Source organism: Cyprinus carpio, chromosome B13 (genome assembly GCF_018340385.1).
Source record: "Cyprinus carpio isolate SPL01 chromosome B13, ASM1834038v1, whole genome shotgun sequence".
NCBI classification, from domain to species: domain Eukaryota; kingdom Metazoa; phylum Chordata; class Actinopteri; order Cypriniformes; family Cyprinidae; genus Cyprinus; species Cyprinus carpio.
The window spans coordinates 30,243,650-30,315,738 of NC_056609.1; the positions used below are offsets into that span (position 1 = coordinate 30,243,650).

General features: G+C 36.8%; 1 protein-coding gene across 2 annotated transcripts; it reads right to left on the reverse strand.

The window, feature by feature from the left end:
- Positions 1 to 264: 264 nt before the first annotated feature.
- Positions 265 to 45,023, reverse strand: LOC109066953 (gamma-aminobutyric acid receptor subunit pi-like). Of its 2 annotated transcripts, none has more exons than XM_042737610.1 (10): positions 44,637 to 45,023; positions 32,176 to 32,252; positions 10,652 to 10,764; positions 9,867 to 9,934; positions 8,731 to 8,948; positions 7,338 to 7,420; positions 3,604 to 3,741; positions 2,431 to 2,583; positions 1,759 to 1,952; positions 265 to 1,269 (listed from the first exon to the last, which is right to left on the reverse strand). In XM_042737610.1, the coding sequence occupies exons 2-10, from the start codon at positions 32,217 to 32,219 to the stop codon at positions 910 to 912; spliced, it is 1,371 nt and encodes a 456-aa protein (XP_042593544.1). In that variant the 5' UTR covers positions 32,220 to 32,252; positions 44,637 to 45,023; the 3' UTR covers positions 265 to 909. The 2 variants fall into 2 exon arrangements, with proteins under 2 accessions (XP_042593544.1, XP_042593543.1); XM_042737609.1 differs by having other exon boundaries at positions 32,176 to 32,256; positions 44,637 to 45,021.
- Positions 45,024 to 72,089: the final 27,066 nt, after the last annotated feature.

Below are 72,089 nucleotides of genomic sequence, written 5' to 3' on the forward strand. Positions count from 1 at the left end.
GTTGGCAGGATATTATTCTGAATAATCACTGTTTGTATCGGCAGATATTATTCTGAATAATCACTATTTGTATCGGCAGATATTATTCTGAATAATCACTATTTTTATCGGCAGATATTATTCGGAATAATCACTATTGGTGTTGGCAGATATTATTCTGAATAATCACTGTTTGTATCGGCAGATATTATTCTGAATAATCACTATTTGTATCGGCAGATATTATTCTAAATAATCACTATTTGTATCGGCAGATATTATTCGGAATAATCACTATTGGTATCGGCAGATATTATTCTGAATAATCACTACTGGTGTTGGCAGATATTATTCTGAATAATCACTACTGGTGTTGGCAAATATTATTCTGAATAATCACTATTGGTATTGGCAGATATTATTATGAATAATTTGTTTTGGTATCGGCAGATATTATTCTTAATAATCACTATTGGTATCGGCAGATATTATTCTAAATTATCACTATTTGTATCGGCAGATATTATTCGGAATAATTACTATTGGTATCGGCAGATATTATTCTAAATAATCACTATTGGTATCGGCAGATATTATTCTGAATAATCACTACTGGTGTTGGCAAATATTATTCTGAATAATCATTATTGGGGTTGGCAGATATTATTCTGAATAATCACTACTGGTGTTGGCAAATATTATTCTGAATAATCACTATTGGTATTGGCAGGTATTATTATGAATAATCAGCTATCGGTATTGGCAAATATCATTCTCCATAATCGGCTACTGGTATTGGCTGAGAGATTTGATATCGGTGCAACCCTAATAATTCTCCTTCTCTGTTGAGTCTCTACTGGTCTTCCAGACACACGCGCATAAATTATCGTACTTACTAACACACAGAAATGATTCAACATGATGTGATGGTTAAAAGTACAGGTAGTAGGTCCAGTAGAGCAGATTTACGATGACGAACGACAGCGGGAAGGTTAACCGTGAGTAGTTGTCTATATAATGTGGGTTTTCCACATGACAGCAGTTAATGGATCTCAGGATCTTCCTCAGGACGGAGATGTTTTTGGCACAGCGGCTAAAGAGCTCTGCTGGGGCCTCGGCAGTCTTGGGTTCGCTGGCGGTCGGGCTGGAGGGTGCGAGGCCAGGCTCTCCACCGGCGGTGGGCGTGGGTGCCGGAGATTCTTTGCGCCGCTTTAGCCGTAAAGAATTGCTGGCGATGGTGGTGACGATGCCATTCATCTCCTCCTCACACTCTTGCATGTGATGACCGTACTGACAGAAAGAAACACAGAGACGAGAGAAAATGAGCAATGAAATTCAACATGAAAATCAATAAGACCAAAAGTATGATGAGATGATATCAACAATAAATGATTACGATGATGATGATGACAATAACAATAATGACTATAATTTACATTTTAAGAATTTGTGAGTGGTTCTTACCCATGCAAAAGTCACATTAAAGGGATAGTTTACCAAAATTTTTAATTTGCTGTTAATTTACTCACCCTCAGGCCATCCAAGATGTAAGTGACTTTTTTCTTCAGTATAACAGTAAGGAAGATTTTTAGCTGAAACCGTGGTCCTTGGATCATTCTTTTGAACTGATTCTTTTTAGTGAACTAGTTGAACCGATGCCCATTGTTTCAGTTAAAAATCTTATTTATTGTTCTACTGAAGAAAAAAAAGTCACCTACATCTTGTATAGAACACACTATGATGATGATGATGATGATGATGATGATGTTCCTCTCTTACCATAAGTGCGTTGTTGCAGTCTGGGTGGTGTAGCGTGCAGAAGTGGGCCACAGCGTACTCTATCAGCGCTCCAAAGATGAAGCTGAAGCAGATGCCCAGGTACACATCGATGGCCTTGATGAAGCAGTTGGCGTTGGGCAGAGATGTCCGTGCACCCATCATCAGTGTGGTCATCGTCAGGACAGTCGTCACGCCTGTAACACGCACCAATAAGACACACAGAGTCAGCTGAGAGGCTTGTCTGCCCAGTTCTGAATAGGGCTGAAACAATTAGTCGAGCAATTCAAGAGAAGACAGCACTTCAGAGCAAACGCAGCCAAAACTGAAGCTGCCGAGGGGCGTTTGGATGAATATGTAAATATAAGCTGCATGCTTTCCTCTCATTAATAAAATACACACAACAAAAATTGACCGCGGTGTGAAAGCAGCAGTTAAAAACACATCTGATTACAGCAGTGTGGATGTTTGCACGAGCTCTGAAGTTCACCAGTAAAGTCTAGTCACGTCCAGTCAGGTTTATTTGTATCGTACTTTATGCAACAGATAGCCTTAAATCAAGCAGCTTTACAGTATTAAACAAGGAAAACCAGAGTCACTCTCGCTTTCAGTTAGTTAACATATTTTATTTTTCTTAAATATAAATTGCACAGCCAATGAAAAGCATTACCGTACCTATGCAGATGCGAGCGGGGACGGATGATTGGCTGATCCAGAAAGAGACCCAGGACAGCACCACCAGCAGGCTGGACGGCACGTACGTCTCCAGGATGAAGTACAGGATGCTCCTCTTCAGCTCGAAATGAAAGATCAGCTTGGGATAATTTCCTGGGAGGAGATTCAAAGTAGTGATATAAAACATTAATGCTGTCCAAGTACAAAATCTTCAAGACCATCAATAAATCAGAGATTAAGAAGTTATTGGAGTGGTTTCTATGGCCAAGTTCACACTGTAAAGTTTCAGGAGTGACAACCATAACATTATCATTCCAGTTTTGTGTGTGTATGGAACAGAACTCACTCTCGTAACTGCGATGGTTGACACCATAGCAACGTTTTGGTATCCACTACCAACCAAAGACTCATTATGTTCAGTGTTTTTAACTAAACCACTGTTGACAGAGGAGTCATGTTTGTTTAGGTTTGAAAGGCTATTTTGTAGAGTGTGCTCTTGAATGGTTGCCATGTCCACTTATTATAAGCGACACTTATTAAGCATCTTTGGGCTTATTGTTTGAGCTTGGCTTAATAAGTGATCCAGTTTACAGAGTTAATAAAGTAGGCAGGTGCAGGTCGTGACATTTTGGTATGTGACTTATTTCCAAGATAAAGCATCTGGATTTGTTCTTACTTGCTGTTCTTTTCTAGCAAGATCTGGCAACATTAAAAAGTCAAAACATACTCTTTGATTTCTTGCACAGCACATACAGAAAACTCACAACTCTGATACATGTTTAAATACACCTTTAACAACTAGTTCAGTTCGGTTCCGTACACACTGTATAGAATTTCTGTAAACGTTGTGTTCACTACCTGCATTTTTCACGAGTTGATTGCAGAATGTGTTTGTCACTGCTTTAAATGACTGAACTGTGTGTACAGAACAGGATTGTACATAGCCTATGCCACTCTTAAAATAACAGGAATGATGGTCATTTTGAAGTATTAGAGCAAATTATTGTTCTGGAGTCACTGCTGAACTCACAAAGCAATAATCTGCCATAAACAAGAAACATGGCCACCTCAGTGTAATTTCTGATGCAGCAGGTGTTATTATCTGCTGTTGTTTAATAAGCTGCTCCACAGACATTAGATGTGTAACTGTGGTGTGTTTGTGGTCTTGTGTACCCGTCTCATAAACGGCCTCGGATTCTGAGGTATAATGATCCTCTATGGTGTACTGAGCCAGTCTCAGCGTGTCCAAACCGCTCACAGAGTCGTTCCCACGCGCCCAGTAAAACATCACGTCATTGATGTTATAACCCCCTGTGAACAAACAGCATATGTAAAAATCACACTTTCATATGTGGGAAATAAATCAGATATGTCACGTCGTAGATCAACATGCATGGTCAGTTTACCCTTGAATCATACAATACACAGACAATTTGTGACCCTGGAACACAAAACCAGACAAAGGGTCAATATTTCGAAATTGAGATTTATGCATCATCTGAAAGCTGAATAAATTAAAAAATCAAAATATTGAGAAAATCACCTTTAAAGTTGTCCAAATTAAGTTCTTAGCAATGTATATTACTAATCAAAAAATGAAGTTTTAATATATTTACAGTAGGAAATTTATGAACTCTCTTCATGGAACATGATCTTTATTTAATATCCTAATGATTTTTGGCATAAAATAAAAATCCATAATTTTGACCCACACAATGTATTGTTGTCTATTGCTACAAATATATCCCAGAGACTTAAGACTGCTTTTGTGCTCCAGGGTCACATTTATGAATTGCACTATATACTGTAAGTATTACACTGAAATGGGCAAAAATATACATGTTCAGTCAAAAGCTTGGGATTGGTTAGATTTGTTAATGTCTCTTCAGCTCACCAGGGCTGAACTGATTTGATTCAAAATCCTGTAAAATTGTGAAATATTATTATAATTTAAAACAGCTGTTTTCTGTGTGAGTATATGTTAAACTGTAATTTGTTTCTGTGATGTGCAGCTGTATTTTCAGCATCATTACTCCAGTCTTCAGTGTCACATGATCTTCAGAAATCATTCTAATATGATGATTTGCTGCTCAAGAAACATTTCTGATTATTATCAATGTTGAACACAGTCGTGCTGCACAATATTTTCATGAAAACTGTAATACGTTAATTTTTCATGATTTACAGATGAATAGAAAGTAAAAAAAAAAGCATTTATTTGAAATATAAATATTTTGTAATATTATAAATGTCTTTACTGTCACAATTTAATGCATCCTTGATGAATAAAAGTATTCATTTCTAAAAGAAAGAAATGTGTAGTGTATTTGTTTTAATATTAATAAATTCTCACACTTGCTTTGTTCAGTGAAAACAAAAATTAAAGTATTAATGCTTAACCAAAGACGCAAGACTACAAGTTCAATGTTTTTGCAGTTTCATAAAAACAACATTTTAACAACAGATTAAATGATTTTAAATAATTCTTTCTTATGACGTTATTATGAACAAGAGAAGATAATTTGATGCATGCAGGTCAGTTCTGGTGTGATCTGATAAGGGACACATTATGAATGCAGTCTAATTAATTCATATTTATTTATACATTCAGATATTAAGCATTAGATTTCATATGTTGATGTGTAGTGACTCCACATGTATGGGTGTGTAATATCAGTATGTGTGCTCTTGGTGGCGCTGTGTGACAGTAATCAGATGTTGAGCATCTGTGAGATGTGTATTCTGGATCTCAGACTCCCCGAGGACAGGAACAGCACGTGACCGAGTGTTTCTAATCACACACACGACTGTGAGCCACTGCCGTCTCACTTTATATATCTGTACAGTAAACTGTGATTTCGACTTTGCAATTAAGACATGCAATATGCTGCACTGCAGGGAGCGGGTTCTGTCTTGATGTGGCTCACTGCGTGGCACACGAATATAACGTCTAGATGAAAGGCCATGATTCAAAGAGACTTTAGAAACCCTCATTTGAAACAAAGCCTCCTTTGAACATCTCAATCCACCGAGTCTGCATATGACACCACGAGGACGGAGAATCTTTCATTGTGCCGGTCTCACCATTTCTGTCAAACGTCGTATAAATATTTGAGCTCAATTTCAGAAGCGTTTGACCCGAACGTCGACATGAAGCTGAATACTGTACATTTCCAAAAATAAAAGTCAGATTGCATGTAACGTCTGCCAAATGCATGGATGGTTTAATGTTCGAAAAGATGCCATTTGTGTTCAGACAAGTGATGTACAACTTCTGGAAGAAATATGTGACAGATACAGTATCATGGGATGGTATTACTTCACGTTTTCTTAAAAATGCACAAAGCAACTGAAGAGCTCAGTGAGCAAAAGCCATTATTTCTAAATTAACAGTAAAAGAAACTTGTAAAAATGGCAAAAGAGCTGTGCATTATGTTCATATAAAAGATTGTGCAAATAATTCTAATTGGAAAATTTGAGCAAAAAATATCTGGCTAATTTGGGACAAAATGTGCTTAAATCGTTGTTTCATAAAAAAATATAATTGAAAAAGAACTGCACATTATGTTCGTATGAAAAATTGTGTAAATAAATAAATTGTGTATTGTGTGAAAAAAAAAAAAAAATTCTGGCCTTTCAGAATTTGGGAGAAAATGTGCTTTAATATTTTCATGTAAAATACATGTAAAAAATTGCAAAACAAACAAATAAATAAATAAAACTGCAGAAAAAAATGAAAGGGTGTATAAATAATTTGCTTTGGAAAATCTATGAGGAAAAAAATTGACTTTCAGAATTTTTGAGAAAATGTGCTTAAATCATAATTTCATGAAAAATTATGCTTGCGAATGTAAAAATTGCAAAATAATTATGAAATGTTCATATGATTGTTCAAATAAATAATGTGAAAAATCTAGCCTTTTTTTAGCAAAATCTGCATAAATCATATTTCATGAAAATCTATAGCAAAATAACTGCATATTATGTTTATATAAAATACTTTGCTAATTATTTTCTTTGGAAAACCTGTCGAAAAATTATTAAATAATGTCATAATGCAAACAACAACAAAACGCTTCCACTTTATAACAAGGTTCATTAGTTAACTTCATCAGTTTAACATGAACTAAGAATGAACAATACTTCTACAGCATTTATTAATCCTAGTCAGTGTTCATTTCAGCATTTACTGTGAACTAACATGAACAAACCTTGAACGACTGTATTTTTATTAACTAACATTGACAAAGATGAATATATAGTTTAATAAATGTATTGTTCATTGTTTGCTGATCTTAGTTAATACATTAACTAAAGTCAACAAGTGACACATTGTAAAGTGTTACCAAAAAAAACCTCTCAAAAGCAGCTCTCGGTCGTTTCATTAGAGAAAGATTTGTGGGTGACAGACTGAGACTAAAGAAGCTCCTCGAACCCTCCTACTCTTTAAGCCGCTGCTCTTATATAAACACCAGAGATCCACATCCAGAGCTCACAGGCAGCTGGAGAAGAACGAGGAGATCAGAGAACGGCAGAAGAGAGAAAGATAAAGTCAGCACGAAGAGAAAGCAGCTTTAGGGGCCAAACGAAAGCAAATCAGGTTCCATGGGAAACTAAATTGACCTGAATCCACACACACATCAATACAGGAGCATCTTGGACTGGTTTCTGTCTGTCTGTAACATTTCTTTACATAAACGATCTTATGCAACATTGCATATCAATGCATGGAAATTAAACAGACGTAATGTGGTGTGTTTGGATGCAACCACAACATGTTCTTATCAAATATATAACATTGTGCAGTTGTATGAGTACAGATGTCACAAACAAGAGCCTAAAAACATCAGGTTGTTGTCAGAGCAACACTTTGGGGAAGCAAAAGCTGGAAATGCGTGTTTTCTTACAGCTCTCCAGTTGTAAGGTGCACGTCTGTTTGTCCATCGGATATTTGGTCAGATCCATGTTACAGGCCACAGTCGTGGTGATCCTACAGAGAAAAACACATAAACACCGACATGTTCTCATCATTTCTGATGTTTAATGAAAGGTAAAGAGACACAGACTGCAGAACATCCCATCCGTTATCAGTATTTTAGTCTTGCTTTCCAGGAAAAGATATCTAAACATCATTAAACCAAGCAATTAAAAAAAAAAAAAAAAATCCAGGTTTTCTGTGCTTGTTTGTAGAGCTGCATGATTTGGAAAAATGTTTTGATTCTATATAAATATGGCTATAATAATAATAATAATAATAATAATAATAATAATAATAATAATAATAATATCAAAATAATATCAAAATAATAAAAACTATTATTATTATTATTATTATTATTACGTAAAACATAAACAAATGTATAATAATAAATATTTTTATAATAATTTGTTTTGTTATTTATCAAAAAAATTCAGGTATTCTGTGCTTGTTTGTAGAGCTGCATGATTTGAAAAAATGTTTTGAATCTATAAAAATATGGCTAAAATAATAATAATAATAATAATAATAATAATAATAATAATAATAATAATAATAATAATAATAATAATAATAATATCAAAATAATAAAAAGTATTATTATAATTATTACGTAAAACATAAACAAATGTATAATAATAAATATTTTTATAATAATTTGTTTTGTTATTTATCAAAAAAAATTCAGGTATTCTGTGCTTGTTTGTAGAGCTGCATGATTTGGAAAAATGTTTTGATTCTATAAAAATATGGCTTAAATAATAATAATAATAATAATAATATCAAAATAATAAAAAGTATTATTATTATTATTACGTTAAACATAAACGAATGTATAATAATAAATATTTTTATAATAATTTGTTATTTATTATTATTTGTCATTTATTATTTTTTAAATAAAAACTAAATAAACATCCTCTAAATATTTAAATAAGATGCAAAACTGAATTCAGAATTATTTAGTTTGAATTGTTATTCATTTTTAACCAGTTTTGAACTGAATATTATTATTGCTATTACCAGTAATAATAACTACTTATATTATTGTATACTTAATTATTTATATTTATTATTCTTACTCATTACTGTCATTTTTAATAATTAATAATAAAAAATACATAAATGAATAATAATACATGATTAAAAAATATATATATTGACAATAACAATAATAATATTTTAAATGATGATGATTACTATTGTTGTTAGTAAATACAAATATAAAGATTACTAACTGAATTCAGACTAAATATTAGTCCAGCTCGAGCAGATTCACAGCTATATATATATATATATATACATCTGTGCTAAAGCCTCACCGGAGCGCATAGAGCACGGTTCCGTTGGGAAAGATCCGGATCAGTCGGTTCTCCACGGTGATGTCGTGCAGGAAGGACTTCTTGGAGTCCACTATAAAGGTGTCTGGGACCCACAGCAGCTCCACCAGTCGCCCGTCCAGACTCAAGCTCTTATTACCGTCAAACACAAGCCGCTCGTCTGTCCAGCGCTGCCGGAGGAAGATCGTGGCCGTGTAATCCTGCCATTCAACAACAGCAGCTCGATCAGCAACGAATGAAGTTTTTATAATACAACAGCACAGCATCCATAAAGATTTAGCAAACAATAAAAATATACATTTTCCCATTTTATGAACAGAACAACATAAACTGTGAGATTATCCAAAGATTAATACATGAGGTTAAGAATATGAACAAACCCTTAAACCTCTTTTGAATATTTTAATATTATTTTGAATTATTATTATTGTTTTGTTTTAATTTATAATTTTTTTTAATTAATTTAACATTTTTAATTTATTATTTTATTTAATTATTTATTATTATTTAAAAACATTAATATTGATAATAAAAATAATAATAACTATTTTAATATTATATATTTTGTATTAGTATTATTGTTATTATAAAAATGAGCATTTCTAAGCAACATTTTTATTATTTATTATTATAATTTACGTTTTGAATTATTATTATCATTATTAATCATGTAAAAAAACATTTAAAAATGTTATATTTAATAATAGTTATTATTTTTTTAAAAACAAAAAAACTACTTTTAATAATAATAATAATAATAATAATAATAATAACTATTATTATTTTTATTATTATTATAAAAATAAGCATTTTTAAACAATATTTTTAAATTATGTATTATTATTATTTCTGTTTTAAATTATTATTATCATTATTAATCATGTAAAAACAAACTTTTAAAAATTTTATATTTATTAATAATTTTTATTATTTAAAAAAACAAACAAAAACAAAAAAATTTGAGCAATCAATCAACCAATCAATTATCATTCAGTCAATCAATAAATCAATCAATCAATCAAAAATAATAATGAGCACATAACAAATTTTGAAGTCATCATTCATGAAAACTATTGTATATTTTAATTTCACTCCCAGGTGTGGTGCGTGTTTCTCACCATGTTGATCTCTGATATCGTATCAATGCTGGCGATGTCTAAACTCATGCCCACCGTGACGGGACCATCTGAAGAACAGAGACGAGAGAAGCCATGTAAACATCACGTACATCTGCAGCTCTGCAATACTTCAGAGTTCAGAGAATCGTTGATAAAGATGCAACTCTCAGCTGTTTACACTGAAGTGACTAGGTTTACACTTGCTTAGTTCATGCATTCTTTGCGAATCCCAATAGTTGGTTATATTTTGCAATAAAAAAAAAAAAATAAAAAAAAAAAAGTTTTTCCAGAACGCTGAACTGATTCGATATAATGATTTAGATTTGAAATAAATAAAAATGATAATAAAAATAATAGTAATAAAATCTAAAACTAAAAACTACAATAACATCTCAATTGTACTAAAATAACATGCGAGTATGCATATTTGTTCGGGAGCTACACAGGCTCCATTGCATGTTATTGCATTTTTGTAATGTCTCAGAGTCGCCACAAGGGGCGCTATAGTGCTAATTCAAATAAAAAGAGCAGCAGTTTAAAGAGAATCTTGCTGAGAAGGTTAGTTAAACTCTTGGCATGTTGTTACGTACAACGAAACCGTGTCTTTATTGACTTCTGAGCATCTTTCTCTCACTTCCTGATTGATGATTCTGTGCCTTAGATTCTCATTTGAATGTGTAGCATAACCAAGCATCAATCAAATTGTTTTAAATGAAAATGTGGGAGTGAGTCACCGTTCACCCACATATACACGCACAGGCATTAAACATCCATTACGTCCTTACTGTCAAAGAAAGGCCGGAGGTATTTGTTGTATCCTTCCATCAGTTTCTTGATGGTCGGGGGAAGAATCTCTCCGTCTTTCACCTCGGCGCTGAGCAGAGAGTTCTCCAGAAACCTGTGGGAGAAACACGGAGGAATATGAATAGAGAGAAAGAAGGCTTCGCTTCCTCTGCACTCTCATTATTTCAGGGCAGATCGCTGATGAACGGTTTGGTTTCAGAGTAAAATCAGCGGCCCACACTGATAACAGTGTTCAGATCCCACAACAACCTTACATTAAGATAGAGAGACATAGAGAGACATAGAGAGAGAGAGAGAGAGAGAGAGAGAGAGAGAGAGAGAGAGAGAGAAAGAGAGAGGGTAAAATTATCTCATTTTCATAATTGGATTACTTTGATCCGTCAGTGTGGAGGACCTGAAAACATACCATCAGCACTCGGATTTCATCATGTTTCGCTTTTACACACAGCAGCAGAAATACGCCTGCACCTTCAGCAGAAACTAAAGCGCATTTATGATGCCATCAGAGACTTGTGCATGTGTGTGATGTACAGTAAATACAGCAACACACCGAGACGTGCTAATAACCTTTTCTAAAAAAACTTTCTTTTTTTTTCTTCTGATAAAAATCTGTGCTTGATTGTAGAGCTACACAGTTTGGCTGAGATGTGATTATATATTATTATGGCCATAATAATAATAATAATAATAATAATAATAATAATAATAATGAAAAAAAAAATATTATTGCTATTTTAGTATTTCACTATAAACTAAAAAAAGAGTATTTACACAATTTGGCCAAAATGTAGGATTTTATATTAATAAGACATTAATACTACTACTACTACTACTACTAATTATTAGTAGTATTATTATTATCATTATTGAAAAAGAAAATAATAAATATTATTACTGTTTTAATATTTGACTGTAAAACAAACAAACAAACAAACAAAAAAAGTTTGGAAAAAAAATTGTGATATAGTATGGCTATAATAATAATAATAATAATAATAATATAAGTATTATTATTACTATTTTAACATTTCACTGTAAAATAAAAAAAATAGTATTTAAGAAAAATAGGATCATCATTATCTTGATGATATTATATTTTACATGGAAACTATAAATAAAAAAAATAAATAATAATAATATAATTTTTTTTTTTTTTATTTAAAATTTTATTGTTTGTTTATTTTTTTTTTATTTTTCTTTTTTTTTTTTTTAAATGGAAATTAATTAAGAAATAAAAACAGCAATATATATAATATATATATATATATATATATAAATAAATATATATATATATATTGCTGTTTTTATTTCTTAATTTTCAAATGTTAAACAATCAAAATTAGATCTTAAAGCTTCACTCTTTGTAGATAAGCGCTTCTCATTACAAGTTTGGGAAGATGTTTGTGCTCGCGTGTTCATAAACACAGTGCCACACTTCACTCTGAAACACGCAGTGCATATTTTAATTTCATGAACTCACAGCCTTTGCGATTTGAACATTTTTTAATCAAAGCATGCTAAAGTTACTGCAGATAAAGATATGGCTTAATGCTTTTAAGTTGCTGTTATCAAAAATAATCAAAAATAATCCAAGTGATCGTGCTGAAGGCCTGAGGGATGAAGGAGAAAAAAAGCAGAAAACTTAAATGTTTCAGAGCGTAGAGAACTCAAACATTTATATCTGTTCCAAGATCAAAAAATGTTTAAGTGCGTTTCTTACTAGATTAGCTTACCGTACTCGTTTGTGTCTATATTTAATACGTCCAAAAAGAAATTTCACCACAAACATCTCAGAAAGTTGAAACATAAATGACAACTTCCTCGATCTGTAGAAGAGCAACATCTGAGAAACTGTTGTGCAGATAAATACTGACTGAAAATAAAGTAGGACACTATACAAACAGCCAAGAGACACGATCCGAACCGCTCTCGCAAGACCAACCCTCGTTTGCTCCAGAAAGCTCCTCCGCCTCGTTACTCAGGTGTTTAACAGGTGTGACACCTGACAACCACAGCAGTGTTCAGATGGATCTCTGTGTGTGTGTGTGTGTGATGAGTGGCAGTGGATACGGAGTGTGTTTTATCACACACACAGGAGTGTTTGTGTCTGTGTTTCTCTTCCAGGCCTGTAGGTCGTGTGTGGGATCAGAAGAACCTCTCCAGCTCCGAATCTGACAGTGATTTGCTTTCATTACACAGTCAGGACTAGAGATGGGAGAAAATATCGATTCTCCGATGCATCGCGGTTCTCTCTTCAACGATTCTTGAATCTATTCTAACTTGGTTTTTACTTTAGATGTGCTTCATTTATGCCGATTTGAATGCAGAATGTATTAGATGCACACTTTCACGTGCGCTTCGTGTTTGTCCTGAAGCTCGATCGCGGCTGAGTTTAAATGCACCTGCATCTCTGAACACTTTCATGATATGAAATTGATGTAAACACAGTCAGTTATGTTTTCTGTGATCTGTGCATTAGTGTGAATGCAGCCTATTAAAGCTGCCGCTGTCTATGATCACATCGGATATAATCAAACGGCAATAATGCTGAGGAAAAAAGAAAAACCCATAACTATGATTGTCTGTAAACTGTAAACTTAAATCACTCTCAGATACTGAAAATACTTTTTTGTTTATCACTTGTAATTGTCTTTTTCTCCCTTAATTACTTTATATATATATGATACAATAAAAAATAAATAAATAAATAAATAAATAAACATTTATATTTATAAAACAAACAAAAAAAGAATTAATCAGAAAATGAAGCCTATTTGGCATCAAAAGATTTTTATTTATGTATTTGTTTGTATTGCTACCTTCTTCATAACTAGAATTTTTTTACACTTTAGATGATTTTTTGTTTTTACACTTTTAGACAATTGAAATATCAAAAATGTAAAGAAATCCTACCGGTCCTAAAATAGTCTATTTTCCTCGAGATAAAAACTTTTGCTTTTGATTTTGGGTAAAATATGACCCAGACTTCATGACAGGTTTTTTTTCTTTAGATGCACTCATTAAAATAAACACAGCAGCACTTCTAACAGACAATCTGACAGCTTTTGTTTCTTAACGATTAAATTTAGAAAAGAGGGGGATGCAAGAGAAACAGCAGACAACTTCAGACATGAAAGGAGCATTTTATTTTTATTTTTGGATTGGACTGAAGTCATGCAGCAGTGAAATCAGCTCATATCAGCTCGTATGATTCTGTGATTGACAGCCGCTCATCTGAGGATCATGCCTTCACTTCTACTGTTAATGCCATCTGAACATCATGTAATTGGGACGGATTCATCTGCAAATAGGATTCATTCCTCCAGAACCTGTTGTAATGATTTAGCAGACAATGATTTGGTAGATGCATGCATTTGTATTTGCATAGAAATAAACCTGCCAAAAACAGGGCAGTATGGATGCACTGCAAAAAATGTATCCCTACAGTAAATCACTTCAGGAAACGTATTTAACAGAGGAATGCATTGATTCTCCACATCTGACCTGAAGGTACAGCATTTCTCCAGCACAGACATGTAAAACAGAGCCTCACATCATTAGTGTCTTTCATCTCTTCTGGCTTCAGTCCTCGTCTAACAGGCTGGTTTGATGTTGGAGGTGCTGAGGAGGTCATGAGCATCAAGGTGACACACTGACAGCCCTTTAAAAAGGCCTGGTTTTGTCAAGTGTGTGTGTGTGTGTGTGTGTGTATGGCTGGTTATGATGTTGGAGAATTACATGTTTTTCTTTAACAGATTTCTCTGATAAATTAGAATTTTATATATTATATATATATATATATATATATATACACACATATATAGATAGACAGACAGATAGATAGATATAGAACAACTGCGGTACATATTTTGACAGAAATTGATTAACATGGTAAAGACTTCAAAGTTGCATGACTTATAGGTACAAAAAGCGCACGCAATAATGTCTATACATGACCTGGAGAAAAGCTTTACGCCAGTATTTCCATTCATCTAAATAGAAGAAGCTCGTCTGCGGTTTCAAAAAGGCAGCATTAAAGAATTGTGTGAGGAACAAACCGCAATGTCAGCCTTTACAAACCACACCTTCACTATTTAATAAAAACATTATTCAGATTGTTCCACAGAGAATTCTCTGTCCAAGTCGAGTCTGATGTCACACATATCTGACAGCGTATATTAGACAAGAGGAAGGGTCAAACTATACAAACTATCCTCTCCCATCATCCATGAAGAGGATGAACCTTGTGTTTTCTCGTGATTCCCTTCAGATCAGAACCGGTCTCATGTTCCTGTGGTTCTGGATGGACGGATCTGAGAACATCTAATCAATGTAGAGCTGAAGATTCAATCCCTACTGCAGTAAACGCTTCACAGACCATGACATCACTGACATAAAACAGCCATTATTACAGCTCGTTAAGGTGATGTATCATTTCATATTCATCACTGTTGACCTTGAGGATGTTTTACATCCATCTATCCTTCCACCAGTCCATCCATCCGTTGCTCATTAGATTTGCAGTAATTTTTGATTCTTCACCAATTCAGACAACATGCATTTGAGAGTCACTTCACCAGCATTTCATCATTGCATTTGATAAAACCAGTGTCACATACTCACTGAGAGTCGCTGAGCTTCACTACAAACCCAAAATAAAAGTTTAAATGTTTGGTTTAACTAGAATAAATTATGACAAATATATTACTAGTGTACAGTAGAATGTGCTCAAAGTAATAATTGTGTGTGTGTGTGTGTGTGTGTGTGTGTTGGTTTATCTTGTGTGTGTGTGTGTGTGTGTGTGTGTGTGTGTGTGTGTGTGTGTGTGTGTGTGTGTTTTATGAAAACAGATATTTTTAAGGAACACTATTTTTCTTGCATTTAAACTGTAAAACATAAACCTCTATTGTGCAGAACTCTTTTCTCCCCCAAAAACAAAAGCAATAGTTAATTTCATTTGATTACAATTTTAAAAGCTTAATTTAATTGTTAAAGTTTTATGCATTCATTTAACACCTTTTTAAAGATAATTTGTATGAAATCATAAACCACAGAATCGATTTAAAATGTTAATTGTAAGAAATGATTGAATTATTAAATTGTTTGGTAAATTCAACTGATTAGACATTCCTTGTGATTATTAAAATTTAAATTAAACTATTTAAATGGAAATCCAGAAAAGAATAAAAACAGATTTCATAAGGCTGGCACTTCTGATATGATCACAAATGCACTCATTTGATTAACACCTATTTGAGAATAATTTGTATTAATTCACAAAACAGAATTCAGTCAAATCAAAACATTTCTAGGAGCCTTATTATTGTTAAAGTTATAGTAAATTATTCAATTGTTTAATTTTTTTTTAAATTCAACAGATTAGACATCCCGGATTATTCAAAAGTAATTAAACCATTAAAATGGAATCATAAAAAAAAATAATAATAAAATAAAATGGAAATTTAGAATTTCAAACAGACTCAGTGAGGTCCTATTATTGTTAAATTCTGATTTAAAAATGATTAAATTGTTAAAGTTTTATGAAGTCAATTGATTAGACATCCTTTTTGATTATTAAAATCAAAATCAAACCATTAAAGCAGAATCCAGAAATGGAAAACATTAAATTTGGGAAAAAATAAAACAGATTTCATAAAACCCTAGATTGAATTACATGCATCCTTCCCACAAGATCTCTGCAAAAAACATCTATGGTGATATAAACAGTACAGCAAACTCTCCACTAGAGGTCGACGATATGGGTTTTTCACTGGCTGATGCGTATATATAGAAATCAGGGCAGCCGATGGCCGATATATGGTGCTGATTTTTTGGGCCGATATGTTTGGCCGATTTTCTTTCTTTTTTTTCTTTTTTTTCTTTTTTTCTCATAAAAGTGAGTTTGAGCAAATTATTATTGCAGGGCACAAGATAGTAATAGTAGTAGTAGCCCAATTCAGAGTAATAATACATGGCTCAAAACTTAAGCACCTTCTCAAAACAGTTCTGAAGCATGCTTTTTGTTTATGTTTACTGACAGACACCAGTGTTTCACACAGACTGCAGATTCATTCTCTGCCAGCAGGAGGCGCTGTTGGAGCAGAGATACATTGGTTTCCCCCGGTAACGGCTGTAATCAAATAAGCACTGCTCACAAACGCTACTTTATCAGGCATTAAAACAGTCAGTTCTTTTCAAAGATACATTCATATAAAAACACCCGCGCTGCATTTTAATTCTAAAACGTGAAGCGCTCATTTTATTCAAATAACTCAATGTATAGGAAACACTGGACACTGCTGTCACGTGAACCAGTTATGCTCTGTGATTGGATATACGTCAGGGCTTACGTATGGGTGATGGACATACAGAGAGATAACACAAGAGAGATTCTCGTGTATGCGGTTGCTTCATGCTGAATAAAGCGAGTTAAAGACGATCTACTGTCTCTCTTCATATATCTATATATATTATACGAAGATAGATACACTTCACATGGTGTCAGAAGTGAACCGACACAGCACGCTGACTGAAGGAAGTAGTTTGACTGAAGAAAACCGGACAGGATGGCAAAGTTTTCGGCGCCGGAGCAGCTTAACTTCGCTAAACCGGAGGATTGGCCCGATTGGAAACAACGCTTCTCCCGGTATCGAATAGCAACGAAGCTTAACAAAGAGCCAGCCGATGTTCAGGTCAGCGCACTGATTTATTCTATGGGCCCGGAGGCAGAGCAAGTGTACAATTCATTCGTCTCGCCAGATGACGACGAGGGAGAGGAGGAGGATTTTGACCAAGTGCTGAAGCTGTTTGACGCGCACTTCGTGCCAAAAAGAAATGTGATTTTTGAGAGAGCACGTTTTCATTCGCGGACGCAAGAGGCGGGTGAGTCCGTTGAACAGTATATAAGGCACTTGTATGAACTCGCAGCCCACTGTGACTTTCATGAAAAGGAGGAGGAAATAAGAGATAGACTTGTTATAGGGATTAAAGACAAAGATCTTTCATTGAAGCTACAAATGACAAGTGACCTTACTCTGAAGAAAGCAGTTGACATGGCCAGGCATTCTGAGTTAGTGAAGCAACAGAACAGCGAGGCTGGTGCATCAGGGCACGTTGATGAAGTGAAATCAAAAGTTTATAAAAATAAGTGGAAAAAAAACACAATATGAGGCAGCAGGAGGACGAAAAGAAAATGAAAAGAGAAACTGTGGTAGATGTGGGCGCAGACATGCAAGAGACAAATGTCCAGCTAAAGACAAAGAATGTAACAAATGCCACAAAATTGGTCACTTCGCAAACAAATGCAAAACCAGAATGATACAAGAAGTGACTGAAGAAGTAGACAGCTTATTCTTAGGATCAATAAATGAGACTATGACCAAGAATGAGGCTACAGTGGATGAAGTCATCACAGATACAGAGCCACCATGGCGCACAACACTAGTGATATGCCATACTCCAGTCAGCTTCAAGATTGATTCTGGTGCTGACACGACAATAATAAATGAGGCTACATATAGCAGCCTCCGTGTCAAGCCGAAACTTAGTCCAGTCACCTCTAAACTGGAAAGTCCAGGAGGAAAAGTGGTCCATTTGGGGCAATTCCTAGCTAAGACGCAAGAGACAAAAGGAAGAAAAAACAACAGACTGTTACTTTAGAGTAATAGTGGCAAAGTCTACTTGTGATAATTTACTGAGTAGATCTGTCGGTGTTCGTCTGGGTCTAATACAACACATTGAAGAAGTCAGTGTGTTTGGGGAATTAGGGCTGCTTAAGGGAGACCCCATAAAAATAGTCCTAAAAGAAAATGCTAAGCCATACAGCGTTGTAGCCCCTCGCCGCATACCCATTCCGCTGCTACCTAAAGTAGAGGAGGAGCTTAAGCGAATGGAGGAAAATGGCATAATAGAGCGCGTGACAGAGCCTACAGAATGGGTAGCGCCTATGGTGCCTGTGATAAAGCCAAACGGTAAAGTAAGAATTTGTGTAGGTCTCACTAAACTAAACGAGAACGTGAAAAGAGAAAAATTCATCTTGCCGACCACAGACAGCATCTTACACAAACTGGCTGGAAGTAAGGTGTACACAACTCTGGATGCTGCCAGTGGATTTTGGCAAATGGCTCTGGATGAAGAAAGCTCAAAATTAACAACCTTTATAACACCAAATGGTCGATACTGTTTTAAACGGCTCCCATTCGGGATAACATCAGCACCAGAAATATTCCAAAGGAGGATGCAAGAACTACTGCATGATCACGAGGGCACAGTCGTTTATATGGATGATATTCTTGTGTTCGGAGCTACTCTGGAAGAGCACAACAGCCGCCTGAAAAAGGTGATGGAGACAATCCGTGCATCTGGTTTAAAACTTAACCGCCAAAAGTGTAAGTTCAGGCAGGCTTCCATTCACTTCTTGGGCCAGGTCATCAGTCAAGAGGGCGTAACCTCCAAGCCCAGAAAGAGTGTCTGCCATCACCGCTCTGGAGACACCTACAAATGTGAGTGAGTTAAAAAGAGTACTTGGTATGGTGAATTATGTCGGCAGATACATACCCAATTTGTCACAAATCCTTCATCCCCTTAACGAGCTGTTAAAGAATGCAGTAGCATGGGTGTGGGGACTCGCAGCAAGAAGCAGCCTTCCAGAAAGTAAAGTCGCGTGATATCCTCTGCACCCGTTCTTCAGTACTTTGATCCAAAACTGCCCACCGTAGTAGGTGCTGACGCATCCAGTTATGGATTAGGAGGGGTACTGATGCAAAATCATGGAGGCACACTTAAACCGGTAGCCTACTGCTCTCGTACACTAAATGAAGCGGGAAAAGAAGTACGCACAAATAGAAAAGGAGTGTCTTGCTAGTGTATGGGCCTCAGAAAAGTTCTATCTATATCTGTGTGGTCTGGAAAGGCTACAAACTACTAACGGACCATAAACCACTGGTGACACTCATCAACCACAGAGACCTAGACAAAACTCCACTAAGGTGTCAGCGACTTCTGATCCGCCTAATGAAGTTCAATCCAGTCGCTGAGTACATCCCAGGAAAAAACCTGATAGTACCTGATGTGTTGTCAAGGCACCCAGAGTCAAAAGTGGACGACACAAAAACTGAGTGAGGACATCCAGGCATATGTGGACTCCATCGCAGAGCTGGAAAGGCCTAAAACAGTGCTGGAGCGCATAAAAGCAGAGACAGAGAAGGATGAAACCCTGCAGAAAGTCGGACAATACATTAAGTCTGGCTGGCCACGATACAGAAAGGATGTCGTGAGGCCTGCTCTAGATTATTTTATGGAGAGAAGTAGTCTCAGTGAGCATAATGGACTGGTAAAAAGAGGGGAAACCAAATAGTAATCCCACAAATAATGAGAACTGAGATGCTGGAGAGAATCCACCATGGGCATCAAGGCCTAAACAAATCCAGGGAGAGATACAATGATGCCATCTGGTGGCCAAAGATAAGCCATGCAGTAAAGGAGAAAGTGTCCTCATGCCCACACTGCAATGAGCACAAACCAAGCCAAAGCCGGGAACCACTCATTACAACGCCTTTGCCGAAACTCCCGTGGCAAAAACTAGCTGCAGATCTTTGTGAGTTTAAAGGAAAGCACTTCCTGGTTGTTATTGACTATTATTCAAGATGGCTTGAAGTATTAAGTCTCACCCAGACCACGAGTGAAGCAGTTATAAGTAAGCTGATGAGCATATTTATACGGTTCGGGATACCTGAAGAGCTGATTACGGATAACGGCCCACAGTTCACCTCACGGCAGTTCCAGGACTTCACATCTAAGTATGACATCCAGCATACTACATCAAGCCCATATTATCCCCAAGCTAATGGGATGGCGGAGCGAGCTGTCAGGACCGCTAAAAGCATCCTTAGGCAACAAGACCCCCAGCTAGCTTTCCTGATCTACAGGGACACCGCTACGGAGCCGACAAAAGAAAGCCCAGCCAGACTCCTCATGGGAAGGAGACTGCGAACCACAGTCCCCAAGCTCCACCATCAGTTGAGACCGTCATGGCCAAATCTGTCTACAGTCAGGCAGACAGATGCCAAAGCTAAGCAGGCCTACGAAAACACCTACAACGGGAGATACTCAGCTAAGCAGCTTCCCGCCTTAGGTGTCGGAGACAGAGTGCGACTGAAAACAGATTCAGAAAAGACATGGAGAGGCACCCGGGGTGATTCAGGCTTCGTGTTCCACTCCCCGTTCGTTTGTGGTGAAAACGCCACAAGGAGACACCATCAGACGAAACCGGAGGCACCTGCAGATTGTCAACCAAGAAAGGAACGACTCTCCAACACAATCACCAAAAGTCTCCAACCCGCCGGGCAGCATAACATCAGCTACCTGTCCAACTCAAAATAATTCAGAGACTGGTAGTTTTAACATCGTCACCCAGAGTTTTGAGAACACGCTCTGGACGTGTTGTGAAACCTGCCGTCAAGTTAACTTACTAGTCAGAAGAAATGAGTTAACTAGTGATGTTCACAAATGAGTACAGACCACTTATGTTGAAGGACGAAAGGGAAGGTCTGAGAAGAATGTTTGTTTATATTTGCTTGTTCAGATGTATTTTGTTAATGTCTACTTAAACAGCAAGTTTAAAAATAATATTGATAAATAGAATAAGAGTTCTTATGTTTATTTAATACATTTTTGGAAAAAAGAGAATATGGAAAATATTGTGTTTTAGACCGAAAAGTAATTTCAGGGTATGTTTCTGAGAAACAGTTGTTTTGTTTAATACTGTATGAATCCTTAGACTTAAAGGGGGAGATGTCACGTGAACCAGTTATGCTCTGTGATTGGATATACGTCAGGGCTTACGTATGGGTGATGGACATACAGAGAGATAACACAAGAGAGAGATTCTGGTGTATGCGGTTGCTTCATGCTGAATAAAGCGAGTTAAAGACGATCTACTGTCTCTTCATATATCTATATATATTATACGAAGATAGATACACTTCACAACTGCTATAAGTCAAATAGCCATAGTGATAACAGAAATAAAAGATTTCACACATATTACACAGGGCTCTCCGGTAAGCCAACAGGCTCAGAAACCTCTCTCAAGGGCGACAGCGATGAATTAAATCTGAATGGCTTGGACTCAGTGAAGAAACAGACGCAGATAAGAATACACCTGCTGTGAATGCACTCAGACAGCTGCAGTGGATTGATTACGCCACGCATGTGCATTCTGATGTCTGTGAGCTGTTTGCCTGCGCTGTCGTTATCCTCCGATACCATTCAGACGCTCCTGGAAGACTCACAGATTTGGGAAGATTACTGTCACTCCTCTCGAGCGACTTACAACACTGAGAAACCATGTGAAGTGTTCAGCACGTCACTTCGTCTCATTTGTCCATTTGTTCTGGATGTGATAAGTGTCTCTTACTGTCATGCATTTTAATCTGAACATTTAGTTGTGTGTCTCTCTGTGCAGCTAAATATAAACACGTGTCTGCAAACCGTCAGACATTTAGATGAGAATCAGCAGCATCGGTGTCTTACATGACAGTGATTCTCAACAGAAACGGGGCACTTAGTCTGAAAACACGGATGGAAATCATTTGAACACTGAATTTGGATGAATACATTCATTGCTGTTCACTTAATCAAATACTAGACTAGTGACTGTAAATATATCAAATCTAAAAAAAATAAATAAATACTGCTATTCATCTGAACAAAAACTATTGTCAGAAACACAGAAACTCAAAGGTCTTCACTACAACCTAGCAAAATAAAACTTTGGTTTAACTTGAAGAAATTACACTGTAAAACATTGTATAACATATTTATTTTACTGTTGCACAGTTGAATGTGCTTCTTTAACAATAACAATGATACTAACACAGTTTATTAAAACATTATTGGTTAAGGGATATACAATTTTTTTTCATGTTTTATTTTTTTTTTGCCAAACAATGAAATGAATTGTTTCAATTTAATTTGATTACATTTTAAAAGATTAATTAAACTGTTCAAGTTTTACGCATTCATTTGATTACCACAGTTTTTTTTTTTTATTATTATTTTATAATACATCTATATTAAATCATAAAACAAAGAATCTAGAATTAAAATTTTGGAAACATTTCTGGAAAAAATAAAATAAAATCAGGGTGCTATTATTTTGTAAAATGTAAAAAATTATTAAAATGTTATGATTTACATTTAATAACCCCTTAAAAACTTAATACAGAAAAATTAAAACAGAAAATTTGGAATTTGTGGATTTAAAAAAAAAAATTCTGAAAAAATTAATTAATTAATAGTGCAGTACTATTTTTTTTAAACTGTAATAAATTATTAAAGTGTTAAAGTTTAGACATCATTTTTGATTATTAACATTTAATTAAAAAAAAAAAAAAAAACTAAGTCTAGAAAAATTAAAATGGCAAACATGGAATTTATGGAAAAAACTGAAGAATTTCTGAAAAAAAAAAAAAATTCATACGGTATTGTTACATTATTACAATTTTGTAAATTTAATTGATTACATAGACATCTTATTGATGATCACATTTTAATTAAACTGGATAAAATGAAAACTAAAATGGAAAACGTGAAATTTAAAAATAAAACAGATTTTATAAAGCCCTAGGCACTTCTTATACGATCACAAACTGATTAAAGCTGCGGTCCCAGATAACTGTACTTAAAGGGATAGTTCAGCCAAAAATGAAAAATCTATTAATTACTCACCGTCATGTCGTTCCAAACCCGTAAGACCTCCGTTCATCTTCAGAACACAAATTAAGATATTTTTTGATGAAATCTGAGAGACCCTGCATAGATAGCAACACAACTGAAATGTTCCCAGGTCCAGAAAGACATGAGGGAGAGTAATTAATGACAAGATATTCGTTTTGGGGTGAATTAACCCTTTAAATCTCCTCTAATGGCGCCAAACAAAACTAAGTCAACTACAGGTTGTCAGGGTTTGTCGAGGAATGAGGACTGCAATATTTATACTTCCAAATATTATGGAGAATACGGGAATAGAACAACACATAACACAAGATAATAACCGACAAAGGATAGAACAGAATCAGGACTATAAACACACACACACACACACACACGCACACACACACACACACACACACACACAGTAAATGAGGGAACTAAACAGGAACAGCTGGACCAGGATAAACTAATCAGAAACCAAGGTAACTAATGAGAGCTCATAACAGACATGACAGGAACTGAACTAAACTGAACATAAATGTAACAAATGTAGAGAAGAGTTCAGAGTGTTCAGAGAAATGCATCTCTAATGTCTCTCCGTTTACAGTGAGGTTATAATAAAACATAAGCAGAATAAAACCTGAGTGATGAGCGAGTGTGAGTTCCAGCCTGTTTCTCACAGCGTGTCAGAGCTTCCCGGACTGTGTGGGAGTCCAGGAGACGTGTCACCTGCGATATTATACATGTCCTCGAGGACACAGACAGCCAGTGCAGGAATGAGACGGCTCCTCGGGACAGAGAAGAGCAGGAAGAGTCTCAGATCTGCTGGAAATTATCCAAAGATTGCATTTGGTAGACGAATAATGACATGGCATGAATCATCTGAATATTTTAACGAGTGTCTCGAAGCAATATTGTGTGGATTGACCTACTTCAGGACAGGTATCAGCTCACTTCTGATTTATACGTTCTGAACAAATGAAAAAAAATATTAAATTCAGCATGCAACTACTCAAAGCACAGCAACATCCAAAAACACACATGCAACACTTGATCAATGCACTGACAACCGCTCACTTCATGAAAATCTAGCGTAGGATGAACAACACAGACAGCATCCAACTCCAGATGACATTTATTGGTTTGGGAATATCACACAATTTTTATTCCGGTTTATTTTGTTTGACAAACAAAATGAAAGGAATTGTTTACATTTAATTTAAATACATTTTAAAAGATGAATTAAATGGTTAAAGTTGTATGCATTCATATTTATGCACTTTTGATTATTAACATTTGATAAAACTATTAAAAAAAAACTCAAAAATCTAGAATTTCTGAAATGATTAAAGAAATTCAACATATCACTATTATTGTTAAAATTGTAATGAATTATTAAAGTTTTAAAGTTTTATGAATTCCACTTTTTTTATTTTTAACATTTGATCAAACCGTAAAAAAATGAAATCTAGAAAATATAGGAACACCAAATTTCTGATGGAAGAAATATGGCAGTATTATTAATAAAATTGTAATACATTTTAGAGATGTCATTAACAATAATTTTGGCTATCGAGTAATCGGTTGATTATTCTTATAATTAATAGAGTAAAAGGATCTTTTTTGTGATAATAAATATAGACCTACACGAACAATAGACGTTAAAATGACTATTAAATAATAGCAATGAGACAATAATAATTGTTTTTTATATTTTTATTTGAACCAAGCTATAATATGGTTTCACTGAACAAAACAGTTCAAATACATTATGTAATAATATAATCATAACTTATTTACATTAGGTATTATATCAAATGCCTGTGCCAACCGCAGTATGTTTTCAAACTTTACAGCGTGATCCAATCCTTGTTTAATATTGACTAAACAACATTTAATTGTCCACTTTATCGTTAATATGTGGCCACATCTTTATGATAGGAACGCTACAGCTGCTGTCATTGGTGGGATGTATGCAACCTCCAAATCACATTTACTACAAGTAGAGAATAAAAGAACCATGCAATCAAGACGCTCTGTTAAGTGAGCATTCAACTGAAAGTCTATTAAGCGAACGCAGCGGGAGTGTGACGCACAAAATCCCTTTGAGATTCACAATATAGGAAACAATCACCGGCTGAATGCGTTTCTGAACACGCTGAGAGTTCGGACACACTGACAGCTCATTTTTACCTGAGAGAATATTTTCTGCTTATTAATTCAGCAATAAGTGCATCCTTCATGTCAGTAAGTGCTCCTGAGAGAAATCATTACTACATTCAGCAGTGTAAATATCAGCCGAGCGCTATTCATACGGGAGAACAGTTGACGATTTGTCTTTATGTTTGGACTGCATTTGTGAAATTATTCATGGATTTTTTTTAAGCCGAGGGAATGTTTCAGGGAAGTTTTGCTCAAATGATGTGAAGAAACATTTGTGGTGTTGCACAAAAAATATGGATAATCTATATATATATATATATATAAAATAAACTGAAAAATATATATTAAATATATAGAACACATCTTAATTATATATATATATATATATATATATATATATATATATATATATATATATATATATATATATATATATATATATATATATATATATATGTATGTATATATATATATATATATAAAAATGACAAAAACAGAAAATAAATATATATTAAAAATCTAAAATATTTAAAATTGACAATATATAAATATATAATATATACATTTATATATATATACACATTTACATTTACTAATATTTTAATAATAATAAATGTTATATTTTATACCCACCCCTATGAGTACTAGTTGAAGAAAGTATTTTATTTTGAAGAAAGTATTTTCATTATTTTACTTTTGGTGGAAGGTGCAATGATTTTCAGACCTGGACCGGACGCTCGGCGTGTTTCATCAGAATATAGTTAACCGTCTGGAAAATCACCACACCAGGAAAATTATTTAAATAAACAAGACTCATTAATCAGCATGACACGAAACTTAACAGCACATCACTGCGATCGCAAAACAACCCTGAAACGGAGCATCCACAGCTCGTCCTCTTTTCACACCATCTGCTTTAAGAAATCACAGAAAAACAATAACAGCAACTTGAGTAAATGAGAACTATCTGTGTTTGGCTGCATCTGTGCGGTGCATTAGAATCTCTCAGGATGGTTGCCATGGCAACTGCTCTCATTTTAAAAGTTTCTGAGGGAAAAAAAAAAAGTTACATATTTGTGGATCGTTTATAGAAACGGGAGCTTGGGAGGGTTCAGATCAATTTGCTACAAACCTCCCAGAAACAGGCAATTAAGTTAGCATCGTCTATATTGACACACTATTTTCCTAATTAATGCTGTGCAGTTGCTTTGACACAATCTGTATTGTTAAAAGCGCTATATAATTTAAGGTGACTTGACTAAATCATACTGAGGGTTAAGTTTCAATGCATAAAACTACTGAAAAAAGTTAATCAGGTATATTTAGTATTTAGTACCAGAGTCATCAGATGACATTAAAAGACTCTATTTAAAGGGTCATGAAACTCCCTGTTGGTTAGTTCTCACCCCACGGTATACACACACGCACACACACACACACACATATATATATATATGTGTGTATGTGTGTGTGTGTGTGTGTGTGTGTGAATACATATATTACACTTTTTTTCTGAGGGGCTTAATATACCAATACAGAGGTCAAAATGTGATGAAAACCTATTGCATCATGAAACCCTGTGAGAAGGACACACTAGTAACAATAAAACATCATGTATATTCTCAGTGAGTGCCTTCATGCGAAGCCATATGAGTTTTACTTTAATATGCCTGTTTAAACTTCTCAAAGTGCCTATGGAAATTAGTTTCTGGTTAATTTAAGACTCATGTGAGAGGGTCATAGTCTGCTGATCTAGTGAAGAGCTTCACGTCTCATATCACTTAACAAGAAGTTAATCCATGACTTCATGCGTGCAGTGAGTTGAGACGCTCTCATGTGCGTATGCTCGTATGTGAGCGAGTGTATGTTCATGTCTTTGTGTGTTATGCTGTACTCGAGTAGCTTTTAAGATTTCATTTCACATTAATCCACTTTATCTTTGCTGGCGTGTGAATCCCTCGCTGAGGCCGCAGGCAGTATTTGAGAAGCTCGTTCTCGGCCTGCGGGAAACTCACTCATCACGACGTTCTTCGATCTCACTGAACATGTTTGGTTTTACAATGTTCATGATTTCACTGCGCCAACGAAAATGGCGCAGTGAAATCAGCTGACTGAAGCACCGAAGGAGATGTAGTTAAAAATATTAATTTTGTATTTCCTACAGAGAATGAAACATTTGTCGCAGCCAATACACTGTTACATTTATTCAAAACGACTTACATTAGAGAAACAAAAGCAATGCATGCTAATCTAGTAATACAGCTGGTGCTAAAAAGACAATAAAACTGTAAAACCTGAAATAAAATCAAACTTTGAACATATTTCACTAAACATTTTAATAAAAAAGGTGTAATCAATCGATCGAATTAAACTGTGTCTTGTGAACATCATTCCTTCTACACTACTATTCAAAAGTTTGGGGTCAGTAAGATTTTTTAAGAAAGTATACTCATAAAATTGATCAAAAGTGACAGTAAAGATATATAATATTACAAAAGATTTCTATTTTAGATAAATGCCGTTCTTTTGAACTTTCTATTCATCTGTGAATCCTGAAGAATAAAATGTATTGTGCAGCACAAATGTTTTCAACATTGATAATAATCAGAAATGTTTCTTGAGCAGTAAATCATCATATTAGAATGATTTCTGAAGATCATGTGACACTGAAGACTGGAGTAATGATGCTAAAAATACAGCTGCACATCACAGAAATACATTACAGTTTAACAGAGATTCACTTAGAAAACAGATATTTTAAATTGTAATAATATTTCAAAATTTTTCCTGTATTTGTGATCAAATAAATGCAGCCTTGGTGAGCAGAAGAGACTTCTTTCAAAAAAAAGTAAAAACAAAATTCCCCCCCCACCCCAAACCTTGCATATGCTGTAACCGCATCAGGATCCATTATAAATGAACGTTTCTGTATGTTTTACCCAATTTAAAATTTCACACTGTTATAAGCACCATGACAAGCCTGCCGCTACAAACCCACACCACACACGAGACCTATTTCACACAGTTCTCATGTTTTCTAGTTTTTTGTGTGGTTGCATCTGTCTGGGTGTTTTAAACAAGACTGTGGCTGTTTCTGCTACTCTTGGATCTTCTCTTGCTTTGTTCTTTTTCCAGCAAATGGAAAGTGGGAGAAGAAAAAGAAGAAAAAATTCATCATTCTGTCCCAGAAGAGTGAGAGAGAGAGAGAGAGAGAGAGAGAGAGAGAGAGAGAGAGAGAGAGAGAGAGAGAGAGAGAGAGAGACATAAAACAAGACACAGGCGTGTTACTCAAGGACAGCCTCCATAACCTCACATATACACACACATACAAAACACTGAACGCCTCTCAAACCAAAATTATCGGTTATCGGTATAGGACGAAATTGTCAGTTAATCCCTGATAAAATCTATATTAACTTGTTATTAAATTTTTAATTTTTTCATTATATCAAAAACAAACAAAAGAATTACTAAAACTTAGCCTCATCTAAAATAAAACATGATTTTTTTTAAAGAAAAAATCATTTTAAAAGAAAATAATCAAATAAAAGTGTATCTGCTGCTGAAGAATTTATCTGAAATAATTGTAGTTACAGCCATCACTATATTCACAATATAACACGGCTTGTTACAGGGGTTAGTATATTATCTATATTTAACAGCATTTTTAAAGTTGCTTTTTTATTATAAAATGTAAACTGCAAAATAATGAAAAAATTATGTAAACAGCAAAAACAGTTCACTGTAAACATGGGCATCCAAGTGTACACATCAGTGAATTGACAGCACACTAAGTCTTCTCTCTGTTGTTGGATGGAAGCGATGTGCAGGATAAGTGAGATACTAATGCTTTTCTTTAAGAGTCTTTCCATGTTTAGAGCCCGAATCAACTGGCAAATGATGCAAGACGTGCAGAAGATAAAAGACACCCGTTTCTTTAATCTCACACAGCCTTTTTCTGATAATCAGCGGATGAAATGACACACGCAGCTCAGTTTCTGTTTTTGTCTGCGTGTATGTGTCCATAATAAATTCTCCTGCACCACAACAAAACAAACGTAGCTCTATTTCATTAGAGTCGAGACCTGACACTCTGAAGGGACTGAAATGAGATAAAAAGCACAGTGCAAATTTTCTACTGCATCGTGCTTTGTTTTTGCATCCGATATCAAACTAGCAGCATGGCCAGTGTAATTCACAATCAAATGACTGTAAGTCGATTCCTTTAATAATTCAGTAGAAACCAAACTCACAAATCAATCACTAACTCATAAGTTACATTTTGCAAAAGCATCATAAGCATAATCAGATCATAGTAACCACTGACAATCTATTATACAAGTCATATCTATTTATCACTTTTACAATACAGTTTGTTTCAAAGCAGCTTTAATAAACAAGAAAATTAGAGAGTATTAATCTTGCGAAGTTATTAAATTATGAAAAGCAATTTCAGTTAAAAATAGTGTTTCAACGGATCACAAATCTCACGGTTCAGATCATATTACGGTTTTGAGCCACGGATCGGATTGTTTTTTTCAGATCAATAAGAAAATTAAAAAATGTAACTTTGCTTACATTACTTAAAGCTAAGTACTTCTTCGATACCACAGCAAAACCTACTAACCTATGAACATTCAATCATGATTAAAGAGAAAACAGAGAAACAGAGAAAACTTTGCATGAGTAACGAAGTTCCATTTCGCCTTTTCTTTCGCTGGAACTTTCACACTATTATGGTTACATTTTGCAATTAATCCGCGGATCACATGCGTTAAACAAGACAAAGTTAAAAAATTTAGTAGCTCATTAAAAAAACCTAAGGGGCACAATAGAAATTTATCAAATTCCTCAAACTCCTAATTTGTTGCTTATTAATAGTTAGTGAGTTATTTGTTGAGTTTAGGTATTGGGCAGGATTAGGGATGTAGAATATGATCATGCAGCATTTGTGCTTGATAAGCCAATATGTTAATAATAGTCATGGTAATAAGCCACTAGTTAATAGTGAAAATTGGTCCCTACACTAAAGTGTTACCAAATATATACAAATAAATAAACAGTTATACTTGTTTTGTTCACAGTCAGAAATGACCTCCATAGAAAATGAATTGGATATATATATTAACTAAGAAAAAAGTAGAAAATATGTTTATTTTCTCTTTTTTTTTTTTACATTTATATAGAAATAAATGGTAAATAATTCCAATATGAATATTGCTTAGAACTGTGAAGTCACCTCAAAATAACCAGTTATTAAAAAAAGAAACATTACTGAAATTAAACATAATACATATGTTTAATAGTAATAAAAACTTTACATGATTATGGTCTCCGGTTTGTTTTGACCAAGAGTGTGACTCCCTAACGAAGGTTAAATCATAGTTCTTTGAAGTTAAAAATCACATTAGTCTGCAAATAATTTAATCAAACTCATTTAATCATGTTCATGATTCCTTACCTCAAATTTAAAACCTCTTTAAAATGATAATGAAGATGTTAAATGTTTAAAGGCTTTTTAAATACCTGCAGTAATTTGGTTCATTTGCACACAGGCACATAAAAATATTTTACATCTATTTTTAGTCTCAAGTGCGAGTGAATGCTCACACTGTCTTACTGATACTCAGGCGTGTGATGTGGCTGAGTCGTTTGTGATGAATCTGTGTGTACAGAAGAAGATATTATAAGGCCACCACATGTGAAAGCGTGCCTACGCTCACTCGTCTGCATTATTGATGATAATCAGAGAAACCGCTGGAGTCTGGAGCTCAGGGAAGCCGTGAAAGCGTCTGAATCAAAGCGCTGCGGGAGAGAGGCGAGTGTCAGAATACATCAATCTCGGTTACTGTATCGGGCCCAGAGACGATCACATGCGCCGTGAGCTCAAGCACATGTATGTTTTGTGTGCGTGGGTATATGTTCATCACAGCCACCGGCAGCCACTTTTCAGGGAAGCAGACGGTGAAAACGCTCCCCTCATTTTCACTGCTTGCGTCAGTTCACGAAACACATTTACAGAGTTCACTGAGTTCTGGAATAAACTACAAGCCTTTGTTTCTGTCTACCTTTCGAGTAATAAATCCACACCATAGATTGCACTAAAGTTGCATGATTAATCAAAATGAAACCAAAAACTCAATATGGCTCACTGCAATTCTCAAATCATAAACTCTGCAATATAAGTTTATAGATTCTACAGTGAATATTACAATAGTAATATTTTCTGAGACTGAGACTGACTACAAACAAACAGAGCAAAAGTGGATTTTTTTTCTCTTTAAATTGCAATTTAAACCACAAGAAAAGTTATTTTTTAACACTTGATAGTGCACTATACAGTATACATGTTATATCCAAACATGCTTCTAATCTATATATTATTTTTATATATTATTGGTTTCCAGACTCTTTACAAACAGTTCACATGAGGAATAGTTCACCCAAAGTCCGCTATCAAAATATGCCTTTCTTTCTTGAAATGAAACACCAAAAGAAATGTGGGATAATTAACTATTCCTTGAATGAAATGTTGAATAATTACACCATTTAACTGTAAACGTACCATTCCAGCAGCACATTCACCGCAGTCTGATTTAGAAACATCAAACACGATTGATCCTCTTACCTGCTGATGAAGAGGAGGGCAAATAAAGAGCTGGAGAAGGTCATGGTGAGACGATGAGAAGTTCAGTCCGCTGGAGTCTGTCTGGAGGAGAACAGAAGCAGGTCAAGATACGCTTCGGCAGCAGAACGACTGTAAAAGAGTCTTTTGAACTACTGGAGCCTTGGCTCTTTGACAGTCAGTGTGTTTATAGCTGCTGGAGGGCTCTTATCATACATTTTATACATACATCCACTTATATTGTCAAGATTTATTGTGGCTAAAATGTAATTTTTGTGCCCATTTTCCACCCTCTCTGAGTATTAGAATTAAATAGGGATGGTCATTTTTAGTCGTTTTGTCAGACAACCACATACAACACTTAATTTCAACATTTACTCTCCTAATCCAGCCATATGCAAAGCATGCTGGGAACTAACAATATTCTGCCAAGTTTCAGTTAATGTGAAAAGAAAAAGATTCAGGTCATCCCAACACGACTGGGTTAAATAAACTTCTATTTTACATATTTAAGTAGATTCAATAATATAACATTAGGTAGAGACAGACTGATCAGCAATTGTTATTTTTGCTTATTTTAATTAAATGCATTGTGGAAGCAGCAAAAAAATATTATTTGAGTGTTATTTCAGTGACTTCATTATGCAAAAAAAACAAAAAAACAAACAGATTACGATTGAGATTACTACTAAGACTGTGATTAACACAATTACACACTCTAAAAAAGTTGATTTCTTTAAACATTAAATATAATTCAACTAGAAACCAAACAGAAATGTTAATAAATAAATACAAACTTTTTAACAGTAGATTTTATTGAAAGATAAATATAATTCAGTTGAAAACAAATGTAAAATGAATTATAAATAAATAAATAAATAAATAAATTATTGTGATAAATAAATGCACAAACAAACAAATAAATAAATAAATACATTTTTCTCAGTGGGCTTCCAGAATTCAACTGAATAAAAAGTAAAAATGTAAAATAATAATAATAATAATAATAAATGAAAATTCAACTGAAAAACATATAAGTGTGATTTTAGAATTTAATTGAATAATAAGTAATAATTTAATATAAATTTAAATAAATGATGTAAAAAATAATTAAATGTAATTTAATTAAATTAGATATAAATAAGATCAACTATTATGTGGAAGAACTTAACACGTAGGGAAGGGTGAAAGTGCACCACTGTAAAGGAGAAAAATGTGCTGGATTCATAACAAAACAAAACTACAGCATCACTGTGAAACAGAATTCGGCACAATGGTTTTATCTCAATTACTGTCTCTTGTATTCATAATCACTGGAAGCCAAAATCGCAACACAATGACAGTAACAGTGTATAAGCTGCAATAATTCATCAGATCATCAACTTCGATTCAAGTTCAGACGCATGACTGAGCGGCTTTAAGCTGATTTCCAACATATGGAGCAATTGGCTGAAAACCAGTGAAACCGTTTCAGAAACTTCTCGTGTGCCGTTTCCAAACTTCCTCTCCCAGCGGGCATCACAGATGGCATCAGTCGCCTGTGGCCCGTCTTCTTCAGAAACACTCAGTGTTTGAGCGAACTACTCGCTCTTAAGAGACACAGACGTTTATTTATGCTCCAGGCCAGTGAAATCTGCTCACCTTATAAACAGCAGCCTAATAATCCAGCTGCTGATACAAACACAAGTTATACTCAATCAAGCCCAAGTCTAGCTCTGCGAAACCACTGCCTTGCGCTAGATTCGTTTTCTCTTTTTTCGAATGCACCTCGCTGGGAGGATGAAAGCACAAGAAACGTCTTGAGAGATATCAAACATCCAGATGGTTCATCCAGAAGGGTTCGGCTCTTGCTGTTTGTCAGCTTGGGAAGCAAATCGCTGCTTACGACACACTGAGTGAGCAGCAGCACTCTGCAAAATAAAGATATGCTATGATATGACTACAGAATACAGAACATATCTGGGTGGGGATCCTTCCATATCTCACAGGGCTGAGCGATCTGTCAATATACATAATTAATTAATAATACACGTTCAATGTCAAATCTTTATTTCTTTCATGTTTAAAGGCAGATTTTTGCTGTTAATGTTAGCGATTGGTGGATTGACAAAACTTCTGAAAGTGAAAAAAATTATCCTGTTTTCTGTGTCAGTTTCATCAAACTAGTTTTAATCACTAAGACATTGCTGGTTTGTAATGGAACTATTTTACTATTTTAAAATAGAACTATTTTATCAAGGATAACTTTATCACGATAATTATCGTTTTTTATGTGGATCCTGTTGTTTATGTTGATTAATTAATTTTCATTTTTGAAACAAATTTCGATTTGTTATATGCATACGATCAATATATGAGTGGCTTTTTCATGGCTTCATTGTGATTAATAACTCATTTTAATATCGGGCATGTTGCACTATTTTTAGCACACTGTCAATACGTTTAAGTAAATCAATGAAGTTAAAGAAATATTAAACAGTAAAACTGAAATTTATGAATCATTGAATTATTGTTGCATTGTGCTTTGAAATCGACAGCACATAGCCTAGATTTATGCGTTTAGTTGAAATGGAAATCATACAGTATTAAAGTTAGTCTTGAATGGTAAATATACATTAACAGCTATCAGAGATGTTCACAAATGAGCGATCTGAACTTATTTACAGACAGCAGTTTTTACTTTGCTCATGCATCCTGTACAGTATATGTCCAATCCATGTCATTAACCTCATAAACATCCAAAAGGATTAAAACAGGGTTCATGAATATTAACTGTTAAAATCTTAACACTCAGAATTAAGTAACCCAGAGTTAAGTATGAACAATTTAACAATCTTTGCCATTTTAACAATTTTAAATGCGAAAAGACCAAGTAATTATAGTATCTCCTCTTAGTTACAAACATAATGACTGCACAAAATGAATCATAATCCATAACTTCAAAGAACTGTAATCCACACCCTCAAACACTCTCTCATATCAATATGTTTGTTCCAGATGAAATAAAAAAATAAATAAAAAACACGCAGGAATCGTTGAAGCTTAACCTGATGAAGTGCATCATTATGATATATATGCTAAACAAAATTACGAAGCTGAAATAGATAATACTGTACATAAATTGGCATATTTTGCATATCTTTTCTAATTATTTTATGAATGTTAATCAGAAGCTTTTAAAATACAGGAAATGGGTAAGTGAGTGTGAATCCAAAAATAAATAATTAATGGCCTGATACTGACAGTCATTCCCAAGTAATGGAGTTTGGTTTCAGGCACAAAAAAGAGGAATGTCAAATTAAAATGTAATCCTCAGATGAAGCTGCTGCCATTTCCTGTTAAAATGGGCCATTCATTGGAACACTTCCTGTGTGGAGCATCTGCTTGTACATCTTGGCGTGTTATCAGTCACACACATGCTCTTTTCCAAATTCTCACTTTGTCTGCTAAGATACTTTATTTTAGCATAATTCAAAAGTAGCATCACATATCTTTTAGTGGAAAATACAATTGTGACAAGTTCTGAAAACCATTTATTCGTAAGATACTGCATAAATTGCATTAAAAATATTTACATTTACATTTATCAGACGCTTTTATCCAAAGCAACTAACAGTGCATTCAGGCTTTTTTCAGTTACATTTCAATGTAATAAAAATGATTTAAAGATTCACCCACACAAGAGTCCATAATCCACAGAATCCATAATAACCCTTCCTCCAGTGAAAAAGTGTTCTGGTGTGAATCAGGAGAGAAATCTGCACAGATCAAGCAGCGTTTAAACAGCTCTAAACAAATATGTGTCTGGATTTTGATGTGAGAGACAACAGCAGATGCACTTTTTCACTGGAGGAAGTGTTATTATGGATTCTGATTTTAGCTAAAACATCTAAATGTTGGATGTGTTTCATCTTTTGTCTTCTCCAGATGTTAACTGATGGACTGGAGTGCTGTGGATTACTTGTGGATTATTGTGATGTTTTTATCAGCTGTTTGGACTCTCATTCTGACGGCACCCATTCACTGCAGAGCATCTATTGCTGAGACACTGATGCAATGCTACATTTCTACAAATCTGATGAAGAAACAAACTCACTCTAATCTTGGGACACCTGAGGGGGAGCGTATTATCAGCACATTTTCATTTTCAGTTATCTATTATATGTGTGTAATGCATATTGTTAGTTTTGCTCTATGTGAACGTCAGACACTACTGTGCCGGTTGTGAATGGATTCTGCGTGCTACACATAACGAGCACTATTTGTGTGGCATGTGGAGTTGCTGCCTACGCACAGCGTTTCAAATCAGTCACAACTGTAATTTCTTATGCAGACATAGAGCAAAACGTGTTTGGGAGCAGAGCTAGAGACACACAGAGGCAGATCTGGTGCACAGACGCAGCAGATACCGGCGGTGAAAGTCACCATATGTCTCTGCGGTCATCTAGCCAGAGGCTCCACATATAGATAGTGCAGAAATCCTGCCATATCTGTGTCCTCGGACACAATCACACACAGTAATCAGATCCGGGCTGATGTGCATCTGTCTGGCTCAACAGGAGTTTGCAGCGGATTGTGGCCAGAGCCTGAGGAAATTGGGTTGGTGCAAGTGTGACTTTTGAGCTTGAGTCAACATGAAAAGGGCGAAAAAGTGTGGCGTCATGTGACACGGCTTGATATAATGTCCTGCCTTCTTCTTTTCATCACTTTCTTGCCTTAAAGAGCAAGTGAATATGACTCACGCCATTACACTTCTACACTTAAACACACACAGTCCAGAAAACCATGCACATTTCTCCATGAGCTTTGACCCACACCTGTTTAGCTCATAAATTAATAAATGATCCTCTGGTTTACAGATTGCAATTAAACATAGAATTAAAGATTTACATTTATGCACTTGGGCAGACATTTTTTATCCAAAGTGATTTACGTTGCATTTAAGATGTTCAAAACAAACACTATGTACTTTCTACACTTAGAAATGTACAGCACATTTACAATTAAATATTGACTGCCAAGACTGTGCGAGCGACTGTGAGTGACGGTGACGGGGCTGGATCTTTGGCAATAAATAATACACTAACATACAAATTACGCTTATAGTGTGGTTTATAATTTGATATGTACTTTAAAAGTGAATTAATACAGAGTTATTTTGTATTTATTTTTTATTTAGTTTCCCCCTGCATGTTTAACACAGTAAGAGATGTGAAAACAATAGAAGAATAAAATAAACCTGTGAAATTAGTAGGGCTGGGTTTTGACACAAATTTCATGATTCGATTCGATTCTCATTCACAAGCTTGCGATTCGATTCAATATCGATTATATTGGATATATATATCAGGTACAGTACATGCCAAATTTTCTCAAGGAAAAAAAAAAATCAACTAAAATATACATGAGAGTCAGTTGGTACTACATTACTATAATATTGAAGGTTAAAAATTACCGATTTGTTAAAATGACACTTAATGAAGTTTTTAAATAATAAAGTTACAATTACATAATAATATTTCTACTTCAAATCGTTTTATAAAAAAAAATATAAACAATGGTGGCTGTCATAAAACTTGATGAATTTATTTAAACATAAATTAAACATTGAAGAACAGTAAAATTTATGATGAATATGTTATATGGTGCATATATTTAGCGAAATGCCCCTCTCTACAGTTTATTTTTTTCTATCTGACTAAAGAGTTTATGGTCACCGAATATGTTTGTTTCTGAGGTAAATGTGACGTTACGTGACATGTTTACAAGCCGTTATATTGATGTCTTTGCGCAGCTGAAACACTGATTGAGTGATTACATGAAACAGGAGATGGATTGTAAAGTTGTACTCTTTCTTTTAACTTACCTTCGGATGTTTAGTCATGTTTATTTTGTGCTGAAACTGGTATTAATGTGGAGGAGATGATCGGTTCACGTGCGCTATGTGTTACAGCGATCTGTCACTCCACATTAAACAGTGCCAAAACAACATTTATTGTTTGAGTACTGCAATACAATGGACAGAAATTTTAAATCTGAGACTATTTCATATTAAAAGTCCCAAAACCCAACACTTACTGTGATATATTGGATGAGAAGCACCCTTCAGTGTTCCGTCCATTAACTGAAAACAGGCTAGACTAATCGATTCTTGGGATTTAAGAATCGATATCGTTCCGTAAAAATTAGAATCGATTTATATCGAGATATCAATATTTTTTAACCAGCCCTAGAAATTAGAGGGTGAGACAGTGAGGAATTGGGAAAAGAAACCATGAATATTTTTAAATTCGTGGAAATTTGTGACCAACCGGCAAAACAAAACACAAGCCGCGTATGACTTTAAATGTATCGAACAGCATGAATGCAAACATATGGTTGTGATGTAACATTTGCCTGCTGACCCATTAGTCCTATTTCTCTTATAAACAAAGCTTTGTACCTCACTTGTGTCATAAAATTTAAAATTTAAAATGTTTCATGTGAGGAACTATGTGTTAATCCATTCATTTTACAATCCTGCTACTAGCCTTTTATTTAGACTAAAACCCCCTTAATTTGGGTGAGGACACTGATGTTTTGGCATTTGCACATCCTGTGATGCCGCTGACTATATGCCACTGCAATAGATGCATTTTGCAGGATTAAGGTTAACGATTAATCGATTAATGGATTGTTAATTTAAACGATGATCAATCATGGAAATAATCGAAAATTGACATCCTTAATTTTAACTGACACTTAAACCTCATTCATGTAGTCAGTCATGAGTCTAGTCTAACACATCACTTTGGCTGCTGGTTTCTGCACATCAAAAGAAAATTAATATATTCATTAGGTCAACCCTCACCAGGGCAGTTACTCACTGGCCTTTTCTAAAAATGACCCCAATCTGAGTAATTTAAGTTTCTTTCCACTAGAGATCAGCTCTAATTATGACTCTAGGGTCACAAACACACTGCAAACTAGAGCTGAACGATTTTGGAAAATAATCTAATTGCGGTTTTATTTTATTTTTTACCAATATTGCGATTTTTTTTTTTTTTTTTTTTTAAAGCTCTTTATGTTCTATTATTCAACAAAGACAAGCTAAAAATCATTGTACAGTATGACCAACACAATGTTAGATAGATTAAACAGAAATGTTCTTTCTGTAGGCCAGGCCTGTGTTACGATGAAATGAGGTGATGTATGAATTGATATGAATGACATTTTTATTAAACAACTACAATCACAGTAGTATATTGACTGATTTGTTGAACTTTTAACCTTGTAAACATGCAATAATTATGACAACATAAAGCACTGACAAATAAGCCTGGAGTAAACATTAATATACAAATCACACAAACTAAAGTAGATTGCATAAATATAAAAAAAAAAATCTGTTGCTTTACCACACTACTTTAGGTAATTCAAAGTCATAACAAACATAATGACTGTAATAAACATGTTAAAATGTGGACTGCACTTTTTAAACACTGTCTGTTAACTTTAGACCAGTGGTTCTCAAACTTTTCTGTTTGCGCCAAATAATTTCACTAAACATTTTGAAAAATTCTGTTAACTTTAGATCATTTGTTTTAAAAATTTTATGTGAAAAACAGCTGCATCACTTGAAACATTGAAAAATAGGGTTAGGGCACAGAGAATAGCTGTTATTGTTATTATTATTATTCTCTCTGTTATTTATTTATTTATTGTGGGTTTCATGTTGTCCGCTAAGGTATAGGACACACACAGGCTTTCCTCCTCACCAAGGACATTAAACACCATGTCTACACCAGACGCGAGTGGCAAAATAAAGTAAAACCAATCAGTGACGCTGTCTACACTGGATGTGGCGCGACAAAACCTGACATTAAACTGATGCTTTGTTCTATTTATGACATACTGACACAAAGTTAAATGATTTGCAACAGTCGCTTTGTCGCGTCCAGTGTACAGTAGAGCTGTTGCAGTGCGACTCGACAACAGCAGCGTCCGGTATAGACACAGTGAGTGAAGCCGAGAGCAAGATATGCCTCGTCATATTTCCTGCATTTAGCTTTTGAATCTGCCTGGGTCCGTGCGACATCATCTATGGCTGTTCTCTTCCCTTTCACAAACCAATCCATCTCCCATTCTAAGTTACATCCTTTGGCTGTTCACTGTTTTATTTATTTTCATCTTCTGCTGATGGCCCGGGTGCCCCCTGCAATACTCGTGAGCCCCACACTTTGAGAACCGATGCTTTAGAAAGACTTTAAATAAATAAATAAGAATATATATTTCCTTATTATATATATTATTTTAAGGTTGAAGTCTTCAGTAATGAAATGCAGCGTAACACTGTTACTGCTTGAGTAATTTCAATGTGCCGTTTTGAAGAACGTTCATATTGCATGCGCTTTCAAACATTTCCATGTGTAACGTGCCAGGGTCCTCGCAGTACTTTGATGTCATACACTGATCGAGCTTCAAGTCCAGTCGAACACACCTATTTACTCTCGCGTCACGTGACCGAGTGTAATAGCAGCCACTGCAATTGAAAAATCTCGTTTTTTTCATAGCGCGATATTATCGCAATGCAATTAATAGTTCAGCCCTACTGCAAACCAGGAATGACAGCCACATTTATCTACTGGAATGATTCCCCAAATATTCATGAATACACAAAAACACACAAGATACACAAGACACTCCTGCAACCCTGAACATGCAGTGATTGATACAGTGATACAGTGAAAGCCCCCTTATTGTTCCAGTTGTAATAAATTATAAATTGACAAAAGTTTAATGAATGTAATTCATTAAATATGTTTCAATGATTAAAAATTAATTAAACCATTAAAAATCAAATGCAGAAAAATAAAACAAAAAATACCAAATTTGGGAAAAAATAAATCAGATTTCAAAGGCCACTCTTGTAGGTTTTCATAAATTATAAAATGTAATAGTGTAATGAATTTAATTGATTAGAAAAATGTAAATGGAAAACAGAATGGGGGGGGGGGCATTTTATAGAGAAGAAAACTGGAACTCTTACATCTAGACATCATTACCTTCTTAGGATTTATAACAAAGTCTGTATTATTCCTCAGTTGTCATCTTCACAGAATTACAGTAACTCTGACCTGATGGACGGGAACATCTCAATCTAGAAACTTAGCCTCTTCCAACAGTGCAAAATCCCAGAGGATCTTTCATTCAAGTGAGGGCTTATACACAGGGGAGGACGTATGAAGAGAAATAATGGATCAGCTGTCACACGTTCTGCTAGATTTGTCACTCAAGTTTGCAAAGAACCAAAAGGTCAAGACAGAGGAGCTAGAAAACTGAAATCAAGATGAGTCCCACACAGCTAAAAATGGAGAAAGAGCCGGAGAGATTCATCCTCTGCTCGGTGAGATATGGAGAGATGGTCGCATAGAGCTACATGACAAACCTCCCACCGAGCAGTCCGGCGAAAACGTGATTGATGGCCAATCAAGCCTGTAAGACTGATGGAGTTAGTGCTTTACAGAGCCCATCAGTGATGATACCCCGTGTCCCTGGGGTGGCTTCATTGTTATCTTGATTCTGACCTTCAGTAGGACAGAAGACGGCCGTCATTCAACACAACTGTTACTCAGGGTTTAGTTATGTCTTTACTAGATTGCTTGTTAAGCCATATAACACTCCAGCAGATAAAAATGCTGTAATTAAATTTCCAAGCCAAGCATCACTCTCTTCAATATTAATATTTAAGGGTCACAGTATAATAAACTGCTTCAGACATGAATGATTCCTGAAATCATGAGTTTTGTTGAGTAACAGGTGTGTTGGTGCTTTACTAAGAGATGAGATGCATTATTTTCCATTGCTGGGCAATAAAACAAGGCAATTAACAACTGACAGGTGAAATCATTAATCCCAACACTTACATGGCTTTCAAGTGGAGTCAGAAATGTTGCACGTTTTACAAATACTGAACTATGGCTGGGCGATAAAACGATAATTATCACAATATAATTTTCCTCAATAAAATGATATTAAGAGATATATGTTCGATGTAATGTTTATGTGCCAAAAGAACGATAAAGATAATTATCGCGATATAATTTTCTTCGATAAAATGATATTAAGAGTCTAACCTCAAAGTTCAAATGATATATGTTCGGTATAATGTATATGCGCCAAAAGCATATACATGCTGATGAGTCTCGGTCACGCGAGCAGTAATCAGTGCTGTGAGATCCAGTGTGAAGCGCTTGAATTCAGCAAAGAACACAATTGAAACGAGTTTAAAGGCGGATGAAACTGCGCTGACAAAAATTGTGTGCACCAATACAGTCAGAAGGTATTAATGTATTATGTATTAAATGTATTAATGGAGTAATGGAATATAATAACAGTATTTTTGTAGTGTTTATGCATTAATTCTAAATATTTATACTACTGTTTTTCACACACATACTGTACCTAGAAACCATATAGTTACATGTTTGCCATGGTATTGAGGTGCTATATGTGAGATTTTAACTTTAGTTATCATGATCTAAATGAATGCTACTGTGGAAGACCAATGATTAATATTAATACAATTCAAACAGTCAGAACTATTTAATTAAATTTAATTACATATAAAAATTATTATTATATTTGTAATTGCTGCCTGCATTACAAACTGTGCTGAAGAGATGCATCATCAAAGTCGGGCAACAAAAGCCTGTTTCTTGAGTTGAAACAATATAACTCATTACAACATGAAGAAAAATAAGAAATACGTTTTTCTATTAAGATACTTATTTTAAGGAAAAATTACTGGAAATGTGTAAAGAATTAATAAACGTTAAGTGTTTGTTATGTACTGACCATAAAGAGTCAATTAAAACCACAATTAACCGTCGGGTTTCTACAATTTTTACTTGGGAGCAAAAATCTGCCTTTAAGCTCAAAACTTTGACAGCTCAAAACAAATATATGGGTGAGAGACAACAGGAGATGCACTTTTTCACTAGAGGAAGTGTTATTATGGATTATGAACTCTATGTATTTTAGTTAAAAACGTCTTAATGCTGGATGTGTTTCAGTTTTTGTCTTCTCCAGATGTTAACTGCTGGACTGGAGTGCTGTGGATTACTTGTGGATTATTGTGATGTTTTTATCAGCTGTTTGGACTCTCATTCTGACGGCATCCATTCACTGCAGAGCATCCATTGCTGAGACACTGATGCAGTGCTACATTTCTACAAACCTGATGAAGAAACAAACTCTTGGATGGCCTGAGGATGAGTAGTCTACATTTTCAGCCAAATTTTCATTTTTGGCTGAACTATTCCTTTAATAGTTGCACTGAAGTGTGAGCAAAACACCACTAAATATATATACACATACACCACTGTCCTGATTCAGTCTCTCTCTATATATTAAACATCTCTTGGTTATATGGTGTTTTTCACTCTACATTTTCCAGTAGTAGTAAATCCAGGTCCAATATGAGAATTCAGCAATTTTCTGATCAACCTCGCCATCCTCACACAGTCAATCTCTCCCAGTTCTGGAATTTTGATGATAAGTTGAGGCGATGTTCCCCATAACTCAAAAAACAAAACAAAAAAAAAACATCATTTATGTTAATCCTGTTCACTCCCACTCCTACATTTGCTCTGCGTGTCATGCTTGACTCAAGAGCCACTGAGGGACCGACTTCATGTGATCACATAATTTATATTGCGATGTTATATTTCAATTGCCATTTTATATGGTGAATTATAATGTGTTTTTACTTAAATTGATGGTTTTGTGGTGATAATTAATATTTTGTCAGAACGCATTAACATGCAAGATTAACACTTCACACAGTGCAATTACAATAACATGAAATGCACTAAAAGATGATAATACAAGAAAACCAATCACATTATACAAATCTAATGAAACACTCAACTGCATAATGTGCCATTAAAGTGAATTTGCCCATGACTATAACAAGCAAGAATAAACGCAAACCGCTCTAAACGCCCAAATTAATCCTTCTGCTTCTTAATATTTATATAACATAAGACATGTGAAATATAGGCATATTTACATTATATAACAATATACAACAACATAATTTATATAAATGATGAATATAATATAATATAATATAATAATATTGAATATTCATCACATTTATTCAATCTGAAATGGAAAACCAAATAAAACTGCGATTTACATACATTAAACTGCTTAAAATGTTGTGTGAATTAAATATTAGGCTACACATTTTTGTTTACGTTGGATAAGACTAAAAAACATCAAAACATATCAGGATTTGACAATAATAAAGCTTCATTCGAATCATTTTTTTAATTTAATTTAACTTGGGAATAAGTAACTTGCTGATTCTATTTAAAAACGTATTATTTAATAACATTAAAAGTAACAGCGTAACACGCACCCGTCCGGTTCACCGGAAACGTCAGAAATCCAGTCAGAATCTCAAGCGCTTCTCTTACCTGTGGCGCCGCGTATAAACGGACATCTCTCAGAAATATCAGGATGAGCTGACCAACCGAGTCCGCGGAGACATTGATCTTCTCTTAACATCCAATAAAAGTAGATAAAAGCAGTATTTCACTCCGGTTTCTGGACGCGCGTTTGAAGCCAGCGTCCCTGCAGCAGCGCGAGAGCAACTGAATCCGCCGCGCGCGCTCTGAGCGGGAGAGGTTTGCGCGCCAATCACGCGCCTCCCGCTTTTTTCCCCGCGTCGCTTCACGAGAGATTCGTTCAGTCGAATGTGAATGTTTGTGATTCACAGCAGCTCAGCAGTGTTCACTATCAAGGGTGACTACTACTAGTACACAAGAGCGGGTGCTGTCTGTGATGATCAGGTAACCAAGCTTTCAGTTAACGCCTGTAACCATAGTGACAGATATAACCATAGTAAATATCTGTGTTGTTATTGAAAGGAATGCAATTTTATTTCAATCTATTGGGATTTGGATCAACTCCTGCTGCTTTCATCATGTGAATGAGTTCAAAAACTCAGTATAAATGTATAAATGTTGACAGAGGTGAGTGAAACTAATTGTCAGTTAAAGTATTCCCGCCTAACAAGGAACGTTCTGGCAAGGTTTTCTCAAAATTACTAACATTTTCCCAGAAATGTTAATAGAATGTTTGATCAATATTATCTGATGTTTATTAATATTCTCACAACAATAGCACAAACAACACTATTTATACATTGTTTATGGAATGTTTTATTCCTGAAAGTTTTTAGTGGGATGTTCCACTAACGTTTGTCTATATATTTATATTATTTTATGTTATAGAATGTTCAGAGAAGTAACATTCCTTAACGTTTACATAACAAAAACTGTTTTTATGAAAAAAATTTTTTTATGAACATTTTGTATTTTGATATGATTTTAATAAATTTTTTGGTAATTTGGTGGGAATTTTTGCAAAGATTGTTTTTTGTTTATTTTGGTTAAGCCAAACTCACTCTCAAATTTTTTTTTTTTATAAGTTGTTGTGGTAGTTTTTTTTGTTGTATATGTTTGTCTTTTGTAACCAAACTGTGTGAATATGTATTTCTTTAGCTTAACATTAGATCATAAAACTTGCAACACAAAGGTCATGGGTTCTATTCCCAGGGATTGCGTGAACTGATAAAATGTTTACTTTGAATTCAGCGTAAGTCACTTTTGATTAAAAATTCTACCAAATGCACTGAAAATTGTATCTGCTGCTGTGTAAACATGATGATGCAGGTTCTTCGGATTTAGTTTTCTTAAAAATGTGTCCTTCATGCAATTAAGAAGAAGAAAATTTTGATACTCTACATATACTTATCATTTGATTTCAGTGATTGTCAAACTCATGAATGAAAGCGAGGCTGTGAGAGATGTTCGTACAGTATGTTCATTGAGTTGTAATGTTTTCTCTGTCTCACTTTCTCTCGTCCACACACACACACACACACACTATCATTAATCAAACTGTAACCTTAATTAATGAAATGAGATGCATGCAGAAATTGAAACTCAATCTGCGCTGCCTTTGTGGTTTCTGATTACTTCTTAATATTGTCCATGAGTCTTCAGGCATTTTTAATTTAAGCGGTATGTTTTGACATTATGCGTCGATAAATTATGGTTTATTGTCACCGTTGCTGTCTAATGAAGTGTTTGCAATCAGTGTTGTTTTGTTATTACTCTGAGGTTAATCAAGTGGCGTTAATTCTGCCGTTCGCTCAACAGAAGCTCTGGAAGTTGTTATTTAAATGCAAACATGTATGAGCAAGAAATTAGCGTATTTTCAATGCTTTCTTCTTACATATGTTTCACACATAATTCTTTCCTAAATTGACATTTTTTGTGTGTGTGTGTGTGTGCTATTTATGCTACTATCACATTTTTACTGCAAAATAGAATAATATGCATGACTGTTTTGAATTAGGCTAGTAAATTGGATCCATAAATGCAGGTTTCAAACAATATTAATGCGAGAACCAAATGTCAAAGCTGGCGGTCTCTGTGCTGTATTCAGTGCATCTTCAGCCTTAGTTTGCACACAGCATGAATATGAAGATTCCTTTGCCACTGATAAATACATCACATCCGATCCGGTCCCACGCACTAATCCGGACTGTATCCCCCTCACTCTCTCGATAGACTAGTCCTCTTTATCCCCAGGCACAAGGCATCCCTATGCATTAAACATCAAAGACACTTGAGATCTCTGCTCAGATGCTGCTAAGAGGAAATTTCGGGTGGAAAGGCAGAAAATGAAGCGTCTACCCTCCATATGCCATCTGCTTCTGCTGTGACAAGAGTTTCATGAATTCAACATCACACCGTGTCCACCACAACAACAGCAGAGACCTGATAATGTCTAAATCTAGCAGCAGTGAATTATGCAGCGCTTAAAGGAATCTGGGTTTTTTGATGGATGAGAAGCTGGTGGCTGACCTTGCATAGATGTTAATAATTGGCTGCTATCATGCGAAATTGAAAAATTAAAAGCTGTCATTTAAACTATATAATGTGGGTTTAAGTAGCGCTTGACTGATGAGGATTTTAGTTTATGCATCATGGTTGCTTTTGTTCATCTGCTTATCTCCAGCTGTAATTTCATTTCTGAATGATGTGTTACATCAATGCAATGTTACATTCTATTCTCCTAGATCATAAAAGTTCATAACACCAGTGTCGATGATGTAATGCCGATACGTAAAATACAATATCATGGTAGCAAATGTGACATACGCAAAATAATCTCAAGATCTGACTCATGTATCATTCTTAAAAAGCATGTTTCATGTTTAAAATAATAGCTCAGGCATTTAAATTTGTTAAAAATGTGCTCACCCTCAGGCCATCCATGATGTTGATGAGTTTGTTTCTTCATAAAATTTGTAGAAATGTAGCATTGCATCAGTGTCTCAGCAATGGATGCTCTGCAGTGAATGGGTGCCGTCAAAATGAGAGTCCAAACAGCTGATCAAAACATCACAATAATCCACAAGTAATCCACAGCACTTCCAGTCCATCAGTTAACATCTGGAGAAGACAAAAGCTGAAACAAATCCAGCATTAAGACATTTTTAACTCAAATCCAAGTCCATAATCCATAATAACACTTCCTCCAGTGAAAAAGTGCATCTCCTGTTGTCTCTCACATCAAAATCCAGACACATATCTGTTTAGAGTTGTTTTGAACTGTTTTGGCTTGTAAACAGTGCTTGATCTGTGCAGATTTCTCTCCTGATTCACACCAGAACACTTTTTCACTGGAGGAAGTGTTATTATGGATTATGGACTTGGATTTGAGTTAAAAACGTCTTAATGCTGGATTTGTTTCATCTTTTGTCTTCTCCAGATGTTAACTGATGGACTGGAGTGCTGTGGATTACTTGTGGATTATTGTGATGTTTTTATCAGCTGTTTGGACTCTCATTCTGACGGCACCCATTCACTGCAGAGCATCCATTGATGAGACACTGATGCAATGCTACATTTCTAACCAGCCAAACCTTGATATAACAAGATTTGAAAACAAAAGGATGCCAACACAGTGGAAAAGAGTGTATAATTGTAAAAGCATGATATAATCTTCAAATGGGGAAATCATCAATGTGATACGAGACTCAGAAGTCCAGTGACCAATAACAGCAGCAGTTTTCTCAAGTTTGTTTGAGAAAACCTCAGCGATGCCCAAACGGAGAGCATCAGGACTGATGGAGAAGCTGCACCGCATGCATAATGCAAACACACTTTCTACTGAGAGTGTTTGCCAAATAATTGGCTCCACATTGTCAATTGCCTGTGTTTTTTCGATTCGATCTCCTCCATCTCTCGGGCTCTGTTCTCTCTGGCTTCTTTTATTGATGATCAATCTTCCGTATCTGCTTCTCCTCTTCTCATCATCCTCTCTGTTTCTGTCTCTCCCTGGTATAAATTCTATTTTCTCTCTCCTTCGTCATCCTCCTTTATCCCTGTGTTTGTTTTCCAAGCTCTCGCTCTCTGTGACACCGTCTCAGTCCCCGAGGTTAAGAGGTTTGTCATTCTCTGTTGAAGAATTGGAGCTCACTGCATCCTGCGGCCTCACATGCTGCAAAGATACCGATAGATTAACAAAGATACAGAACAACAAACAGTTCTTTGTGTGCGATGATTCAGGGCACACCTTAGGAGAAAAGCTGAAATGTAGTTTAATATCCTCAATTACAGCATCTGTTTGTTAGCGACTGAGTGAGCAAGGAGCTGATGTCATTCAGAAGAGTTACACAAAGTTACATAGATACAGAGTGCAAGACCTTTTCAGAGGCCTTTGTTCAAGAAGTTTTTCACACAGAGGTTTTGAAAAGTTTTCATTAAACCAAAATGAACCAAATCAAGCAGCTACAAGGTGAACCACAACATTACAAACCTTGATTTGTAGCAAAAACGTATTTGAAAATTGATTGACAAGACAAAGGAAAGACCACTTAACAGCTTTAAATGAGAATGAAATATTGATTTAAAGAAACTATATGTTCTATTGCAAAATATGCATACACAGAGGTATTTCGTTTGAGAGCATAAAACTCTGACTGTACTACGTAATTTGCAGTGATTCATGTAAGTGGTGGAGCGAAAGAGTTATTTGGCACATTTAGCTTATTTCCATTCTCTGGTGGAGATTTCTCTGCAGAATTATGGGTAATGTATCACTCTGCTGTAAGAGAAGATTATTTAATAAATAAGTTTAAATAGGCCTAATGCAAACTGATTGTTTTCATCAGTTGTAGATCACCTTAGGTCTGTCTTTAATGGTTTATGAGTTGTTCTTTAAACAAATCCCCTATTATTAAAAATAACATTTACATTTACATTTAATCATTTAGCAGACGCTTTTATCCAAAGCGACTTACAAATGAGAACAGTAGAAACAATCAGATCAACGAGAAAACAACAACGGTATACAAGTGCTATGACAAGCCTCAGTTAGTCTAGTACAGAACACGTAGCCAGGTTTTTTTTTTTTTTTTTGGAATATGATAGAAAAGAAAAAGAAAAAAAGGTAAGTACTAGTATTAGTTGGTTAAGTGCAGGCGAAAAAGATGAGTCTTTAGATGTTTTTTGAAAATGAGTAAAGACTGTTCGAATTGAGATCGGGAGGTCATTCCACCAGCTGGGAGCAGTCCAGGAAAAGGTCAGTGAGAGTGATTTTGAACCTCTTTGGGATGGCACCACTAGGCGTTGTTCACTTGCAGAGCGCAAACTTCTGGAGGGTGCATAAGATTGAACTAGTGAGTTTAGGTAAGTTGGCGCCGTGCCAGTGGTCGTTTTGTAGGCAAGCATCAGTACCTTGAATTTGATGCGAGCGGCTACTGGTAGCCAGTGTAACCTGATGAGGAGAGGAGTAACATGGGCTATTTTCGGCTCATTGAAGACAACCCTCGCTGCTGCATTCTGGATCAGTTGTAGAGGCTTGATAGTACATGCAGGAAGGCCCGCCAGGAGCGCATTGCAGTAGTCCAGTCTGGAGAGAACAAGAGCTTGGACAAGAAGTTGGGTGGATTGCTCTGACAGGAAGGGTCTAATCTTCCTAATGTTGAATAAGGCAAATCTACAGGACCGGGTCGTTGTAGCAATATGGTCTGTGAAGCTTAACTGATGATCCATCACAACTCCTAGGGTTTCTGGCTGTCCTGGAAGGAGTTATGGTTGACGAACCCAGCTGTATAGAGAAGTTGTGATGAAACGATGGGTTAGCGGGAACCACCAGCAGTTCAGTCTTAGTAAGGTTGAGCTGAAGGTGATGGTCATTCATCCAGCTAGAAATGTCACTCAGACAGGCTGAAATGCGAGCAACTACCGTCGGGTCATCTGGTTGGAATGAGAAGTAGAGTTGAGTGTCATCAGCGTAGCAGTGATAGGAAAAGCCATGCTTCTGAATGACAGATCCTAATGACGTCATGTAGATGGAGAAGAGAAGCGGTCCAAGTACTGAGCCTTGAGGAACCCCAGTAGCAAGTTGTTGTGACTTAGAAACTTCACCCCTCCAAGACACCATGAAGGATCTATCAGACAGGTAGGAGTTAAGCCACTGGAGTGCGGTTCCAGAGATGCCCATCTTTCTGAGGGTGGACAGGAGAATCTGGTGATTAACAGTGTCAAAAGCAGCAGACAGGTCCAGCAAAATGAGCACTGAGGATTTTGAAGCTGCTCTTGCCAGTCGCAGGGCTTCAGTAACCGAGAGCAGGGCAGTCTCAGTTGAGTGGCCACTTTTGAAGCCAGATTGGTTGCGGTCCAGGAGGTTGTTCTGTACAAGAAACATAGAGAGCTGGTTGAACACAGCTCGTTCGAGTGTCTTTGCAATGAATGGAAGAAGGGATACCGGTCTGTAGTTTTCTAGAAGTGCTGGATTTAGAGATGGTTTCTTCAGCAGTGTGCTTACCCGAGCCTGCTTAAATGCTGAGGGAAATGTTCCAGAGTGAAGAGAGGAGTTGATAATGTGAGTAAGTGAAGGTATGACTGAAGAAGAAATCGCTAGAAGGAGGTGAGTGGGGATCTGATCCAGTGGGCAAGTAGTAGGATGACTGGAGAGGATAAGTTTGGAAACGTCCGTCTCTGAGAGTGGAGAGAAGGAGGAGAAAGAGTGAGCTTTAGTCGTTGTGAAGTTATCCTCAGTCTGCGGTGTGGAGAATTGGTCACTGATGGATCTTGTCTTATTTGTGAAGAAAACTGCAAAGTCATCAGCTGTAAGAGTCGATTGAGGAGGAGGTGGAGGCGGAATAAGAAGAGAAGAGAAGGTTTTGAAGAGTGTCCGAGCGTCACAACAGTTGTTAATCTTGTCGTGGTAATATGATGTTTTAGCAGTGAAGACGTTTGCAGAGAAGGAGGAGAGGAGAGACTGATACACACTGAGGTCGGTAGAGTTTCTTGATTTAAGCCATTTCCTCTCTGCAGCCCTGAGTTTAGAGCGATGTTCACGGAGTACATCGGACAGCCAATGAAGAAATAAATTTTCTTTTTTTGAATCGATGTTTCATTTATTAATTTTTAACATTAATGGAACTGTTCCATTTGACATAAGGTTCTTTATATTTGAAATATGTATTTCACACAAAAAAAAAAATGTTTCTCTTAAGAACTGATCACTGAAAGGTTCGTTGGGGAATCAGAAATGGTTCTTCTATAGCATTATAGAGCTGTTTTGAAACCTGTAGTGAGCTGTTTTGTGGTCTGCTGTCTACATAGGCAGCACCCTAATGAAATGGACCTCACCTCATATGTGACTGATTTGAAATAATCTACACAGACCCTCTCCGAGCGCATTGACTCCCTCATGTTGCTAAGCTAAAAATGCCATTTTTACTATAATGAATTCCTCTCCTTTTTAAATTATATTATTGAGTTTTTCACATTTATTTCAGTATGAGATGGAGAGATGGAAAGCACTTGGCCCGAGTCGAGAAGTGAACTCAGGTCAACCGAGGCACAGATGCACCATATGTCCAAGCAAACGAGAGTCTGACATTCATCTCTAATTTAGGACTTTCCACTGATATTCTTCTCTCTTTAGGCTCTGTGTTATTTTAGTATCGTTGAGATACTATAATATGTTTTATTAATAATTTGAATAGTGAAAGTTTTAGAATCTTTTGATGTGTTTTTGTTATTTTTATCAGTTTTTGCACACACATTGGATCACTGTCAATCACATTTGAGGGCATTTACTTGCCAAGGGATATAGTTGAGTTTATAGTTGATTGTACCTTGTTTTGTGTTTTAAATTGTATCTTGTTGGGTGTTTTATAACTTTTGGATTTTGTTATTTAAGCTGTTGGAATGTCGTTTCAATGACCAACTCTAGTTATTTTTAAATGTGCTATACAAATTAACTTCTTATTTTTCAAAAACTAATTTTTAAATATTTTTATTTAGTTATTTAGTTATTTTAGTGCATTAGGTTTTTTAAAGTATTTTATTTATTGTAAAATAATATTTAATTTAATAATAATTTAATAAGATTTTATATAAAATGTTTAAACATGTTTTATATTTATTTCAAGTAACAATTGTTAAGGTTTTTTTTTTTTTTTTTTTTTTTTTTGCTTTTCTTTTTTTTTGCTCTTGGCTCTTATGTGTCTAAAAATGAAAAGCTATATTCCATTATATTTGCTATTTGACTTCTGTCTTCACGAGAAGAGACCTCTGTCTAAAAACACAGCTGAATCTTAAAATCTGTCATTTTAAAGACATCCCTTACTCATCATCCCTCTGGAAATGTTTCTGCCTCGTTCAGACTGCCATAAATACAGAGCACTGTGCCTGTGTGGATTGGTGTATATTAAGATCTGTGTTTTTGTGTGGATGATTTTATGACAAACTTTATTTTGTTTATTTAGATTTATTTGATTTAATTGTAATTTTTTTTGTGTTTTTTTTTAATTTGTATTAAAGTTAAAATAATATGTTGACTTAAGACACCTGCAGTTTAAAGCCACTCAAAACACCCTTTCTACAATAAAAGTTACTTTAGATCCGCACCCATAATTCATAACTACAGTATCATCAGCCTTCTTTGACCACAATAACAGATCTGCAGGGAATTATTGACTAGATATGAGTGTTAATAGGCCATTAGCAGAAGCCTTTCGTCCACAGCATCGCACGCCTCATTGAATGCACAGACTCTCTGAAGTAACCTGAGGTTAATTGTCTTTCTGCTCTTATAGAGCAGCGTTGATCAGTACTTCATAGATCATTCCCAACAAGCTCACATCCTTAACCATCTGATCACCGGTGCATCTCTGATCATCACAATCCACCAGCCAAATGTGTTTAGACTGCATTGTGACTGCTGAACACAAGATATTTTGAAGAATGTTTTTAACCAAACAGTTGCCGGTAGCCATTGACATCTACAGCAGGGAAAAAATTATATTGAAGGCAATGGGGACCAGAAACGTCCCAGGTTACGTATGTAACCATGGTTCCCCGAAGGGAACGAGACGCTGCGTCTGAAAACGCTATGGGAACGCCCTTCAGCGTGGCCGGCTCTGAATAACATGTGTAATCAGTCCCATGAATGGGCGAGACGTCATAGGCGGGTGACGTAGCGACCAGGAAGCTATAAAAGCACGTGAGTTGTAGCGAGCATCAGCTACTAGGAATGAAGCAAGCTCTGGCAGGGATGCCGGAAGTATGGCCTTGAGACGCAGCGTCTCGTTCCCTTCGGGGAACCATGGTTACATACGTAACCTGGGACGTTCCCCTTCAGGAACTCGAGCTGCGTCGGAAAAACGCTATGGGAACGAGAATGCCCACGCCGCCAGACTTGCAAATCCCTGCCTAGTGTGTATAGGAGGAGCACAGCTAAGGCGAGAGAACAGAAGAGCCTGGAGTGGCTCGCAGGTCTAGACCATAAAATCTGACAAACGTGAGGGGCGTGGACCATCCAGCTGCGTTGCAGATGTCCTGCATAGACACACCTGACAAGAAGGCCTTGGAGGCCACCATACTTCGGGTCGAGTGAGCCTTGACTCCCAGTGGTGAGGGGAGATCAGAGGACTCAAGGTTTTAGGATAGCATCCTGATCAACCGCTTAGCATAAGCTTCTTCTGGCCGGAGGCCTCAGCCTCAGCGTACCGCAGAGGAAACGTGTAACCAGAGGGTGTCTGCCCACTGAATGGCCACCAAGAGGGGCGCGGTAGGCCACAATGGCCGCCACGTAGACCTTCAGGGTGGAGTGGGTCAACCCTGCAGAGAGAAGGGCCTGCAGGAACTCCAGAACTGTACCAACTGGGCAATTAACTGGGTCGAGCTGGCAGTCTTCGCACTAGGAGGTGAAAGGTTTCCACCTCAAGGAGTATAGTTTTCCTCGTGGACGGAGTTCTGGATTGGAGGATGGTCTCAGCAACCTCGGTTGAGAGACCAGAAGCTACGAGATGTGCCCCCTCAGGGGCCACACCCATAACTTCCATAGCTCCGGGCGGGGATGGAATATCGTGTCCTCCGCCTATGAGAGGAGATCCCTCCTGACGGGAATCTCCCATGGAGCGCCGTCGAGGAGAGAAATCAGATCCAAGAAACATACTCGGCCCGGCCAGAACGGGGCTACTATTAGAAGATGGACCCCGTCCCGGCGTACTCTCAGCAGAACTCCTGGGAGCAGAGCAATCGGGGAATAAGCGTACAGACAAAGCCTCGGCCAAGTCTGCACCATGGCATCTAGCCCCAGTGGAGCCGGATGAGTCAGAGAGAACCAAAGGGGACAGTGCAATATCATCTGAGTTGCAAACAGATCCACCTGACCAAATATTCTCCATATCTGCTTCACCACCTCGGGGTGAAACCTTCATTCCCCGGGCCTCGGCCCCTGCCTCAACAGGAGGTCTGCTCCCATATTCAGATGCCCAGAAATGTGAACTGCTCTCAGCAAGAGGAGTTTGCCCTGGGACCACACAAGGATCTGGTACGCTAGTTTGTACAAACGGCGTGAGAACAGACCCCTTGGTGGTTGATATAAGAGACCACCGTTGTGTTGTCGGTGCGTACCAACACATGGTGACTTCTTAGGTCTGGGAGAAAGTGTTTTAATGCTTGAAGTATGGCCAGCATCTCCAGGCAGTTTATATGCCTCCATAAACCGCGGGCAGGGTGGCCACTCATGACCGCACCCCAGCCGGTGAGGGACGCATCCGTCGCTAGCATCACGCGGCAACAAGGAGCTCCAAGCACCGGGCCCTGAGACAAGAACCAAGATTTCCTCCACATGTCTAAGGCACGTAGGACCCCTGCGTGACCTTGAGTATGCGAAGCGGGTTTCCCCTCGGGGAGAACCCCTTGGTCTTGAGCCACCACTGTAGGGGTCTCATGTACAGCAGGCCAAGAGTTATCACGTTGGACACAGCTGCCATCAGACCCAGCAGTCTAGAACTGCTTGACAGTGAGTGACCGGCCTTCTCTAACTCTCACGACGGTGGTGAAGATCGACTCGATCCGAACAGGAGACATCTGTGCCTGCACCGTGGTCGAATCCCACACCATGCCCAGATAAGTGGTTCTCTGTACTGGAGAAGCACACCTTTCTTGGCATTAAGTCTTAACCCCAGGTCTTTCGTGTGAGCGAGAACGACATCTCGATGCCGAACCGCCATCCAGTCTGATTTGAGCTAATATCAACCAATCATCGCACCATGTGCTTGAGTCGTGAAAGTGTGGGGTGAGAATGCAAGGCCAAAGGATGAACCGGTATTAGTAGGCTTTTGCCTCCAAAAACCAACTTCCTATGATGGGGAAGGATGGAGTATGCATCTTTCTAGATCGATCGTGACACCAGTCCTCAGACTGGGTCTGAGACACAACCTGATTGAGTGAGAGCATGCTGAACTTCAGTTCCCCAACTGAGCAGTTCAAAGGCGCAGATCTAAAATAGGACGCAACACATCCTTCCTCAAAACGGTGAAGTGCTGGCTGTAGGACCTGGAGTCTACTATGCGAGGAGGGACCACCTCGATGGCCTCCATCCTCAGAGAGTGTCTACTTCTGTTCCATTACCATAGCCTGCTCAGGGCCCACCAGGGTGAAAAAAGCCCCATTGAATTGAGGCAGAGGAGAACCGAACTGGATTCTGTGGCCTCTCACTACAGTGTGCAGGACCCACTGAGACATGTTTGGCAGTAGTTTTCACGCTGCTAAATAGTCTACTAAGGGAACCAGTCTCTCGAGACTGACCTCTGGTGTAATCACAGCTGCTGGCTCAGTGCCTTGATGCAGCGAACCAGCAGGGGGCAGCTGAACTAGCTGCTCAAAAGACCTCCGTGGAGGTCACGAGCCTCTAAGCACCGCTACGTTTCCGGGCAGTAACTGAGAGAAGCGCTCGCCGGAGACCGCTGCGCCCTGGAACACCGGCAGGGTTGGCAGATCGATCTCCTGAGGGCACTGAGGAGAGACGGGCACCGTGTAATGCGGTGTACACCGCTCTTCCCCAGAGGGGCCTGCCCTCCGAGGTCCTGAGCCACAGCATCAGGACTCTCATAGCTGAAGTCTCCTATTAAAAATGACGGTCCTCAGACCCGCGTCATCTGCTAGGAAGACACCATGTAATGCGGAGTACACCGCTCTTAGTCCTAGGCCTTAGGCATCAGGATGTTACGACGAAGGCTATCCAACGAAAATGACGTACCGCAGAACCGTTTTTCGCTAGAAGCCTTTGGCCTGGGAGCGCCACTCTGACTCTAGACTCTACGGAGTACGAGAAGTGACACCCCTAGAATGAGGAGCTTGAACACGATAGGTTGGGACTGCCCCGCGCCCAGCAGCCCCTGCTGACCGCCTCAACCTCCTCGGAGGAAGAGAGGTAAACGTGTTCTTACTCAAATATTTTATCTTGAGAGCTCCTGTATATCTAACTTCTCAAAGTGAGATAAATGTCATTATATTCCTCAGAATCAAATGCAATCAAACAATCAGACGAGTAAAGACGGTCTGGTGTGATACAATTCATATCGAAAACCGAAAGTGACATATCTAACTTCTCATAGTCAGATAAATACTGAATTTAATTCCTCAAAATTAAATGCAGCTAAACACCCAGACGAGTATATGGTCTGGTGTGGTAAGAGTCATTTCAAGAATCAAAAATTCTATATCTAACTTCTCATAGTCAGACAAATGCCTCATTTAATTCCTCATTATTAAATGGAGCCAAACAACCAAACGAGTAAACATGGTCTGGTGTGGTAAGATTACATCAAAACTGAAAATGATGTAATACACGCGTTGCCTCGGCAGCGCGCGAGCCGCTTAGTCACACAAACAATATTAATCTCCTCGGAAATAAATAGCCTGCAGCAACGAGTTCACAGTCCGAGGGGGAAGAAACCGCTTTTGCTTTTGGAGCGGGTTTACGGTCCTAGGGGGAGGGCTCTAGATTTTCTTAGGACCGGAATCGCAAGATTACAAGCAAGGACACACTCCTCGGAGCGTGCCCGGCAAGAGCGGAGAAACACAATCAGCCCCCTTATTTTTTTACGAGAGCCGACCACGCGAGCAACGCTCCTCATTAATGCTGCTCGTTATAATATTAGGCATAATATGCTTGTGTAACTGATGTTTGTGCAACTGATGTTTATGCAATTGCGAGCTCATCGACGCCCTCCGTGTCAATCTCCTCGGAGAAAGACAGGCGGAGTGTCGCGCCCTCTTTAAGCGGGGGGAAGGACCGCAACACGGGCTTCTGAAACCCCGAGAGCGGGCGCCGCAAAAGCGAACCCCGCGAGCACAGCCACTCCTCCGCCTCGGCGAAAGCAGGACCGGCACCGCGAGAAACGCTAGTGAAGACTCCCTCCTCGAAGAGAGCCTTCTGAGAGTGAAACAAAGCAGTAACAGACGGTCGCATCGCGGGCCGTCATCTCCCTTTTTCGAGAGCTGATTCTGCGTGCTTCGCTCTCAAGCAGACAACACACTGCGTGTGTCCCTACCCCAAATATTTTTCTTTCTTTTCTCTAGGGCAGGGAAACACACAGCCTGAACGCTGCCTGCTTTAGCCCAAAAAACTTCCTTGACTGAAGTTTGAAATAATGGAGCTTATCAGTGAACAAACAACACTAAATAAGACTCACAAACAAATAGCGACTGACACACACACACAGAGCTTCGCTGAATGACAAAAAGCTGATGCTCGCTACAACTCTCGTGCTTTTATAGCTTCCTGGTCGCTACGTCACCCGCCTATGACGTCTCGCCCATTCATGGGACTGATTACACATGTTATTCAGAGCCGGTCACGCTGAAGGGCGTTCCCATAGCGTTTTCGGACGCAGCTCGAGTTCCTGAAGGGGAACTGTTTGGTTATTCTTCAAAATATTTTCTTTTGTGTTCAGCAGAAGAAAGAACTATTCCTTTATGCTTTTTAAAAGTGAATATTGTGGTGAAAAAAATTATAAATGGATAATTATATATAAATCATATCCACAAGGGTCATTGTTAGAGGAATCTGTAACTGAAGCATAAAATGTCGGAAATATGAACCCAAACGTATTATTGTTGCTACTACTAACATTGCTAAGAATCCAACAGAGCATTGCTAGGACATCAATAAAAACCCTTACAGACTAATTATATGTTATTTTAAGAACAGTTCATTTTGAAGGGATGTTGTGAATAAAAAATAAAAAAAAAACATCCATAGAATAGAGACAGAAAATTAGCTTAGGAGGAGTACAGGAATCAGATAGCAGCCATAAACACCTCTGTTGTCTTTCTTTAGAACAGTTTCTCTTCTGTGTTTCTTCAGACTGCCTGACTGGCTCTTTATGGCTTATTCCGAGGTGTGTTCGTCTGATGCACATCTTACATAAGCAGTGACATTTCAAAGCTCTCTGACGACTCATTAGGGGCAAAACCTGGAGCAGGACTCTTCTGTGTCTTCTGATGTGAGAGGACATGGGAGACATGCTTTCACAGGCGACCAATTAGCTCATGAATCATTCAGAATGAATCACTATATGGCAAAAACACACACACACACACACACACACACACACACACACACACACACACACACACACACACACACACACACACACACACACACACACACACACACACATATATATAATTTGGTATAGGAAGGTTGAAACTATATACATTTTTAATTTAAAAGCTTTTTTGCAAATCAGTTTAACTACACTGCAAAAAACAACAAAAAAACAAATAATAATAATGAAAAACAAATCTCACTCAGTATTTTTGTCGTTTTCCAAGACAAATTTAATTGAAAAAGAAAATGACTGAAGATTTTTTTTTTTTTTTTTTTTTTTGTTAAAAATAATATTTATTGTTTTTGATGTTTATGCTAAAAATGTAATAGGGTAAAAATAATAGGGTAAATTTTTGAATTTAAATTATTTTTCTTACCTCAGAGTGATTTTATTTCTTGTTTTAAGAATAAACACATAATTTTTATACATTTCAAAAGAAAAAAATAAATAAAATTTATATTTATTATATTATATGTTGAGAATATATAGGTATTTGTACTGCAAAACAACAAAATACTGTGGAAGAAAATTATTTTTGCAATGTGATCTTGAAAAGAAACAATCCAAAAGAGCAGTCTGCACACAAATTAATATAAAAATCCTTATTATACTGTAAATTTACTACAGCCTATTAAATACTGTTGTCCTAGGCTGGAAAATATTATTTTAAAATTCCCTTATATTTTTAGGTTTTCTATGCAAACATTTACATTATAAAACTCACACAAGTTCTGTATAATACATTAAGCATGTTAAACCATATAACTGAGCACCAATCATCTACTTAAAGTCTTATGAAGTTCGAAATAAAGATTATTGCAGTTTACAATAAAATACTTTTCGGTCGTTCAGTCTACTTCAAAATCTCACTTTTAAGTCAATGTGTTGCTTGACATTTCTTTAATTATATTTGCACAATTTCTGCGTGAAAACTGTTTCAAAGTAAAACCTGCAGTATTTATTTAGTGTACCACATCAGACAGTCCGGTTTAATGTGTTCAAAACAAAACAATTTCTAATCAGTTCATCTTGAGATATTAGACTCATCAAACAAGATGCAGTGATGGACAGATCTGATGGACAACTGAGAACCTTTCCCAAAAACCTAATCCTGTAAATGAATGGAGTCTGTGCTGTGTGCTGCGCTCTGTCCAAGAGCCTGCTGGGTAATATCAGACCTATTTGGTTTGGGGGCTGTAATGAGGACATTTGCATCAGTGCCGTCGCTTCAGCAAGAGGACCATCATGGGAACTCAGTCAGGTTTCTGGCAGCTCAGAGTGAATGTCCACGAGCGCCTTCACAAGCCATCACAGAGCTGTCAATCACTCACACACATCTACATTAAACAACTCACGTAATCACCAGATCTTCATATATATGCTTCATGATGAGATTTTCTTTATATATGGATCTATGACAAATATATATTGCTTTAATACATCACTAAAATGTACTACAGTATTCTTCAACATACCACGAAAATGCTACATGAATATGATAAATATTCAGTGCAATGGTCTGCCAATAGATCCTTTTCCTGTACTATAGTACTGCCACTAAATATAAGGGTTTGTTATTCATATAGTTTTTTTAATCTTATTTTATTTATTATATTATATTATATTTTTTTTACATTGAAATACAATTTAATTTAATTTAAAACGACGATCTGTGTAATACAAAAATTAAAACATGATTAATTTAAATGTATTAAAAACGAACTAAATTAAAATGAGCATAAAACATCATCAAACAATTAAAAAATAATAACATTATCTGTAATTCAAAAATAGTATGATAATAACTATATATATATATGTGTGTGTGTGTGTGTGTGTGCGTGTGCGTGTGTGTGTGTGTGTGTAATTATTACTGTAAACTATATATGAAGGATGAAAATTGTGTCTGAGGAAATGAATTGATAAATGTCTACTTTTTAAACACTGCAGTCATTAAATATTTGCTTGGTTATCTCTGTTCTGTTTTGTTCTGGCAGCTCTCTGTGGTTTCAGATAAAAAAAGAACATGAAGGTTCATTCATAACAATGACCAAATCATTCATGTGTAAGATCATCCAGTGTGAATGATACAGGAGTCTCCTGATCTCCTGTAATATCATGAACACCGTGTTTATCAGTCCGTCTGTAATCAAGCTCTCTTATCTCACCTGATGAGATTATTTCTGTGTGACACAGACAGGTTTCAGTGGGAATGCTGCAGATCTTCTTGGTATGCAGTGAGGGGCAGCGTTTACCTCACGGCCAGATTCAATCAGCTCAAGTCTTGTGTGTCATTTAATTATTGTCCTGATTCCTTGATGGATCTGAGAGATGACAGCTTTCCATTTCACGGCTGAAACAAAAGAGTGAACGCACAACCTCTTCTGGAACATTAAATACTTGATTTAGCAAAGTTCTTGAGTTCTCGTCAGTTTCTTAAAGGGCTACAATATCTCAATTGTTTCTTTATGAACAAACATTTCGTAACAGAATGTTCAATCAAAGTTATCTGGTCTTTAATTACCCATGCAGCAAAAATTAAAGAAATAAATAAATCTATGAAATTCTATGAATATATGTTAGTTTAAAATATCTTAAAGCATTTAAAATATATATTTTGCCCTTTATACAGTATATTTAAATTTAAGAAAATACATTCACATTTTACACATTTGAATTAAATTCAGCAAGGAGCACTGTATTTATTATTTTTGTTTTATTAAATATTATTAAGTCTTAATAATTCTAGTTTTGCTTTTTCCATCCATGTTTGCATTTAGCCTGAATATAGGGACGGAAATGTATTTTGTTGCACCTGAAATACAGTTTTAAATATATTTTGGTATATGAAAATTGAAACAAAATGTATTTTCTATTTCAAATATATACTTCACTGAGTTTTACTGTTTACAACATAAATTGAATATATATATATATAATTATTATTATTATTATTATTATTATTATTATTTTGTTTTGTTTTTTTGCTGTATGGGAATGTTCTCAAAACGTTAGAATAAATTTTTGTGATGGACAATGATTAATTGCATTCAAAATAAAAGTTTTTATTTATATAACGTGTGTGCACTGTGTATATTTATTATGTACAGTATATATAAAGACACACGTACAGTATATATTTGGAAAATATTTACATTTATTAACATGCATACATTTACATTCATATAATTTGTATTATATATAAATATATATTAATATATAAACGTAACCTATTTTTCTTAAATATATAAATGCATGTGTGTGTGTATTTATATATACATAATACATATACACAGTGCACACATATATTATATAAACAAAAACTTTTATTTTGGATGCGATTAATCGTGATTAATCGTTGCCCAGCACTATTAAAAACTATTGATACGTTGCTATATATTTTAGTTCATCTAACATTTTTAAATGTTTAGAGAACATTTAAATGTAACATACCATAATTACCATAATTTACTTAACATTTACGTAACCAATAAGAAATGTAAAAAATAATAAAAAACCTAGAAGTTCACAGAACATTTAGAAAGAATGTTTTTATGACCTAATGAGAATGTTAGCTAAATGTTCTTCAAACATATTTTTGTGTTTTTGGATGAAGTGTGAATAAAATCCAATTCTTCCCAGACTGAATGATATGAGCTGCTGTAAACTTATTTTAGATGTCCGTTTCTATTTCCCCTAAGGATTTTTGGATGAAACATTCATAACACAGTTCAGTGGAGTCTTCAGTATATCTGAGAACTCCATTAGGCTTGTTCTTCTGGGTATAAATATGGAGAGCGCAGACTTTTATCGGTCGTTCTCACGCTCGCTGGATCTGTGCTGAAGAGGACACGAGGATCCTCGGGGAACGACGCCGCTCTCACCTTTAACAAGTGAAGTTCACATCACTCCCAGTCCTCGTCTTCCTTTGACCTTCTCCTTTGCTCTTACAGGGGCACACAGCTTCACATTATATTAGTCAGTGTTAAACAGACACACAAACACGCTCGGTCACGTGTATTTTCTGTTGCTCAAACACTAGAGTGGATGCTCTGCAGTGAATGGGTGCCGTCAGAATGAGAGTCCAAACATCTGATAAAAACATCACAATAATCCACAAGTAATCCACAGCACTCCAGTCCATCAGTTAACATCTGGAGAAGACAAAAGATGAAACACATCCAGCATTAAGATGTTTTTAACTCAAATACATTGAGTCCATAATCCATAATAACACTTCCTCCAGTGAAAAAGTGCATCTCCTGTTGTCTCTCACATCAAAATCCAGCCACATATTTGTTTAAAGTATTGACTGTTTTGGCTTGTTAACGCTGCTTGATCTGTGCAGATTTCTCTCCTGATTCAGAAAAGACCTTTCACTTCAATTATAATAAAAAAATGTTGGCATAATAAGCAAAGTCTTCAGCTCACAACATTTTCAGACCTGCATTGGAAGAAGATCAGAGGACATTCTGAGATTTTATATGCAAATGTCTATAGTATTGACTATGGAGCAAAACATGTATATATATATATATATATATATATATATATATATATATATATATATATATATATATATATATATATATATATATATATATATATATATATATATATATACACATATATATACATACATATATGAATGATTATCTCATGCCTAATTTAATCACACAAAGATGATTAAAACAGAGAAAAGAGAAACACAGAATCTGTGAGAGAAGTCTCCTGTTCTCCTCTGGCACTCTGTAAAACTAGTTGTTCTCTCTCACCTTATATGAGGCAGAGGGCAGAAGAGGAGAGAAACAGAGATCGCTGGAGAAACAAGATGAGACAGAAAGGCTGTAAAACCTCTGCTGGAGGGACAGAGCGTCTGCTTTAGTCTGAGACTCACAGAGAATGAGAGAAAGAGATTCACTCACAGTCACAGTAATGAGGACGATCATGTGACACTGCAGATACAAGAGTTACTGCAGTTATACAAACTAAACATACCACAACTATGTAAAGAGTTTATAAGTATATATATATATATATATATATATATATATATATATATATATGTATGTATATGTATGTATATACAGTATGTATGCACAGTATAAACATGCACAGTATATATAATTCAAAAGTCTGTGGGTTTTTGAAAGAAGTCTCTTTAGCTCACTAGAGGCTGCATTTAATTTATTAAAAAATACTGAAAAATCAGTAAAAAATCTGAATTATTATTACATTTTTAAATAGTTATTTTCACTGTGAGTACCTGTTAAAATGAAATTCATTTCTGTGATGCGGCGCTGTATTTTCAGCATCATTACCCCAGTCTTCAGTGTCACATGATCTTCAGAAATCATTCTTATATGCTGATTTGACACATTTACAGCTCATCATTTGAGAAAATGCTTTAAAAACAGACGGTAGATCAAAGTTTGTAGCCTCGCTACTTTTACTCATCTACCCACACGTTTATTCAGTGTCATTGTTCATGTTATTTGTTTGATGCCTTTGTCAGTTTGAGTGTAAAATAACACAACGAGAGAGCAGTCACTCAGAGATGTCTGTCGCTCAAATACATTTTCTCCAAAAACGAGAGGCGTGTGAGGAGTGTGAGAAAAGCTGTTAATGTTCTCTGTCATCTCTCATCTGTGTTTGCTTTGATCAGTCGCACCTCCAGCGTTAAACTGACACCGCAGATCAGACGGAGAAGCACTGAACGGGAGAACCTGCTATCAATAAAAACACTGAAGGGTTTAAATAAATGGACGTGTTTAAAGACAAACTACTTTTAACTTCACACAGCGTCTTAAAAACTTTAGTTTAGCAAACAGCTGCTGATGAAGCTGTGATTCGGCGCTTATGTAAAACAACACTGTCTCTTTAAATGTGAATTAGTGACTTGTTTGAGCGCCACAATAACGGGCTTCTCCCGTGATGCTTTAGTAAGTGGGTCAAGAAATAGAAGAGAGAAAAAAAATAGCTGAAAGTATTAAAATAGCTACCTTCAAAAGTTTGGGAACCAAGGGTTATTTTCATAATTCAGCTATTTTTTTTCTCTTGTGGACTAAATGTAAACATCTTTTATGTAAAATATCTTACTCAGGACAGTACTAAATATAAAATAACATGCATTTTGTTTTCACATTTTCACAGATTCTGCAAAGGGTTCCCAAACTTTCGCATGCCACTGTACATTTAAAAATGTTAGCTCCAATTTTGGTATTAATTAGACTACTTTTATTACTGTTTGAGCTTCACAAATTTAGTTTATAGTTAAAAACTATCTCAGGCTATTCCAGAAGGTGGACAAACACACACGTCCTTCATGGAGAAAGTAAACCCAGAATGCATAGCAAATATTGATGATGTCAAACCCTACTGGACTCAACTGAGAGTTGCATCTCCTGTAAGCATCAGACAGCAAGACAGCTCTTTAGTAGATTACTGTGTCCTCAAATCATGAGCAGCTTTCTATTTGATTCCTCAACACTGCTGTGGCATTAATTTATGCAGTTGCACCAATTATACAAATTACACTGGATATGGTTCTGTGGTCCATTTTTAATTCATTAATCTCAAATATCATGCATATATTAAGAGAGAACTAAAACAAGTGTTTCTGTATTAGTATGGAGGCAATATCTGTTTTCTATGTTAGTGTTTCTCAGCTGGTGGATGGTCTGCTGTGATGGTCATAAAATTGCATGTTTTTGACCATTATGGCAATATTATTATATTTTTGTTTACTTTCTTATGATACCTCAAATCCGTCCTGAAGCAAAGGATTATTGTTTAAATGATAATGAGGTTGAGGCAAGACATTACAAAAGTAAAAAAATAAATAAAAATAAAAAAGTAATTGATATCACCACACTTCAGTTGATTAATCACAGTGCATGAAGAAAATAGTTTTCTTTGTATGTTTAAATATGAGGCATGATCTGATCAAATATGCACTATGTTCGAATACATTTCTAGAAAATAAATCATATTAAAATCAAAGGTTTTTTTAAAGGGGATTTTTGATTTCTCTTTTTGTTACTCCATAAATCAGAAAATACTGTCAGCAGACAGAAAAAAATCAATTTTATACGACCAGGTTTGAGTGAGTTTCAGCAGACTTGAGTCAGAGGTATTTTGTTTCTGTAGTCCATCAGATGTCGGCAGTGTGGGACGCTGATGTGCTTCACTGCCCTGTGTGTGTGTGTGTGTGTGTGTGTGTGTGTGTGTGCAGCGGCATCATGGGAAGGACGGAGATGTTCTCTCTGATTCATACATCCTTCATGAATCAGTGTGACTGCAGCAAACACTGCATGATCTTTAACCCAGAATGCACTGCACACAAGAAAATAGATGAACAGAAACCAACAGCATGCTGAAACTTTATCTTGCAAAGGGATAAATATAAAATGTGTTTTGAAATAGTAATGTTTCAATGTTTCTTTGCTGAGACTAGTGTAAAGTGAATTATCTTCTAACCCTTTCTGTGAAAAGTTACATAATGTTTATTTGTTGAGTGTGTTTTGAAAATATATATATATATATATATATATATATATATATATATATATATATATATATATATGGACTGAATAATTCATACATTTTTTTATATGAAAATATTTTTTAGGACATTCCAAAGTAACAATTCTATAATGTTTTAAAAATAAAACAAAATAAAACAGCATGTTACCTAGTGTTTTTTTTTCTGTTCATCTGTTACTACCATTTGTTCTTTCTGACTGTCAATCAAGTACAACAATCATTTCTCAAGCATTTATTACAATATATAATGATAAATGCAACATTCACGGATATGAGATGACTGGATGATTTATTTTCTATTGAACTATCAGCAACTGAACTGCAGCTCAAACTATTTCAATTATAGTGAATTAAGCTACAAACTCCATCATAATGCACTGTGATTCCAAATATTTTGATTCAAACTCATGACTTCGATCATTCGGTTTAAGTAATTCACAAAAAAAAACAAAAAAAACATTCATTTTCAAATTTCAACATCGCTTGTAATGGTTTTAAAGAGCATGTACAGTGATGGGTGAAACTAAGCTTTTTGAAACTACAAACCAGTTAAACCATTGGATCGCAAAATAATTCACTGTTTCAAATCACTCCAATCGGATCGCGAATCATTTAATTCAGATCGGGACTTCTGAGCAGGTTCCCAAATCTTTTCATTTAGATTGGGACTTCGGAGCACGGACCGTGAATCACTTTATTTAAATAGGAACTTTGGAGCGGGTTCACAAATCTTTTGATTCAGATCGGGGATTTCGAACTGCTAACTTCTGAGCACGCATTGCGGATCTGTTATCTGATTTCTTTTTCTTTCTTTTTTTTTTATTTTATAAACAGTACAAAACATCAAACCATTCAGGCAGTAGAGTTATAAAAACAAACAAATGGTTTTTTATAGTAATAGTAGTTCCCTTTCAAGGGAACTTCGAACTGCGTCCTCTAGGGGTCGCTATGGGGAACACCTCGTCGTGACCCGTGTCTGAAGCATACAAATGAAAAAAACACCAACGAGTTGGCCGGCGACAGCCTCTGACGTCACTACCGGTGCGACTATAAAAACAGGCACCGGGAAAACACGTCATTCATCTTCTTCGTCTTCACTGACTGTTTTGTTTGAAGCGTGCATCTGAGAAACGACCACGGTAAGAGCGATCTTTCTCTGTAATTATCATGGCATCCACTAGCAAGGCGTTTAGGCAGTGTGTACATCCGTGTCGGCATTATTTGATACCTGATGACACACACAGTCTTTGCGTCTCTTGTTTGGGCGAAGAGCACGCACGCGATGTCCTTGAGGGGGCGATCTGCATGCATTGCGAGCGTTTTTCTATGAAAAAGCTCCGCTCTCGTCTGTCTCTCTTTTCGAGAAAAGAGGGACAGCCATCTGCTTCCCGCGGTTCAGGACCCGCCGCTGCTGAGGCACGGAGGAGAATGAGCTCGTGGGGATGGCAGGTGGATCTCGCTGAGGAGTTTAGAGAGGGACTTTCCCTTTCACGCTCTTCGGCGGCAGACGAGAGTGAACTTCAGGAAGAAGATGTGTTGTCATTAACACTTTCTGATACTGAAGTTAGTGCTCTGCTGGGTTCTGCCCAGGAAGAGCAGGAGATGTCTGAGGGTGAAGAAGCTGAGGCTGAGCCTTCTCAATCTTCCTGCCCTGCGTATGCGGAGCTGTTAGAGGTTATGGAGCGCGCCACGGCAAAGTTGGACTTGCCATGGAAGCGTGCCAGCAAAGTGACGCCGCGTGGTCGCCTCGACGAGCGTTATTTGTCTGACCATAGCCCTCCAGCCCAGGTGAGCCTTCCATTTTTGCCTGATTTCCACACAGAAATCGGAAAAAGAATGGAAGAGGCCGTTTTCTTCTCGCATCCATCGGTTTCAGCATACGAGTTATGCCAACATCGAGGGGATGCGCGAAAGCGGCTGTGAGAGGATGCCTCCTGTAGAAGAGACGCTGGCTAGCTATCTCTCTGTGGGGGAAACATCCTCTCTTAAACCTCCCTCTTTGCCATCTAAGCCCCTACAGGATACATCCCGCTTAAATGGCAGAGCATACGCAGCAGCAGGTCAGGCTGTGGCTTCGTTGCACACAATGGCAGTGCTTCAGGCTTATCAGGCTGATCTGCTGAAGGACCTGGATAAAGGCGAGGGCCTTTCAGCTGACCAGGTAGCCGAGCTGCGCCGCACCACAGACCTCTCTCTCCGTGCTACCAAGCAGGCCGCCTCCGCCATGGGTAGGTCTATGGCAGCCATGGTGGTAACGGAGAGACATCTGTGGGTGAACCTGGCAGACATCGGGAGGAAGGAAAGGGGCTTTCTTCTCGATGCTCCGGTCTCGCCTTCTGAACTTTTCGGTACCTCCGTCGAGACGGTGGTCGAGAAGTTCAGGGAGGCAAGGACGCGCTCGGCTGCCTTTAAATCCTTCATTCCACGAAGGTCCAGGTCCGAGCCCGAACAACATAGGGGTCCTGGCCCGTCTCGGTCTGAGGATCAAAGACGGGCGCAGAAGGCTAGTGCCGCGGCTCGCGCTCCTCCCCCGCCTGCGGGTAGGGGTAAGAGGAATCGTGGGTCACGAGGACATAAGCAGGACCTGAGGGATGTGATTCAGACGAGGCAGCGTACTCGTCCGAATCAGAGCGATACCTAGGTAGCTACTCATTCCCTTTGGGTGGTCATTTCTGTTTTTATCCTCCCCTGCCTAATTCCCCTGTAACCACCAGCTCTCCACCTGATCGAGGTTAGGTGGAAAATTCTCGAACATAACAGTCTCCTATGCTGGACCTATGATGTTTTGGCTGGTTCTATGTTCATAGTAACCACCTTACTGATGGTCCGGACTAAAGGAGGCTCCCCTTGAGCGGGGCTCCAGTACAGCAGGGTGGGTGAGTATGTACCCTTCTGTATATGTTTATGAAAAATTGCTGGTGGTTATGTGTCTACTAATAAACTCTGTGAGTTTCCTTTACAGTGCTAAGCAGTTACGGCATGTACTAAACACTCGTCAGCACCGGCCGTCCGGCCTTGTGCTCTGGTTTAGGCGACCGAGATCACAGGTTTCTGCGGGAGCCTCGCTGATCATCAGACAGCACTGCAGGGAATTTCATGGATGTCCAGCCAGGTCACCCTGAGGGGCCTCCTGGCTGCTTAATGGTGCTATCGCATCCAGCGGGAAGTGGAGGTTGTAGTTACAGAAGACTTCCTGTATACACTGCCTCAGGTGATGCTCCCCTCGCCAGAGGTGTACAAGATTAACGAGCTTGCCTCGCCCGTGCGGTTCAGCGCCTCTGCGATGCTTAGGAACGTATAAGTACACACGCTAAGCTCTGTGTACTTTCTGGAGACCACATAGTGGTCAGTGTGCACGTGAACACTTTGCGCACTTTCTAAATCCACGTAAGTGGTAAGTGTGCACGCAAGACTATGCGCACTTTCTAAAAATCCTGTACGGTAAGGGTTACGCGCTCCGCCTCGTTCCCTTTCTTGAGATGATTAGACCTTGGTTACTTGGGCTCCATTCAGCCAGTATGTATTTGTTTATACACTTCAAGCATCGCTCCCCTCAATATGAGGGGCTATTTGGGCGATTCTCGTGGTAGTTTTAGCAGCGCTCCCCTGTTACAAAAAGGGTCGCCTATGAGCGCGCTACTCTGAATTCGGAGTTCTCTTCTCATATGAGATTGAGTTCGCTGTTTTTCCCCAGAGCGCTCCAGCTGTATTTGAAATGCGAAACCATTTCATCTATGAGCTGCTCTATCAGAGTGCCACGAGAGCCCCTCCTTAGAACAGTATTTGAAAATCCATGATATGGTAAGTGTGCACGTGGAAGTCTTTGCACACTTTCTGAAATCCACACTGTGGTAAGTTCGCAGGCTAGTGCTCTGCGTTCTTTCTAAAATCCTATATGGTGAGGGCTTCGCGCGGTTGCTTCGTGCCCTTTCTTGAGTTGGTAAAAAGCCCCCGTTCATCTTGGGCGCCACTCCACCCATGTATCCTCGGATACCTATCTAAACAGGGTGTTGCTACTGGAGATCTGTTGAGACAGCTCCTTCAGCAAGCTTTTGAGGAAGCAAGCTGTAGCCCCTGTGTGACAGGCAGGACTTAGTATAAAATGCTAGGTTCCTAGCCGTATCCCTTTAAAGGAATCTTTCCTGATTCCAAGCCTTTAGCTCTACCACCGGGCCGAGGCCCTAACAATTAAGTTGGGTATGTAGCTTAGGCCTTTGGCCGTAAGGGGTATTGTCACAGACAGCCGTCTAAACGTCCCGGGGGCAACTCCCATTGAAATGGTAGAGTTGGTACTTAGTGTTCGCCATGATTCTGGCCTGCACTCCCCTCAGCATGGCGGCGTGGGTATACTGTTCCCCATAGCGACCTCTAGAGGATGCAGTTCGAAGTTCCCTTGAAAGGGAACGTCTCAGGTTACGAATGTAACCATGGTTCCCTGAGTAGGGAACGAGACACTGCGTCCTCTAGCTCCCTGCCATGCTTCGGACGCAAGCTTCAGACGAAGAAGTGAATGACGCGTTTCCCGGTGCCTGTTTTATAGTCGCACCGGTAGTGACGTCAGAGGCTGTCGCCGGCCAACTCGTTGGTGTTTTTTCTTTTGTATGCTTCAGACACGGGTCACGACGAGGTGTTCCCCATAGCGACCCCTAGAGGACGCAGTGTCTCGTTCCCTACTCAGGGAACCATGGTTACATTCGTAACCTGAGACGTTTTTTGGCATATAGTTTTACTACATATACCATGGTTAAACTATGGTTAATGTAGCAAAACCATGGTTTAACTAGTGTTTATTTGTTTGTTAGTTTTTCCCCTTTTTTGTTTATTTATTTTTTATATTTAAAACCAATTTGAAAATTCAAAGAACATTCAGAAATAATGCTTTTGAGACTTAATGGGAATGTTAACAAAATGAACGTATTTTTGTTTGTTGAGAAATTAAGTTGTCTGTCACTGAGTTATTGTTAACTAAAACTAAAAGCATGAAAAAATCATTACTTGAAATAGAACAAACATTAACTGAAATAAAATAAAATGAAATATTTACTTTAAGTTGATGCACTAAAATAACTTAATAAACTGAAACTAAAAAATAATATAATAAAACCGATATAGACATATTTAAAATAAATTAAAAAAAATACACACACACACACACACACACACACACACACACACACACACACACACACACACACACACACACACACACACACACACACACACACACACACAAATATTAAACTGTTAACTAAAATTAAAATGAAAACAGAAAATATAAAAATAAATATTCAAAAATATTAACAAAAACTCAGATCACTGACTGGAGTTGTCCACTAGAGGGCACTACATCCAAACGGTTTCTGCCTCACAAACTACATGT

Excerpts from the sequence above, each read along its gene's own strand:
- LOC109066953 (XM_042737610.1), bottom strand. The coding sequence starts at position 32,219 with ATGACCTTCTCCAGCTCTTTATTTGCCCTCCTCTTCATCAGCAG. Across the intron at positions 1,953-2,430 it reads CCCCGCTCGCATCTGCATAG|GCGTGACGACTGTCCTGACG; the intron begins GTACGGTAATGC and ends TGCGTGTTACAG. Across the intron at positions 1,270-1,758 it reads ACTGCAACAACGCACTTATG|TACGGTCATCACATGCAAGA; the intron begins GTAAGAGAGGAA and ends TCTTTCTGTCAG.